At 47.1% G+C, this 71,336-nt stretch overlaps 3 protein-coding genes, 1 non-coding gene and 1 pseudogene across 5 annotated transcripts; 3 read left to right on the top strand and 2 right to left on the bottom strand.

Annotated features, from left to right (window-relative positions):
* Nucleotides 1-15,027: 15,027 nt before the first annotated feature.
* On the bottom strand, nt 15,028-15,108 carry TRNAL-AAG (transfer RNA leucine (anticodon AAG)). Its single transcript has one exon. It is a non-coding gene; the product is annotated as a tRNA-Leu (tRNA).
* Nucleotides 15,109-17,384: 2,276 nt separating this feature from the next.
* Nucleotides 17,385-20,715, top strand: LOC140221296 (L-Ala-D/L-amino acid epimerase-like; annotated as a pseudogene).
* Nucleotides 20,716-28,253: 7,538 nt separating this feature from the next.
* LOC117836970 (zinc finger protein ZAT9) lies at nt 28,254-30,036 on the top strand. Its single transcript, XM_034716498.2, has one exon. It carries the CDS (start codon nt 28,632-28,634, stop codon nt 29,652-29,654), a length of 1,023 nt encoding a protein of 340 aa, XP_034572389.1. The 5' UTR covers nt 28,254-28,631; the 3' UTR covers nt 29,655-30,036.
* Nucleotides 30,037-36,746: 6,710 nt separating this feature from the next.
* On the top strand, nt 36,747-38,466 carry LOC117839391 (uncharacterized). The gene is made up of 6 exons (XM_034719711.2): nt 36,747-37,139; nt 37,214-37,273; nt 37,394-37,506; nt 37,710-37,778; nt 38,006-38,057; nt 38,141-38,466. The coding sequence occupies exons 1-6, from the start codon at nt 36,822-36,824 to the stop codon at nt 38,255-38,257; spliced, it is 729 nt and encodes a 242-aa protein (XP_034575602.1). The 5' UTR covers nt 36,747-36,821; the 3' UTR covers nt 38,258-38,466.
* A 337-nt stretch (nt 38,467-38,803) lies between these two features.
* On the bottom strand, nt 38,804-42,167 carry LOC117839390 (putative glucuronosyltransferase PGSIP7). Of its 2 annotated transcripts, none has more exons than XM_034719710.2 (5): nt 41,616-42,167; nt 40,515-40,776; nt 39,931-40,132; nt 39,689-39,836; nt 38,804-39,590 (listed from the first exon to the last, which is right to left on the bottom strand). In XM_034719710.2, exons 1-5 carry the CDS (start codon nt 41,906-41,908, stop codon nt 39,047-39,049), a joined length of 1,449 nt encoding a protein of 482 aa, XP_034575601.1. In that variant the 5' UTR covers nt 41,909-42,167; the 3' UTR covers nt 38,804-39,046. The 2 variants fall into 2 exon arrangements, with proteins under 2 accessions (XP_034575601.1, XP_072146840.1); XM_072290739.1 differs by lacking the exon at nt 41,616-42,167 and adding an exon at nt 41,264-41,282.
* Nucleotides 42,168-71,336: the final 29,169 nt, after the last annotated feature.

Here is a 71,336-nt window from a genome sequence, read left to right on the forward strand (position 1 = left end):
TTTTTCCACTCTTTTCTTCATTCTAGAATTCATCGTGGCTCGCACGAAACAAAATGCTAGACTCATGAGCTCCCAGGAGTTAGCCGCTGCTGGGCTGGGAGATGCTGTGCATGATGCGAATGTGTCTGATGACGATTTGGGTGGTTCTCGATGAATTCACAAGGGTGATGATGCGTCTGGCACAAAATATTTTGAGAGCAAATCTAGAAATATTGGTGATGAAGAAGAAGACGAGGAGGGGGAAGAGGAGGATCTTGAGAATGTTGAAGCTAATGTGATGAGCTTATCCCCGAATGTCCCAAGATTTGCTTCTTTGGTCACTCGTTGGTGACCCAACGAGGCATTGACTTTTATGTGGAGAAATGTTATTTTGCCGATGGTGATTGCAGACCTTCGGACGAAGAAGAAATTATTGTTCCGAAACCCAATGGGACCATAGTATTTCGTGACTTCTTTGTTGCTGGACTGAGATTTCCTTTTGAAAATGTCGTTGTTGATATTCTCAATGCCTTCAAGGTTCAGCGGCACCAACTAACACCTAATTTCATTCCTCACCTTCTGAAGTATATTTGGAGTTGCCGCTTGTTTGGTGGTGAGTCGAGGCAGACTCTTTTTGCTGCCATTTTGAATTGCATCATCAAAAGAAGCACATTTTGGTTGGCGAGGAGGAGATGGAAACTCAATATGGGTGTTGTACTTTTCGAACATGTCAAATCAGCGCTGGTTTAATTCATGTTGCCTTAATCCTTGCTCAGAAAAACATGTGGGCTGATAAGTGGGACTCATATTGGTTCTATGTGACGATTCCCGTTGTTACTGGACAAGATAGCGAGGGCAAACCCATTGTCGAGTACCCACTTGCAAGCAAGATTGAGGACATAGATGCAGATTATTGTCCTCCTTTTTCAAAGAAAAGCTGAAATTCTTCAGTTAGCAATACTTACTATATTGGCAGCCAGATCATTACTGCACGAGATGCAGTTGAAGAATTCTTGGCTGCTGAAATTTGGCCTTCGCGACACAGATGGTGTCCCAAGAGTTTTTATGAGAAAAATATTCCTGGTATGATAGTTGCTGTTAAGTTTCCTAAATTTGGAGTGAAAAAACCTAAGGGGATGACTGATCAACAAATTGTTGATGAGATTGAACGGAGAGTTGTTGCTTTGATTGGTAATTATTTGCATAAAGAACATGAACAAGCTCAAAAAACTTTGAGGAACAAAGGTAGGATCAATCGCGTCTTTGATGAAATGGGCATTACGTGCGGTCCTAGTGCTCGTCCTAGCATCGCCAGCAAGAAGATGGTTGCGGTCGGAAATATTGGCTCTGAAATTCCTGAGGTTAAAGCAAAAATCACAAGGAAGAAAAAATCATCCAAGAATCTATCTGATGCTTCTAAGCAACCAAGCTCAAAAACCGGCGGCTCCTCCACTGTTTCGAGATCTGCGAAGGTAATGGCGGTGCTGACAAAAAGGAAGCGTGAAGTCGATGCTGTTGGCAAATAATGCAAGGTTGTGCCCAAACTATCAGTTGTTGCTGAGGAGTCTCCCTCATCTAAACTTGTTGGATCGTCTAGTGCTAAAGTTGGTGAACAAGAAACTTTACAGACGGAATTTGAATGCCAACAATGCCAGGACAAAAGAATACTACCAACACATGGAGGAGAACAATTTTTCTCTTGACATTGAGATGCTCGGAGCTTCTACCAATGTCCATGCTAGTATGGTAGATGTTTTGGATGACAATGACAGTTTGATCTACTTGGACGAAGATGTTGCCGACGTGGACTAAGGCATTGTTGTTTCTAAACTTTCTTTGATGCCCGAGTCAGGTATGGCTAAGCCTGTTGTTGATTCTTTGGAGAACTTTCCATTTCCATTATCTTCGATCATTGGAGGCCGTACAAGTGAAAATGATGGATTGTCTCCCCTGCGAGAAAAAAATTGAGAAGTAGCTGTTGTATCAAAGGAGTTTCCCTCTGTGACCTTTGAAGAAGACTTTCTTTCCCCAAAGTTCATGAAATTCCTCCGTCCGCTAAAGGAAGAGATGTCTTGTCTCCCTATAAAGGTGATTTTGGTTCTTGAAGTATTTCTTGCTTTTGGTACTGATTTACTTTATTTCATATTTTTATAGTTTTGTTGTCTTGTAATGTTTGCAGATGGTGACGCAACTGCTCAGACTCTACTTTTAGTGAGTCACCTTAGCTCTGACGAGCTGAAATTGATTAGGATGTCAGAGCGTTTGAGGGAAGCTTGGAAGATCAGCCTACTTTCAAGGGAGTTCCCGAGGTGGATCCTGGTGAGACTAACAATGACATTCCACCTTACTAGTATTTCGATCCTAAAGGTTAAAATTTTTTAATGCAGAGCATTATTAACTCGGGTCCTTGTTGATTTTATACAGACATGAGTTTGTGCTGTTGCTTGTAGAATTTGAAGCCAGCATTCAAGGCTTCAGTGGTCTTGAACTCTGCACTTTGATGACCACCTATGCAATGAAAGGTGTTATTGCTGGAAAACTTGGTTGCCAGAAGGTCTTTGATAAGATGGAAGACTTTCGCATTGAAAAAGATGACCTTAAAGCGGAGAACCAGAAATTGAAGGATCAGATTTCTCAGATGGAAAGTAACAATAAAGATCTTTCTGCTGAGGTTAAGAGCTTAGCGAATTGAAACCAACAGCAAGAAGAAGCTTTGATAAATCTTCGCGCGGCTATTGAGAAAGATGTCGAATGCTATCAACAAGTTTGCAAGGAACTTGAGACAACCAAGACGACCGCAACTGCGCGTTGGCGAAAGACTTGGTTGCTAAGCAGAAGATTATCTCTGAGTTAAGGCAAGTTAACCTTTCTCAAGAGAAAATTCTTGAAGAACGTGAATCTAATATTTGGCAGCGAGGTCTACATCTTAATCGCCAATATCAAGATGGGCTAAATCAATTTGCCGCTGAGCCCCAACCATTCCCTAGTACTGGAGACACTAACAAATTCTTTCAATGGCTCGAGGATGAATTGAAGTTCTTGCCTGGTATCTTGTCCAAGGTTGGTGATTACGGTGCGGCTACGAGCGTTGAAACATTGCTCCATTTGATGGAATGCGAGGGCTGTGATCATTTCAAGAAACTTGGCTCTCGTAGTTACGAATTTCTAACTCATTCGGATATTCCATCCCCTAGCCAAAATGTTGGTGTTGTATCAAAGATATTTTTTAAGGAGTACTGGATGAAGAGCGGCCGCGAGGGTGCTCGCAAAAAGGCTGTTGACCGTCTTGCGCAAGTATTTTCTATCCTTATTCTAGCTTTTGTAAACTTGAAAATGATTGAAATACCTTTTAATGCTATGCAATTACTTCCTCACAGTTCTATCTTGGTCAGGCAAAGTAGACAATGGAGACTTGCAAGCTTCAAACTCTTCACGGGGAATCAGCTACGCAAGGCCCGCACGCTGCTCCGCACCAATGGCTAGTTCCAGAGCCCTGCCATCAACCAGTTGTTGCGGAGGTGGCTCCATCGTCTTTTGCTGCTTCTGATTTTGCAGAACCGTTAGCGTCGCATGCTGCCAGTGCATCTCATGATTCTCTGGCCCAAGGAACACTGCCACATGAAATTCAGCCTCAAGAGCCGCCCTCAATTGGGGAGGAACTGAAGGTGTAAAGTTTGGAACTGATTGAAAAATTGATTGTTAGATGAAAACAAAAATGTAACTTATTTTGTTGTAAATATCCACTGTGGCGCAGGTTCCATGTGATGGAACTGTGTGTGATGTAACTCCTGAAACATTCTGCCAAGAACGCTTGTACGTTAGCGGCCATTCTTGGACGGTTTATCATGCTAAGTATCCGGCCAAGTCCTTTGAAGATTTCTAGCATTTTGTTGTTCCTATTATCCATCACGTAGTTATGCACTTCGTAATTTACTCAATTGTATTGGAGGCACTCGGATTAGTCAATCCCAAGCTGCGATCTAGAATCTTGCACTGTGGAAGTCAAGATCGAAAACGAATGCTCTAAGGATAACGAATACTATTTTGTGTATAACGCTTGTGATCCTTACACATCCCCTGTCCGCATAGGTTGTGTAATTGAACTTCCTTTTGAATTGTAAGCTTTCGATTTTCTTCCAATCTCAATCACTTTTGGAATAAGTTTTTGGTAAAAAAATGTCTCCCCCCTCCCCCTTCCAAGAAGTGATTGAGATGCAGTGGAAAATCCTCCTTTGTAAGTGTTAATGTTTGAACAATAGCCTGAGATGGATTTTAGCTGAAAGCCCTCGCAGATCTATTTTTTGGGTGTCGAATTTGGCAACCTTTAAGTTAATTTCGACATTAATTTTCTCTATTTATTTGCTTTCAACCTTTTAAGATGTCTTTCTTTAACACTTTCGCTGGGTGTTTTAGAAAAGTAATTTCATTGCGCTTCGGTGCTTCTTTGCCACCTTACGCGAAAATTCTTTCCCTAAACAGGAAAACAAAACCATCATTTCTTGGCTTTTTCTTTAACACCTTATGCGAAGGTGCATTCTTATCTTTTCCTCTTTTTAGAATATTGATAAGTTTACAATGCGTCTCAGACGCATTCTTTTTCGCCTTGTGCGAAGGTGTTTTCTTATCTTTTTCTCTTATTGAAAGATGATAAGACTTGTGTCACAGACGCATTCTTTTAACACCTTGTGCAAATGTGTTTTCTTATCTCTTTCTCTTAAAGAAAGATGATAAGACTTGCGTCACAGGCACATTCTTTTAACACCTTGTGCGAAGGTGTTTTCTTATCTCTTTCTCTTATAGAAACATGATAAGACTTGTGTCACAGTTGTATTCTTTTAAAACCTTATGCGAAGGTGTTTTCTTATCTCTTTCTCTTATAGAAAGATGATATGCGAAGGTGTTTTCTTATCTCTTTCTCTTATAGAAACATGATAAGACTTGCGTCACAGGTGTATTCTTTTAACACCTTGTGCGAAGGTGTTTTCTTATCCCTTTCTATTATAGAAAGATGATAAGACTTGCATCACAGGCGCATTCTTCTAACACCTTGTGCAAAGGTGTTTCCTTATCTCTTTCTCTTATAGAAAGATGATAAGATTTGCATCACAGGCGCATTTTTGACACCTTATGCAAAGGTGTTCTCAAGCATAGAAGTAAATTTATCGCGTCACAGGCGCGTTCTTGAACACAATTTCAAGGGGAATTTCTTTACTTCATAATGTAGATGATTACATCGGAATCGCCTCATTAAAAACCTCACCTCCAATGTGGACCCCCTAGTGAGGAAAAGAGTACGACCCATTTTTTTTAAATGTAAATTTGCAAGAATGTAAAAAGGAATCCGATTGCGTTTATAACTCAATGCTACCGGCCCTGCACTTACACTTTGAGGTGAAGTAAATTGCAAGAAAGTAAATCTATGCTACTTTTAGGATTCGATTGTGCTTATAACTCCACGCAACTGATCCTGAACTTTTCTTATGCTCAAGGATAAAACCTGCGGAGGTTGTCCACATTCCACGAATGCGGCAGCTCCTCCCCCTCTTCATCGACAAACGATAAGCCCGTGGCTTGACGCTGCTCATGACCAGATATGCTCCTTCCCAAGCTACTTGCAGTTTGCCTATTGTTTCTGCATTCTTTTTTCTCTTAAGGATGAAATCTACCACTTTGATGTCTTTTTTGACAACCTTTTTGTCTCTCCACTTTCTCGTTTGTTCTTGATATTTTGTTAAGTTCTCAGCTGCCTCAAGCCTACCAATCTCAACAATATCCTTGTTCATTGCTTCATTTTCCTCGTTTTGTTCAGCTATTACCCTCACACTCTGGTGTGCTATTTCTTCAAGACACATTGCCTCAGCCCCATACAACAATCTAAAGGGGGTGAATTTAGTGGTTTTGAATTTAGTTGTATTGTGCGACCAAACTACCCTTGGCAATTCTTCTGCCCATTTTCCCTTTTTCTGATCGAACAGGCATTTTTTTATGGCAGTGAAGATTTCACCGTTTGCTCTTTCTACGGCCCCATTAGACTGCGCATGGTATACTGATGTGAAATTCAATTTTGTTCCAATCATTACACAATATTGTCTGAACTCATAGCAATCAAACTGCTTGCCATTATCGACAGTAAATTCCCTTGGGACTCCGAACTTGCATATGATTTACTGCCAAAAGAATTTTCTCATGGTTCCGGATGTGATTGTTGTTAAAGGCATTGCCTCAATCCATTTGGTAAAATATTCAACAGCCACAGCTGCATATTTGTTATTTCCTTGAGCTGTTCGCAATGAACCCACTATATCCATTCCCCATCTCTATAGCGGCCAGGTGGGAGCAATTAACTGCGAAGGTAATCCCGGTACTCGTTGATGTTTGGCTGCGAATTGGCATGCCTTGCATGTTCTGACAATCTGCTCAGCGTCTATGATTACCATTGGAAAATAGAATCTCTGCCTAAAAAGCTTTCCAACTAATGCTTTGACCCCGATATGAGATCCGCAATACCCACAGTGGACTTCTCTCGGCAGCTCAATTCCTTCTTCCTGTGAGATGCATTTTAGCAGTGGTGCACTCACTCCTAACTTGTACAAGTTTTCTCCTTTCATAATGTAACCTCTTACCCTTTGCTTCATGCACTTGAGCTCGTGTTCCTCTACTGGCTCATAGTTGTTGCGGAGGTAGGCTATGATTGAGGATCGCCAGTCCTCACTGTTGATTGCATTTACTAGACTCATGGGCTGCTTGTCTCGCTTAACTAAGGGAGTGGTAATGACTTCAAAGAATACATCGGGCGGTAACTGCTCGTTTCTGGAGGCTTTCTTTGCTAAATCATCAGCCTCGCCATTTCCTTTTCTTGGTAAATGCTCAACTGTGAAACCCCTAAAATGCCTTTCCATTCTCCTAACCTCCGCTAAGTATTTTATTAGTTCTAGCTCTCTGGCCTCACATTCTTTTTTTGATTTGCTCTTTGATTACTTTTGCGTCCGACTTCACCAAGAAATTCCTTGCCCCCAACGCTTTGACTTTGCGTAGCCCAAGCAATAGTGCCTCATACTCTCTAGTGTTGTTTGTGCACTTATCTGCTGGATCTGAGTATTGTAGTATTGCAGTGTATCTAATTTTCGCTCCTGATGGTGACGTTATGATTGCAGTGATTCCAGCCCCTTTGCGACCCTAGGCACCATCGCAGGTGATCTCCCAGACTGGAATGACCTCTTCACCTTCGCAACAATGATTTGGAGCGGTCCAATCAGCCATGAAGTCTGCCAGCACTTGTGATTTTATGGCCCCTCTTTTCTCAAAATCTATGACATGCTTGGACAATTCAGTTGCCCACTTTGCAATTCTACTAGAAGCTTTTCTATTTGCAAATAAATCATTGAGCGGCTGATCTGATAGTACAGTTACCTTATGGGCCTCAAAATAATGCCTCAATTTTCTTGATGCCATAATTACTGCGTAGGCAATCTATTCCAGCTCTGAATACATTAACTTGGAGCCTGATAATGCCTTCGACACATAATACACAGGCAGTTGCTTCTTGATACCCTCACTCTCAACTTCCCGTACTAATGCGGCACTTTCTGCTGATTGAGAGGCAACAATATACATCAAGAGAGGTTTCCCAGGCTGCAGAGGTGACAATATAGCCATTTTCTCCAAATAGTCTTTTAGTTCTACAAATGCTTTGCTCTGCTCAGGACCTCATTCTAACTTTCCATCCCCCCTTAGCACCTTGAAGAAAGGCAAGCTTCTTTCAGTTGATTTTGAAATAAATCTGTTCAACGTTGCGATTCTTCCAATGAGATTTTGGACATCCTTTCGGGACTTAGGCTCTTCCATGATTCTGATTGCCTTTATTTTGTCCGAGTTTGCTTCTACTCCCTTGGTGGACACAAGGCAGCCCAACACTTTTCCTTTCTAAATTCCGAAAACACATTTTTTCGGATTCAACTTCAAGTTTACTTCGCGGAGCCTAGTGAAGGTCTCTACGAGATCTTGGATATGATCCTCTCTTTGAACACTTTTCACAATGATGTCATTGACGTATGCTAGTATGTTTCTATCAATCTGAGGTTTGAACACTTCACGGTCATACAAGTGAAAGTTAGCCCAACATTTTTGAGCCCCTCTGGCATTCGAACGAAACAATATGTTCCAAACGGGGTGATGAAGCTAGTTTTCTCTTCGTCTTCCTTTCTCATCCACACCTGTTGATACCCTGAGAAACAATCGAGGAGGGACATGATTGCTACCCTTGCTGCTCCGTCAATCACTTTGTCAACTCTAGGTAAAGGATAATTATCTTTGGGGTAGGCCTTATTTAGATAAGTGAAATCTATGCACATTCTCCTCTTTCCATTATTTTTCTTGATAGGAACAGTGTTGGATAGCCATTGAGGATACTCAACCTCTCTAATGACCTTCGCATCGAGCAATCTCTGGACTTCAGATTTAACTGCTGCTACCTTGTCATCTGACATCTTTCTCAACTTCTACCTCTTTGGTCTTATTGCCTTTTCGATGCTTAGCTTGTATTCAATAATATATCTGTTGACCCTAGCTAGGTCATTTCCTGACCATGCAAATACATCTTTATTCTTGCGAAGAAATTCGACCAATTTCTTTTCCTCCTCAGGATCAAGATCGGTCCCAATGATTACTTCCTTGCCAAAAACCATGTCATCCAATAACACCCTTTTGGTGTTACAATTTTTCTCGATGTTTACTTTCTCTTTGTCTTGTTTGGGCTCCTTGATAACCTTATTTACTTGATTCTCTACCTCAAGTGCATTTACATTTCTTTGACCCGGAGTTCTCCCCCTTTCTAAGTTTCTTCCATCACCTTGATCTCCAAAGATGGTGATAACACCATTCAATGCAGGCATCTTCATACACAAATAGGCCTCATGAATTGCAGCTTCAAATTTGTTCCAAAAACCTCTACCAAAAATTCCGAAATATGGATAATACATTTCCAACACATCAAATCATATATACTCTATTCTTGCATTTTGGACTGTCCCGAATGAAACCAGTAAAGAAATCTTTCCTAATTCATGGATTACTTTTTCTCCAAAACCATACAGTGGCGTGTGTGGGAGTTGCAACAGATACCTGTTTAGCTCCATCTTGTCGAAGGTGCTAGCGAACATGATGTCCGCGGAAGAGCCATTGTCTACCAAGATTTTTCCAATTGCCCAATTTGCAATGTTTGCATTGATTACCATGGTGTCGTTGTGAGGATAGCTTTTCAACTGCATGTCATCCTCCTTGAAGGTGATTGGGACATGAGACCATTTGGTTTTCTTCACTTTGCCTTCCACAAATATGTTGCCCACCACTCTAAAGTAATTGCTTCTTTGTTTCTTACTTTCGAATGCCAAGGCTGATCCTCCGGATATTGGCATAATCATCCCGATTGTTGGCAATGCATCTGACTGCTTTGACTACCCTTCCACCTTCGTTGGCTACGGAGGTGCTGACGCTCCAGAATATGGTGGTGGTTGTGGGATTATGGGGTGTTCATGTGGAGCTCTTCTTTCTACATTCTGAGCTTTAAAAGTCTAAGATTGCCAAATTGGTTCGTGTTTGAAAGTGGGAGTTGGCTGATAATTGAAAGCTTGTGTAGGTTGGAACGATGACACCAAAGTCATCTACTTCCCCATCTACATGGAGGCAGTGCCACTCACATGACTCGAATCATTGGATAAAAACTCCATCGACTCATGGAAGGACCTCAAGGTAGCATTCACCAACAACTATGCAGGGGCAATGCAGCGTCCTGGCAATAGGATCGATTTGTCTCAAGTTAAACAACAAGAAGGCGAGACCCTGCGGAGCTACTTACATCGCTTCTTTGATAAGAAGACCACAATCGTGGACATCACGGAGCGCGACATCATATACTGCTTCCAGAACGGCGTCCATGACCACCGGATGTTCCAGGACTTCGACAGAAGATGCCTCACTGATGTCAAATCTCTCAAGATCATGGTACAGGCATGGACAGATAAAGAAGACAGGGAGATCGAAAGTTTCAAATCCAATCGCAACAAAGGCTAGAATAGCAACAATCAGAACAATGGCCAATGCAACGACAAGAATCGCAACGATCGCCCCAACAATGACAACCGAAATAACTACTCGGGAGGCCACAACTGCAAGCGAAAGCTAGACAACGCTTTCGCAGCAATTTCGCAGTCATCCAACAAAGGTGGTGGCAAGAATAAAGACAGACCTTTGTTCAACGAGCTCCTGAAGAAACAATGCCCATGGCATCCATACCACAAACACTCTATGATAGAATGTTTTAGTCTACGCAGAGTCATGAAGGTTCTGTCAGAGCCATTCGACACCAAAGACAAGGGCAAGGGCAAGGAAGACAAAGATGATGGTGGCAATGGTAAGTTCTAGAACCCATCCAACACCATCAAAGTCATCTTCAGCGGAACCCCGAGTACTGCTACTAAGCGGTCCCATAAGCTCGCTCTTCGAGAGATAATGTCCATTGAACCTGCAACGCCAATGTTTCTCAAATGGTCCAAGGTGCCAATTACCTTCTCTAGGAAGGACCAATGGACTAGTTTCTCTAGACTTACTAAAGTACTCATCGATGGTGGTAGCGGTCTCAACATACTATTCACCAAGACAATGAAGAAGATGGGCCTCGACAGCACCAATATACTCACCCCAATGAACTCTCCGTTTATATAGGATCATCCTGGGCAACGCAGTGGTACCCCTCGGACAGGTGGTTCTGCTAATTATCTTTGGGACCAAAGAACACTACTGGACAGAATACATCAGGTTCAAGATAGCGGATTTCGAAACATCATACCACACCATCCTCAGAAGACCAGCATTGGCCAAATTGATGGCCATCCCGCACTACGTGTACTTGGTACTCAAGATGCTGGGACCCAAGGGAGTACTCTCCCTGCGCGGAGACTTGAAGAGGTCGTACGACTGCGACACAGAAGCCATTGAGCTAGCAGCAACTATCCAAGTACAAAACTCGATGATGCAAGTCTTCACTGCATCTAAGAAGTTGTCCCCATCTAAACTCGAAATCCTAGAAAAGAAGTCGAGGACAACCAAAATCAAGCCGGCAAGTGAAGTAGACGTTAAAGCCATTGACCTGGAGATTGGTGATAGCTCCAAGATAGCCTTGATTGGCACAAGGCTAGATCCTAAATTGGAAAGCGTGCTCGCCAGCTTCCTCCGGGCCAACCGAGACATTTTCGCGACGAAACCAGCGGACATGCCAGGACGCCCAGGGAGTTGATCGAGCACTCACTCAACCTGAATCCAAAAGCTACACCAAAAAGATAACGCCTACAACGATTTGCCCAGGACAAAAGGGAAGCCATCAAGAAAGAGCTAGCCAAACTACTCACGGCGGGCTTCATAAAAGAAGTCTATCATCCAAAGTGGCTCGCCAACCCCATCCTGGTGCGAAAGAAAAATAACAATGAGTGGAGGATGTGTGTCGACTACACAGATCTCAACAAGCACTGTCCAAAGGATCCTTTCGGGCACCAATAGAAAGAAAAGAAAAAGGAATGAAAAAGAAAAGAAGAAAAAGAAGAAAACAAATAAAATGCTCCTCAGTTCTTTGAGCCTCATTAAAGTTCCCAGTACTCTCAAGATTAAGGATTGATCCATACTCAATTTTTCAACCACGTGCAATCCGATAACGATGACTTCATTTGTGCCTCGAGATCATTCATTTGTCACTTGCACATGTCCACTTATATAAATGTGTGTGTTTCATCCCTCTCCTTCTCCACATCTATTTTTCATGGTCTTTTTGACAAGTCTCAATAATCCTAATAGATTTCTCTCTTAATTTAACAATATTTCAGATATAATGTTTTGCTAGGATTGTTTCTACCTACCAAGCTCCACATAAGCCTTCCACTTTCATAAATGAGTAGAATAGGTTGAAAATAATCTAGTACAGGCTTGAGTGACTTGATGAGATAAATGTTTCCATGAGCTGTTGCAAGAGAATCTCACTTGTGTTATATTTGCATCTTTTTGAAAAACTCTTCACGATGAAATAAGGTAAAGGTCTGAAGTTCACTTAAGTTCAAGAGCATTGTATTTATTTTATTGCGGTATGTTCTTTATTGCTAGTCTATCCTCCATGATGAAAATTAGCCGGTCACAACTTGAACTTATGCTAAATACTTGAGAGAGAAATGTGTCTTGTTATGTACAACTGAGTGCAGGGACGACATCAAAAGGCAATGTTGATTTCCTGATTAAGTAAGTATCCTGGACTTACTCGACGACGAGCAAGGTTTAAGCATGGGGGGATTGTTGACGCTCGTTATTGACACACTTTTAGTGTCATTTAATTGGTATTTTCATATATATTCTTAGGCTAATCTGCCACTTGACACCAAAAATAACCCCATTTTTGCATATGCATTGTATTTTGGAGGACATTCTATTTTTACAGAAAATTGAACTATATTGGAGCATAATTGGACAAGGCCCTAGATGAGCAACAATCCAGAGAAACACGAAGGCTAATGGGTCCAAAAAGGGCCTAGACCGATCAGCCTATAGAGGCTGAGGCCGATCGGCCTAGGGTCCTCAGGGCTTCGATCATGCTCATGTTCAGCGAGAATTTCTCCAAGAATACTTAGGGGCTAAGTTTCACAAGATATGATAAGTTCACTTTAGGACCAAAGATGGAAACAAACAGGACTTTGAAAAGATATCAAAATCCATCCTTATCCCGAGGCTATCAACGTGCAATTCCCGCATGCAAGTAAAAATAAGTTTCCATATCATCAAAGAAGACTTGACGACGAAGTAGGACGCGAGAGGCCACAAGGACCATGCTGATCAGCATGGACCCCCCAGGCCAATTGGCCTGAGGCTTTCCTTGCTCCTCTCGCCTTCCAATTTTCACCACGCTCTCCCCGGACTATAAGTACCCCAAAAATTCACCGACCTCTGGCATCCATCCACGAGAACTCGATGAAACGAAGGACATCCACCAGAGGAAGCTGAGGGCTGCTGCAAGTCTTCGAAGTTGTCTAGAAAATGGCTTAGGCCGACCCTAGCCACCATGGCTTCCCTGCGCGATTGTGTCATTGTGGAGTTCAGGAGCTAGTTATGATCATCAATGGTATGTAATCGGTGGTGATGATCTGAATACATTTCTTATATGAGCAATGTTTTTCATGTCATCCGATCTATTAGCGACTCGTATTCTCCTTTTATGCTTTCTTCTTATCATGAATATGTTTATTCCTTAGTCTAATTGGAGGTTAGACTTCATAGAATGCTTTATGTAATCATGGTGATTAGATCTAGTATGTTGACCCTTCATGATATTTAGACATGTTCACTTGTGTTTGTGCCCTTAAACTACCTGCCCTGATAGAGAGGATCGTGATAGGATCTGGCTTGTGTAAAGTGGGATTTTTGGGAGGTTGATCGGAGGTAGTAGTTTAAAGATTGCTTTGGATGAGATGCATATTGTGCTTGCTTGTTAGCTAGAACTACAACTAGAAGACGATAGGCTCTTACTACCCTTGGTGGTTTTTTATCATATACATATCTATGGATGTGATCTACCTATTCTCATGATTTACTTTTACACCAAGGTTACCCTCTTCATATGCAATATATGTTTCATGTTAGGATTAGATCCGTTAGATTATATGGAAAATCCTAGTTAGTTCGTTGCCGATCCACGGATTGATAAACATTGGATGGAATACTTTGAGGGAAAAGTCACGATGATCCGTGCACTTGCGGTTCACAAACTGGCGTGCTAACTACCATCAACAATCCCAATCCTCCACACCTTCGCTTGAGCAACTTAGGTTGGCCGCCGGATTCTTCCTAGAGGGAGTTCACGGGACTTTCGCGCTTCCCAACTTAATCTTCCATAGCGAAGGTTCCCACGGGACCTTCACGCTTCCCAACTTAGCCTTCCATAGTGAAGGTGCCTGGGACCTCCGCACCTACCTATGAAAATACTTTCAACCTTCGCGCCTTCTTCCTTATCCTACGAAGCGAAGGTGCCCCGGACCTTCGCGTCTTCCTTTGTTCCGTCCAAACATCGTTTTATGCAATCATACTTAAGTAAAACGTTACTTACCAACCGAGGGTGACATTTGATATCTCCGATCCAAATCTAAAACAGCAACAACATGGAAGAACCGCTCTAGTTTCCATTCTGAAAACAAATTCGAGCTTTTGAAAGTCATATCATAGTGCGTACCGAGTCCTGAACCAGTTGGTCCAAGAAGCAGCTAGGTTCACTTCATTATTTCGGGAGCCTGTGTCTTAGTAAGGATTTCCATTCGGCCCAGAGACAATTTGTTGGGCGCTTGTGTGTAAAGTTGGCCAGTTGGGGCTGTTTCTAGGACGACGACAAGGCTGCCTGCTAAAATTTTAATACCATCACCAGTCTTGAGTCTTGACTCTTGTGCGTCTTGATCTCGAAGAACCATGGCTGCGGATGAACTATGCATTCGTTTAGGTCACTTCCTTTTGAACTCAAACTTTAGGTCTCATTCGGATTACCTGGACATGAAGGTGTTAGTACTTGGTTACAGGAAGGCAAAGCTATGGAAGACATAGAAGGGGGAAAAACCTAAAAAAAAGACGAACGGTTGCCAGACCGCAGACTTCGTTTTTTTCTAAAATTTGTGTATAAGGTCAATATCAGTGCACAGTTACCAAGTTAGTTACCAAGATAAAAAACTGTAATTGTGACAGTTGAGTTTCATGGGGAAAAACTCTATGAAACTCCTCATAATAATCTTGCCAAGTTAGCAATTTTGCTAACATGATAATAAATTTAATGCTCATGAAACTTCCATTAAGATCAGCTTGGATTAGCGGGCATCATGAAGTAGTTAGTACTTCGATTTCGTTGCAGAAACACAAAGCTTTGGGAAAAGAAAAATCCCGAAAAAAGAAAGTAAAAGGATATTGACGAGAAATCCGATTTGGTTGCAGAAACACAGAGCTTTTGGGAAAAAACATCCCGAAGCAATTAAAAAGATACACTGACGAGAGTGGGATTTGAACCCACGCCCTTTCGGACCAGAACCTTAATCTGGCGCCTTAGACCAACTCGGCCATCTCGTCTCTGTGATTGACACTGAACACAAATAGTAATGATTAGAGTATATTCTTGCCACAATCACGTGTCCTACTTCGAATCTGACGGAATAACTAACCGAAATTGTCTCAAACGAACAACAAATTATACAAAGGAGAGAGTATGGGTCTACTTCTAGAGAGTAACACACCAATCATACATTCACCAACGTGTTATATTATAAGTATACACAAGTGGACCTTGATACAGATCGATCTACTAACCTGTCATGCATGCTGCGGCCCAAGTGAACCCAGCCCGACTGCTCGTTCCAACCTCCAACTAAGGGTCCCTTTGGAATTCTTGCCGGACACTCGCCTCACCTTGCTGTAAGGCCGCTTGTAGCAAGCTTGCCTGGCTGGGCAAGGATTTCCTTGCTCACGTAGGAGAGCCGATTCCGCTCTCCTGCGTTGGTAGGTTAGCTTGCTCACCGAGAAGAACACAAGACAAGCACGAGATGTCACGGAATCCAGATCTGCCGCTGTCGAATCGAGTCCGGTGCCGTTGAATCGAACTCACCGGCACCAAATCAGACCTTGCCGCCACTAGTTGGAGTTGCCACATCCAGCCTCGCGCCACCGAATCGGGCCAGCGGCCGTCAAATCGAACCTCGCGGCAGCCGAATCGAACCCCGCCGTCGCCGAATCGAACCCCGCTGCCGCCGAATCGAGCTGCTCCACCGCTGAATCGTGCTGCTCCACCACCGATTTGGTGAGGCGAGGCGAGCGGCGGCAAGGGATCCGAACGGACCCTGAGCCTGTTTCTCTACAGCTAAAAAAATTAAAACTAGAAAAAACATCGTAGGTAAATCGCGTTACGCGCTTTGGGTCTGCCATCGATCGATGCAACGCCGTCCATAGCCCTCCGCCCCTCCGCGCACAAACCGCCTGCCGTTTGATCCCCCGCATCCCTCCGAGCCGTACTTCGCTCCGCCCGCCGCGCTCCCCCCTCCTTTCCGCCGTTCGTTCGCCTCCCGTTCACCCTCCTCACGATCTCTTTCTCGAGCCGCCGACGGCGCCCGTGCCGCGCCGCCGCCGTCCCCCATCCTCTCCGCGCCCCGACCCCTTTCTCGAGCAGCCGCCGCCGCCCGCCCTCCATCGCCATACCCGCGCCGCCGCCGTCCCCGGTCCTCTCCGTGCCCCAATCGCCATACCAGCGCTGGCACCACGAACGCCAGCACGCGGCCCAGCCTCGTCGCGGCCGCTCGCCAGCCGGCCTCCTCGGCTCAAGGAGACATTCTCCGTGGACGTCGCGGCGGCTGAGGCGGCCCCGCTCGCCGTGCCCCTCGCCGCGCCCTTCGCCATCGCGTCCTCGCGCCTCGACGCCGTCTCCATCGTCGCCGTGCGCGTCGAGCTCCGCAGCGGCGCCGTCGGGTGGGGGAGGCACCCGTGCTGCCATCCGTCGCCGACGAGGACCAGCCGGCCGCGCTCGCGGCCCGCGGCGTCGCTCGGCGCGCTGCTCGACGAGGTCGCCGGTGTCCTCCCTGGACACGCCTTTGCATCGGTGAGGAATCCGCACCTTCCCTCGCCCGGCTCGCGGGGTAGTAAAATTTGCATTCTGTTGCAGCTGGGTTGACAGGTGCTTGATCTTGAGATGAAGTGAAAAGTCTAGGATGTTGTGGAAATCTTAAATTGTTGAACGTGGTGATCCCGATGTTGATGGGGTGACTGCACTTTGAAGTATAGGCTTTGATGTAGATGGGAATTGCCTTTCAGGCGCTGAATTACTGAAAGATTTTGTTTCTTTCAGAGGATCTAATTTGTTGCCATCCTTACGAGGTGAGTGGCATGAATTTTGCCATCATGTGAGAGGGATGAATGTGAGATGGCCTTCAGAGGAAGCGTAACTGAAAACCAAGCTTGGTTATAACCGTTAATATTTGCTCTGGATGGTAACTGGCCTGGTGAAATCATCCTTGAAAACCCATTTAACCTGAAAAAAAAATGTTTGGTTAGTTATAAGCTTAGAGCAGTTCATTCAGAATACAAGCCCCTAAACCAACCAGTTTTGTATCCCAAAAAAAAAACCTACATAAGCATAAAGGTCCTTTCCATGTGAAAAATCAATTATTTTGTTTTGCTCATGTAGAAATGTACCATTTATAAAAAAAGACCGTTGATGAATAAATGGAAAAACAGGCATGGATTATTGTTTGTTTCTGATATTCATATGTGTACTCAAGTGTTCGGTTGTTGTTTACACATCAAATACAAGATTTCCCATTCCATGTGTATTTGATTGTAATTGTTTTCCAATTAAGGCTAGAGCAGGAGTGGAGATGGCACTGATTGACGCGGTTGCTAACAGCATTCACATCCCTCTCGTGATTATTTGGAGGGGCATCAGATACTGTGACCACGGACATAACGGTATATTTTTATCCCATCATAGTCTGCACTATGTCCAGAAAGTTATAAATACCTTCACCAAATAACATATTCCATATTTCCCAACCTAGATTCCAATCGTGGCCCCAAATGAAGCTGCTCAATTGACTGCAAAATATCGAGGGCAAGGGTTTCAAACACTGAAGCTCAAGGTTGGGAAAAACTTGAACTCAAATATGGAAGTTCTGAAGGCTATACGGTTTGTCCATCCAGACTGCTCATTTATCTTGGATGCGAATGAGGGATACACAGCTGATCAAGCAATTGAAGTTCTTGATAGACTAAATGGTTTGTACTCCTGCAAACTCTGTGCTACTATATCAATTCACCTTTTAATCTTGCCTCAATATGTTGAATTTATTAGCTGTTCATGATCTGTATATTCCAACCTTCTCCCAGTAGTTCTTCTAACTTATTTTTGTTTCTATTCTGTCACTGGTTTTAGAAATGGGTGTGACCCCTGTACTCTTTGAGCAACCAGTTCACAGAGATGATTGGGAAGGTGTCCATGATGTTAGTATTGTTGCCATGGAGAAATACAAAAGTCGCTGTTGCTGCTGATGAAAGTTGTCGGAGTTTACTTGATACTCAGAAAATAATACATGGGAATCTGCCCCATGTTATTAACATCAAGCTAACAAAATTAGGGGTTCTTGAGCCCTTGAAATAATCGACGCTGCAAGAAAAGCCAATGTCACTTTGATGATTGGCGGTATGGTTGAGACTAGAATCGCTATGGGTTTTGCTGGTCATCTAGCTGCTGGGCTTGGTTGTTTCAGGTGCGTTTGTTGTGAAAGTATGAAATCATTTTTAAACATTGTGCTTAGGTTGCTCCAGCCAGCAAATTGAAAGAAATATTACTTTGTTCAAGACCTTATATATGTTGAATCAGCTGCTAAAATTGTTCTTGAAGCATATGGATGCAGTTTTGTTGATCTGTACACACCTCATTTACTGTCGGAAGATCCAGTGTATGGCGGCTATGAAGGTAGTCTTACTCTCTGCACAAAACTCTTTATATGTCTGCAGCTCCTTTTTAAAGATAGTGGCTACTGGCGACTACATTCATGTCTACTTTTATTAAAAATGGGAAACTACGGTTGCAGGTCCAGTAATGGTTTCAGGCCCACAAAGATTCAGTAATGCTTTCGTATGATGTGTCATATGTGTTCTTTCCTTGACTCAGCCTGCTGAACCCAAACCCTTCTGTATCTCAATTCTCATTTGAGGAAACTACTTATGTCGTGGAAAATCTGTATCTCAGTTGTCTTGAGGCTGCTATGCTTGTTGGGAGATTGATCCTTTCAAGCTGCTGACCTTCATAAAACAAATTAAGTCTCAAACTGTATCTCCAGTTTATTGTTTATACGACTCATGCAAATTCTCTCTCCAGCCTTTGAACCTCTGTCGTACAAGTTCACAAACGCCCGAGGCCATGGTGGTTTCCTTCACTTGGACAACGATGAATCGGTATATCACAGTTATCCCTGATGCTTAGTTACCCTCTGGCTTCCTGTAGAAGTATTGTGTTCTTCTCCTTGTTTCATGTGGGAGCATTGTATTTTTTCCCCTGAACTGACAATGTAGCTAGCTGATTTGGGGGAAAACGAGGGATCTTTCCCTTCCTCTCATCTGTCACATGATGCTTGTGGGGAATTTCCCTGCGTTTAATTCCTACGTACAAATCCTGCTAAATTTTGGTCTCACCATTCCATAGTGGGTATTATTTTTTTTCATGTGTGCCTATACCTATGTGCAACGTCAAGTTGTAGCTTCTTCTATTTATTTTTTGAACTTTCAGGTACCTTGAAAATATATTAAGATATTGTGGTCGATGCATATCTTTTTTGTTCCCCCCTTTTGTTGCACTCTTGTTAAATAAGATTTTTTTATACTTACTGATATGCTTGAGATCAAATCAGATTATAATAATGATGCTCAGAGTAGGGTTTGTCATGAAAGATGGCCACCAACCTCTTAATAACATCCCTGTCTTTTTGGGCAGACTCCTCACGGCACATGGTAAACCTATGCTATTAAACTGCCTTCACCAGATTACAATGAACTGTGAACTTCAGAACTTTAATTTTTGATAAGTTGGAGTCGATGCTTAAGACTTCAGAACTTTATTTAATATATGACAATTTTAATAGCAGTTTGATTGTTTTACTCCTGAGTACCAACAGCTCTAAATTTTTGTGCACTGCACCCTTAGTTTTTGAGTAAATAATACTGATTGCTGAGGTTACAATGCATCTTTCTATGTGGGACTATAGTTTTGTCAAGTAAGGCTATGTACACATTGATAAATCTGCTTCAGAATAATATGGCTGATACATTGCAATCTCATTATCTGAACAAAATTAGGTCTATCTGTTATTAGTAGAAGGCTTACTTGTTAAAAAGGACCTAAATAGGTTTCTTTGTCTATATGAATCTTCGGGGAATTCTGCTTATCTTCCATGGATAGATGCTACTTCATGTGTGTGTCAGCTTTTTGCTTGCCAAAGGAGCTTGTGACTTGCAACTACTACTTATTCAATGATCTCTAATAACTGAATCATTTTGTTCAGATTCTAATTATCAGATCTTTTCCTGATCTCTTTATGTTTTGAGGTGTTGGATGAGAAAGGGTTAATGGTGGTTGCTACCATGCTACAAGAAATCAGAGCTTGTCGTTATGAGTGCTGTAGTTGAAGTGAGGTTAGTGTACGTTAAACCATGATGGGCCTAGGAGACTTCATCATTCTACACTCAAGAAGCAGAAAGGTGATTGTTGCCCCCCACGACTTGTTGGATGCAGGTTGGTTTGGTGTTTGCATTCGGTTGGTGTTTGCATTCGGATCAGGTACGATTCATAATGCTTTGATCCGCGATTCTTAGAAAATGTTGTGTTTCAGGCAGCCAGTGTGTTGACGCAAAAATCAGACGATGACCTTCGCGTACTAACACACGTCTCTCGATCCAAGGCGTGCCAGTCAATTTGACTTGCTAATTGACAAGGATAAAGAAGATGTTAAATTTGAGAGCGAATCGGCTGATGTTCCGATTAGCTCCAGGAGATCGTAACGGCCGGGTAGCCGATACAGAAAAAGGACGATAGGTTAGGTTAGCCGATGTATGCATATTCAATGCAAAGGAATTGTTGAAACGCAACCTAAACAATGCTACGTGAACAATACTTGAAACAGATCCGATCGAAACCTATTCCAAGCTGGATAGTGGTGATAGCAACAAGATTTATATAAATAAACTTGCAGATCTAGTGAATATCGATAACTTGATGAATAAATCTAGACGAAACAACAGTGATGCACTGGAAGTTAAAGTCTAGAAATTACTCGTTAAAACGGAACTTACAGTCCAGCTGGAGATCAAGATGATACAGCCCTGCTAGCTTGGAGAACTCGTGAAGAAAAAGAAATCTTTGGCGAAGTCACCAACTTGAAAGTAAATTACGATTAAAATAGATTTGTTTGTTTGTGCGTACCTATTTTTCAGACCTTACAGGGTTTCTATTTATATCCTAAACTCAAGACTTCTAATGGGTTTCTATTTATATCCTAAACTCAAGACTTCTAGTCCTAATTGATTAGGACGCAATACAATATCTGTCCTAATTGATTATGACGCAATACAATATTTGTAAGTAAAGAAACAAACTTTTCTAAATAAAATGACTCGTACAAGAGTCGGAAATGAATTTGACCTCCCTTGACCAACTCTACATCCATTGTCTCGCAATATCTTCGCCGATCAAGACTCTTGCCTTTTAACGGTCGAACCCTAATATCTCCGATCAGCTGGAATCCTCTTGCTCGCATCGGTTAGGTCTCCGTCACCCTTCATCGGCTGACACCTTCCGTCCTCATCGGTTGGGTCTACATCACCTTTCATCGGCTAAACCTTTGTGACTCTATCGATCGTTTTCACTAGCCGTTGCCATTTTGTCATGCATCAACATCTCTGCTTCCTTTTGACGTCAGTTTTGACACGTGTCAAAAAACGGTGTCAACAATGTTAATCGGTTGCTTGGGATTCTTTTGCTAGCAAGTAGTAAGGTTGCAATTTCGTCATCACCTGCAGATAGGCATCGAGGTATTTTCCGCATCCAGGAGTGTGTGCACCGCGTTCGTGGGAGCGGTGGAGAAGAAAGGCCATGAAGCGGCTCCCAGGACAATGTCGTCGACGTCCACGGGGCCTTGTGCAGGTCAGCTTCTGCGGTTCTACCCAACCTTGGTCTATGTGAGCTCTGGCTTTGCGAGCGCATGGAGACACCCCCACGGCACATGACCGGTTGGAGCAATTGGCTGGTAGCTTGCCATGATGTGCACTTTCGATCAGTTCATGATGGCCTCCATGCGCGTGAAGGTAATGTGCTCGTGGAAATTCTCCTAGAGCAATGTCTGGATTAAGCCACGAATGTCATCATATTGTGTGAACTATGCAAGCGTTTTCTGAAACATTACATGTGCGGTAGTACAGTTAAATATGATAATAGAATGATGCTCGTTTTATGATTTACATGGATGGATTTCAAGATGAATTTAACAATTGTACTGCATTCTGGCTTTATTTTGTCATTTATAATGACCTGTTGGTTTGAAACTTGCTCATGCATGGCAACTGATATATCTTCATGAATTAGCATGGACCTAGAAAACCCATGGAAAGATACCGAGTACAGAAAATTTCATATTTTGGGTGTTCAAAACAAGTTATTTAAGAAAGCAAAAGGATCCTTCTTTAAATAAGGGCATATGATTTAAATAAGGGCATATGATTTGTTGTAAAAAATATAGGTTTCATGTCATCCTTTGGTTTCAGACTTTCGGGCATGCGATAGATTTGGTTTTGGGCTTGAATGCTCTGGCGTATATAATTTTATTTAATTCATTAACTACGTTCTTGATTAATTTTTTTTAATATTTAGATTTATTTTCACATTATTATTGTCTCGTCGAATACTCCATGTATTTCTATATATATTGCCCGTAGCAATGCATGGGCACGATCCCATTAGATGATTAAAATTTAAGTTTAACTTTAACTAAAGTTTAGACGTCTAAACTTTAGTTGGCTAAAATTAGTCTTGTCTGGTTTGGAGCGGACCTAATTTTTAGGTAAAAGTTCATTCTATCCTTAGAGGGTGTAGGGGAAAAATAGCAAGATTTCAGTGGGAGGGTATTTTTTATCTTTATGACTAAAATTAGCCCCCATTAGCTGAGTTTGGAGGATTAATAAATTAAAATTTAGTTGGAGAGTTGGCTAATTTTTAGCTCACCTTTAGTCCCAAACTTGTCCCACAGTTTGGATCATCAAAAGCTAATTTTTAACCTGATTAAGTTTGACCTTGGATCCAAACCGAACCTAACCTAGTCATGCGAGCTTAAAGCCAGCACTGTGTTAACTCTTGGTCCATCCATCTACATAGGCGTGCCCGTTTTTTTTTTTGCATATTGCAAAAATGCAAAGTAGCTTAGGTACGTATCCTAATTAAGTATTTTCTTCCAGCAAGCTTACGTTGCACACTTGTATAATGTTAGAAATAGGGATAATTGGTGATCAATTAGTGGTTAATGGTGCTGCTAATAATGACATATTTCACTATGCTAATTTTATGTTAAAAATATTCGTGCATCCTATAAACTCGGTCAATTTAAGTTAAAGAAATTTGGCTTAAAATAAAACTAAAATGTTCTATACTTTAAAACCGATGGAGTATAATTAAGCTTGCACGTTGTACGCCGTTGGCTTGACCTAGTGGATGCATGGTTGGCACGGCACGACCTAGTGGATGCATGGTTGGCACGGCACGTGCATACGTATATATGCTACATGCAGAGGTGGATCCAGGATCTCTAGATATGGGGGCTCATTTCCTCCTCCTTCCTTCCTCCTCTCCGGGGGTTCCAGCCCCCACACTAGATCCGTCCCTAGCTACATGCAAATCTTTTGAAATTAGAACAAACGATTGAGTAATCCACTAGCTCTAGAACCAATTTGGCTTAATGGTCCATTACTCGATGTGTCATGTACATCATGGAGATAATATACTCCATCATGGTACATAGGGACATAGCACGCCCCATCCATCTTATTATTTTCTCATGATGTTCTTTATTCCTTCTTGCATCTTCTTCTTCCTCTTTGACAACCTTAGCTTTGATCACTCTTGTTAGCTTCACAAAGATACTGACTTTGACACCCTTGTCTCATGCCACCCTTGTGAAGACCTAGGTTAACAGCGGTGAGGGGGCCGCCACTCAAGTTTGAAAAAACATAGCTATTTTACAATGTTCCACCGTAAAACCCAAATAACTTATAGTCTAATTACTCTTACTGTTGACGTATGTCTTTTTTTGGCGCACCCCTTGGACCTCTTCGCCGCTCCAGTAGCTCACGTGGGCTATCATAACATGATACTATATCTTGGTGACATCATGTGGTGCAGGAGCCTCCTGCTATTTGAATAGTGTTTTCATGCATATTCTATACTAACCCATCACTTGGTACTTGAAATAATCCCATTATTACGTATTGTGTTTTGGACCATATTGCAAAATCACAGGAAATACGATATAAATAAAGGGTTTTTCTACAAGGTGTACTTGGGTCCGGACTTTGGATATTGAAAGGTCCAAATCATGAACATTGAATTGCAGGCCTGCAGAAGAAACTGAACTTGCACGGGCTATATCTTCCTCATCCGAACTCCGATTGGGGCGAATTTACAAGAAAAATTGCATGGCTCAACGAGATATACAACTTTCGTATGAAGCGCTCGGGCATTAGAGGCCAATAGGGGGTGGGCCGATCGACCTCCCCTTTCACCTTTCACCAGGAGGAAGCTCGTGATGTCCTTAGGGTTGTTTTCCAGATACTTGGCCTCAAAGGCACCCTAACTGACGCCGCCAACTATAAATACCAAGACATGCAACAAGGAGGAGGATCCCGACGAGTCTAGACCTAGCCACCGCCGCCACAAGATGAAAAACAGGGATTAGATCTATCACCGCGACGACCAACGCCGACCAACGCCGACGGAGGGCGGGAGGCACGAAGAATCCCTCAGGCCTATCGACCTGAGGAGCCCTAAGCCAATCGGCCCAGGGTGTTCTTACACTCCCTCGCCGCCATCTTCGGTGACGACATTCTCCAGAGTCTTCTTCCCCCCCTTTTTGCGTCAATCTCTGTAAGATGATGGGGTAAAGCCTCCGTTCATCCCTAGGATTGTTTGGATCCTTGATATGTAACTACTACATGTACTTTATGCTTATCAATTCTTCATGGTCTATATCATTGCAATGCTTCATTCATATGTGTTCTAATCAGCCCATATTCTTAGTAGTGTGTGTGGTAATCGTGGCGATTAGCTTAACTATGTGGACGCTTTGATATAGATGTGTGAGCGAGATTGTTGAGTACCCCTGTGTAGTGACGGTATGCAGTAGGGAAAGAGCGGAGCAAGCATATAATCGTTGTGAAGCTAGTGAAGGTAACACCCCTTTTGTATTGTAGATGTATATTCTTGTGAACCTAGATCTTAGGAAGGGAACGCATATCTATCTTTATTTTCCATCTTGTATCACCCTTTGCTCTTTGTTAGTTTAGATTAGTTTGTCTCTCTACACAACTCATAGTCTTATTTCGTTAGTAAAGTCACTATAAAGTGAGAGCCAGCATCCCACTTATCCACGGATTGATAAACCTTGGAGGATACTCTAATGGAAAAGTTACAATTGATCCATGCATTTGTGGTTCACCAATTGATGCGTTAACTGCCATCAACACCTTCCAAAATGCAGCTAAGGAACATATTTTTTAAAGTTCATGTACAAACATTTTTCTTTACTATTTTTTACATCCATTAACATTTGTTGACAATCATCAACATTTTTTATAAATTGTCACCAACATTTCTTGGCGTTGACAAACAATTTTTATATGTACCAACATTTTTATTCAAATTTTTTGCATTCACCAATATTTTTGGCTCAACATTTTTTTGACATTCACCCATTTTTTTATGAGATAGTTCACCTAAAATAATGTTGACTTTTAAAAATGCAACAAAATATAGTCATACTGGATCTCATTGTAGTATTAATCCAGCAAATATCATGGTTCAAATATATTTTAAATTGGAAATAGACTTTAAATTGGATGCATGGGTTAAGAGAAAAATAAATCAAAATTTCAGATTCAAAAGGAATCCCTCCGGTCATGCATCCCGAGCAGCCAACTAGGCTCTGACGCGTGTCCTGCTCCCCTCCTCTAACCGGTTGTGCGTGGAGCAACAATTGCATGTGCGTTGATCTCGTCCATTCATTTCGGTTTGCACGGATCTCAAATATTGGAAGGTGGATAACAAATTTTCTTTTGCAAGATATATAGGTTTGCTGGTGGTACAACCGGATTATCAAGGGAATGGGAACAGAAGGCCCAATGCATGTTCAACTCGTGGGCCTAAGCCATTAGCAAGCCCAAGCTTAAGGATTCCACTCATTCATTGCTAGAGGCGACAAAATTGCCTGATGTCACCTGAAGCACAACTCGGCCTGCTCAATAAACAGTAGCAGCATGCAACCCAAAGAAGGGAGTATGAACGTGGTATGCAGTTGGACCAACCCAAAATGTATAACATTCTTTGACTGAAAGTGGGATTTTTTTTGGCTGAAATGGCCAGTCAAAATAACGTAACATGAAGAAAACTAATATAACCATTAAAAATTTATTCTACAAAGTGAACAATAAGGTTGAACACATGAAAAAATACTTTCGCACTTAGAACAAATTAGTCTTGCATGTGACCAATTTAGTCAACAAAACTACAAAAGTGAACAAAATGACCCTGCATGTGAGAGAAAAAAATACATGAAGAACAAACTCATCAATATTACAAACAAATTATGTTTTCAGGCTAACAAAGTATGTATACATGGTGGAAATGACTAGTATAAAAAAAGAAAAGAAAAAATAAGAAGAAAGGATAGTACTACAAAAAATAAAAGGAGAAAGGAGGAAAGAAAACTAGTATTACTGAAATGAAAATAAAAAAATACAAATTTTAATAAGGAAGAAAAGGAAAAATATAAAAAAAAGCAAATGCTTGAAACGGAAAATGAAACAAAAGGAAGAAAAAAATAAAGGTAGAATAAATATGAACTATACCAGTATTAAATGACTGCACGATTATTTTGAAGGGAAAATAAAAAATAAATAATGAATAATAAAATAAAAATAAACAAAAGAGAACTATAGAAGAAAAAGCAAAATAAAAATAAAAAAATACAATAAGATGCAGGAGGCGCCAGGCTTGCGCAGGCCACGGCAGTGTATCCCCACGCGGCCGAAAACGTTATTGGTCCGGCACCTCTTTTGCGGGCTAAAAACGTTATTGGGCTGAATTCCTTCAACCATCGTGTGTGCGCGCGACAAGAGATCTCCACGGGATCTTTTCTTAAAATTTCTTGATCAGAACTACTACGAACGGATCGGTACGAGTCGCATATGTTTCTATGCGCAGTGTTGGTCTATTGGCAGGACATCCGTAGAAGGAACTCTAATCGCCATTGATCTACTGTTACTGCGTTCCAAAAACAATAGGGATGAGTCTGCGATGGGAAGTAATACCTACCGGATGCGCAGGGAAGCAATTGCATGGACGATTCTGCCAACTAATAAATCCCGGGTGCTGAAACTGATGGCCAGCTGAATAATAATTACTCTATCCGTTTCAAATTGTAGGTTATGTGTACGTACCTAGACATACACTATATTTCGGTGCATATAAACATCTATACACTTAGAAAAGTCAAAATGTACCTGCTAGCTGACGCCTCGTGCTGCTCTTTCTGGTGTGGTCGATACAACCAAAAGGAAAGTAGCAGTGGCAGCAGTAGCAGCAGCAAAGCAAGACAAACAGCTGCATCATTTCTTGTTCGTCTAGGTTGGACCCATCAGCCGATCCCCGTCCATGGCTGGAGCTAGCTAGCTTGCTTGCTCATATTGTATATTTCCATGCCACTTCAGGAGACTTTCTTCGTTTTTTTTAAAAAAAATAGATAGACATTTGCAGAACATTTTTCAGTGTGGGATGCACGCACTCGGTATGCATGCGCCGACAGGAGAAGGGCAAGGCGTTGCAGGTCCATGTGAGCCACCCGCGTCGATCCCCTGCTGCCTCAAGCAGCAAGCACCGAGGCATAGTTGAGTGTGATGCGATGGACGGTTGCGCACACAGCTATCACGGTTGCAGTCTTTGCCAGTTTTGCAAGTCTGTGTTTCCAAAAGAACGGAGCCTAGCTAGCCTTGGAGGCATCAGGGGATAGCCAAGACTTTTGGGGTTGTATGCAACAGAACGCATGGACTTTGTGGAGAGAATCTCGCGGCGTTAATACATTCGGTTAATCTTCGGTGGTCAAATGCAATGTACCTTCGATTTGCCAAAATACTCCACCCACGCAATTAACTAGTTTGATTGTGTGTTGCTTAACTTTTTCCACCAAAAAAAAGTCTAATGTGTAAAATCTTAACTCCTACAACCTGTAGCCTTATGTGGATGAATCCAAGAATTGCCAAGCCGTATGCCCAAATCCTATTGATCTCGTATTAAATCCGGCCAGTTATGCAAATGCAATTTTCCATTCTATGGCCGTGACATTCATTCACGCGCGTGACATTTTTCCTTGCAGCAGTTATTTTCTGTTTATTTTGTGGATCTTCAGTTTTACAAAGTGCCTTGAACGCCCTTAATTTTCTAACCCTGGCACTGTGCGTATTTAAGTGCTGTGCTTAAGCAACTTTCTCACCTCCCCCCCGATCCCACTTTTCAATTCCTTCCTCTCTCGCTCTTGCTTGTGGAGAGGATGCTTGTCACCTACTCCTTTTAAGTTCCCCACTCCCCCCTCTCACCTTCCGCCTCTTTTCCATCATATTATTGTTATCCTTGAGGCCCAAAGCCAGCACAGAGCAAGCAAAGGGAGAAAGAAAGGGAGGGTGGGGGCCAAAGGAAGCAAGCAGAAGCAGCAGCTCACTCCTCGAGCATTGCAGTTGCAGCGCTTGCTCTGTGCTGGTCTTGCTCAATTGGTCTTCAGGCAGGAATCCCTGCTTGCTCGGTGATGGACAGGCACACCTGCAAGCTCTGCTTCCGGAGGTTCCACAATGGCCGCGCGCTGGGCGGCCACATGCGCTCCCATGTCATGGCTGCCGCGGTGACGGCAGCGTACTCGCCGCCGCCGCCACTGCCGCGGCCGCAGTCGCCGCCGCTCTCCCTGGCGTCCACCTCGTCGACCGAGATGGACGACAAGCCGGCGCAGCACAAGCCGGTGGCGTCGTGCGGTTTACGCGACGGCGCCAAGAAAAGGTCCAGGATCGGCGCCCCTGAATTCTCCGGCGGTTGGGCGGCCGGCGGCGATTCGTCGGTCGTGCAGGACGGCGAGAGCGACACGGAGTCACCCCCGCGGTTCGCCGTGAGCCGCCGCCGGTCGAAGCGGTCGCGCCGTCGCGCGCAGCCACCGGAGTCCACGCCGGATCCCGAGCAACCGGCGAGCAGCGTCTCCGACGCGACGACCGAGGAGGACGTGGCCATGTCGCTCGTGATGCTGTCCCGGGATTCGTGGACGCGGTCCAGATCCGGGCCCAAGCACCACCGGGCCCAGGCGAGCTCGGAAGCCGAGCAGAACAACGACGACGACGCGGACGAGGCCGAGCACGGCCACGACGTCGCGCGCCCGCGCGGCAGGCACCAGTGCGGCGCGTGCAGGAAGGTGTTCCGTTCGTACCAGGCGCTGGGCGGCCACCGCGCCAGCGTCAAGAAAGGCAAGGGCGGGTGCGTGCCGGTGCCGTTGCCGTTGCCGCCGCCAACGCCTCCCACCGCGCCGCCGTCCAAGGCTCGGCGCGTCGAGACCTCCCCGGTGATCCACCAGTGCCCGTTCTGCTTCCGCGTGTTCGAGTCCGGGCAGGCCCTGGGGGGCCACAAGCGCACGCACATGCCGTACGCCGGCGCGCCGGCCCCTTCGACGCCAGCGAAATGCGGCGACAGCTCGGGGTCCATCGATCTCAACGTGCCGGCCGCGGTGGACGACGACTTCGAGCTCTCCGCCGTGTACGACGCAGAGTTCGGCAGCAGCACCAGACAATGAGCTCACCTGCTGATGCTGATGCTGATCGATACATGCTACCAACGCCATCTTCAGATCGGAAGATGTACTTGCACAAGCGCAGGAACTGCAGACTAGCTGCTGGCTGCTGCTGCATGCTGGAAAGAGATCGAGCACTCGAGGTTCGATGTAAGGGCTTGGGAGTTGGAATCCATGCAAGAACCAGATGGAGAACGACAGTTGAGCGTTTTATTTTCTCTCTTAATTCTCTCTGTTACTCTATTGCGATTGTTAGTGTAGCAGTTCGTGCCTAATTAGATGAACAGCATATTCAATTCTTTTTGATCTCTTGTACCTAAATCAAATTGACCCATTTACTTCAAATTTCTCATTGAAAAGTGGGGGCAAAAGAAAATTGCATTCACCATGTTCTTGACCTGTCCCATTAAACTCTGCTTCATTGAACCTCATACTCACAGCACTAGCAGCAAGCCAGCAAAAGCAGTGGCAACAGATGCATGTACTAGCTATAGTAACTTATGCTCGCAAAACCACCAACGCTTTGGCTCCAAGAATTTGGCTGTAGTACATTGAAATTTCACATGCCGGATCAATCGTACTAATTACTAGTAAGCCATACCCCGGTGGTTTTATAGCTAACTCCTCCCCGCTGTTCGTCGTTAGCCTTTCCAGCTGTTGGCCACACTGCCTCCCGCCTTGGCACGTACCAGAGCGCTGGTTCGTGCATCACGCGACTCATACCGCACCGTACCATCTCGTTCAAATGCTTAGTACTCTCGGTTGAGTACTCCCACCATTCACCAAGTCATGAGCTGTGTGTGTGCTTGTGCCACAGCATCAGGCTCCACCAGAACAGTGCCATGAGTACCTGAGCTTAGCTTGGCTTCTCTCCTAGTGCTAGTGCTAGTCCAGCTCGCTTTGCTTGCCTCAGACTCCGATCAATGCAGCAGTAGCAGCCTAGCAGGCAGCTGCTCGTGCTTGCTTCCCAGCCAAAAAGGCTCCCCTGCTCTTGCTCTGCTCGCGGCTCGCGCCATTCGTTTCCACCGCCGCTACCGGCCGGTGCCCCGCTCGTGCTCGTGCATGTGGGCTGTGGGGAAGGGCACCTGGTCCCCCGCCCCCGCATGGCAGCGTCGGTGTGGGGGTGCGCTTGCTCTGCCGGTCTGCCCAGTTTGGTGGCTGGCTGTGGCTGTGGCCTGTGGGAGCGGGTTCCGCCTGCGCCCAACTGCCCGCCGTCGCTTCTTGTCCTGACTCCCCGCCTTGGCGGTTGCCTCCCGCGCATTTCTGGTCCTGGGCCCTGGCGCCTAGCGACCCGGTCGGCTTCGTGCCTTCGTCTCGTCTCGTTCCCCCATGGTCTCCCACTCTCCCCTCTCATCTCTCGTCTCCGGCTGCCATTTGCCCGAACTAGGCACGTCCGAGGTACGTAAAACACACTGCCGCTCGCTTTCATTCGCACCACCATTTCGCAAGCATCTAAAGCATATACGCGCGTATATGTACCCGGTCTCTTGAAGGAGCGTGCTTGCACACTGTCCCTATCTGTGTGTGTTGTGCCGACTGCCGAGTGCCGAGAGCCCAAGACTGCCGACACAGCGACACAGCACACTACTGGCAGGTAGGGCGTCCCTGACACGCGACGATACTACCATGTGGGGCGCAGTGGGGCGGACCCACCTGTCGGTGTCCGTTCGTAGGAACTAATGAGAATATTCTACACAGCAGCGCGCAGCCGATCTGCCAGGAGTCAGCGGTGGACGGGAGCCACATTCCCGCGGGTCAGCGTCGCCGTCGTGTTGAGTTCAGTGGAGCGATCACTGCTCGGTGTTTGGTGTACTAGTAGTGGCCATCAGCGGCTGGTGGGGCGGTTAAGCCTGCGTAATCCGCGGCTTGACTTGTACTAGTACGAACCTGCCTGAACCTGAAGGCCTCGACCTCAACAACAGGAGAGATCTTGACTCGCGGCCTGACACGCGCGCTCGTGGCGCTAGGGCTACCACCATGCCGTGCCAGGTCGGACCAACTAACTGCGACCCGTGCCGTGAGGTCCGGGGTTGGCCGACTCCACGACCGGGACCTGGTGCTGGCCGGCGGGGGCATGCAATCGGCTCTGCGCACCGTTGATCAGGCAGTGCGACCCCCGTACTCGTCGGATCCCCGTCACGGTCGGCCGGCATCGATCGTTGACGCGTACATACCTGCTTCGTCGTCTCGTCGACACCTCCGGCGTGCCGGGTGGGGCCGGTGTCAATGCCCTGGCCCCGTATCTGACACACCGTGTACGCGCGCGTGGACGTATGCTATAGGTCGCTAGCTAGCTCGCCAGTGCCTTTGCGCCTACTCGCCTCGCCCGCCAGCAGCGTTGAATCAAGCTCGGCTGCAGTGGCTCGGTGACGGTGAGACGTTCACGACAGTGAGATCGATGAGGGCGGCTAGTCGAACTGATGACCGGGGCCGCAAACTGCCGGTCGTTGCGTGCGCAGCATGCCAGTACACAGTACCCACCATGTACGCAATAAAAATAAGAAATCATGCATGTACCGATAAAACAAGTGCTAGTGGCGCGCGGTCTGTTGATGATATCTAGGCACGAAGCAGTGTCCGTGGAGGTAATCATTGATTAGGCGTAGCTAACCGGTCAGTGTCTGTTTGACATCTCAATAACCTAACCTAGCAGCAATTCGCCGCCAAAACCGAGTACATGCTACCACCACCTCTCGCATAACGGTGGGAGGAGCATATCGATCTGCACGACGGCGATCTGGATCCGCGCCGGCGGTGCCTGTGGCCTGTGCCTGCCTGTGCGCGTCAACCGCCGTGCTCGCGACAGGAGAAGTAAAAGCCACGGCGAGATGCGCGATGCGTTGGGTCACGGGCTCACGAGCAGCTAGACTGGCAAACGTACAGCACAATCATACAGCGCGACGCGAGCGCGAGGAGCTACCTCCCGTGGTACGTACCAGCTACGGTAGCTTCATAAATTTCTGCATCGATTTTAAACGGCCAGCGATGACTGTGCGATCTAGAGCCATCAGTGGTAACTGAGCGCCCGAGTCTGCTGCTCTGTTGGGAAATGGTGGCAGAGCGCTGCCAAACCGGCCTGTATCAGCATAAAAGAAAAGGAGAACAGCAGATTTTGCCTAGATAAAAAAGGGAGAGAATCTGGGTCAGCTCCTTTGAGTAAGCGAACGACTATTTCGGTTCGGAGTTTCAGAGTTCAGACACGCTATCATTATCAAGCGGCGATGATGTATATATGACGTACCGCCATGATTCGCTGCTAGCATGACAGGTCGTTACGGGAGACGAAGCTGATGACAAGATCATGTGGAATAATGATAAGCTCCAGGCCTCCTTTAACTGCTCAATGGCCGGAAGACTGGTAGCTAGCTGCATGTGTTGCCATAGATGATGTTGCGAGAAAGTGGGCGCTTCCTTGCTGACTTCACAACGAGTACCGAGAGCAGAGAGAGCTCCATTCGCGACGTGAAAGGAAAGTTCAGGAGCACCCACTGCTCGTGCGTAGCTCGCGTTGTCTCTGCTCTTCTTTTTCGTGCTGGTTGCTGCTTTGCTGGGGCAAAGGAATTTGCCCAAGCCGAGGATTATAACATACTGATGGAACCAGACAAAATCCCGCACTAGCAGACTAGCGGTTGACTATGAAATTCTGAACACATCTGCCCGCACTAGTAGTGGGAATAATTGACAACGCGTCTGTCAAGTCAAGATTCCGAGCCCGTCGCGCATTGTTTACATGAGAGATTTCTCTATGCAGAGGGCAGCAGCAAAAAGGCCGGAGGAATGTACTATTCCATATTCCACAGGCAGAATCACTGAATCAGGGTCAAGTGGAGTCTACAGGCAGATGAAATTCGGACTGGTTCCGATGGTCGCAGAAGTTCGTAGGAACGCGAAGAAATGATCGCCAGTTCTTCCCGTGGCCGGTTCAGCTGCCGCCCCAACATGGCCGTTGCGTTGCTGTGCTCATCACGTCAGGTTAGCTAAGCTGGACACCACAAGAAATAAAAACAGAGTCCTGCGTCGTCGTCTCCTCTGGGGGCGACTCGGGGCACCGCGCCGCCGCCGCCCAGCCCCCACCTCCACCGAGCCCTGTGCGGCCGCCGCCGCTATCCCGGCCGGCAACGGCGGCCAGCAGGCCCGGGCGCATGGGCGTGCAGCCGGTACGCCGGTATAGGGCCCCCCAATTTTCAGGGGCCCAAAATATTTCCTACGCAGCCACGCAGGACTGCAGCCCAGCAGGCACCCGGAAGCAAAACACCGTCTCCGCAAGGCCCTAACTCCACCGTCTCGCACGCCTCCACGTCTTGTCTCCCCTCCACGCGATCACTTTTTTATTTTCTCGTCCGTCCACGCTAGGGCAGCGACGAAGAACTGTGCCAGCGCCGGCGCCTGGCAGCCTGGGTGGCGAGACAGCGAGCAATTGAGCGAACCACAAGCCAGCAAGCAAGGAGGCCGGCGACAGGCCTGAGCAGAGAGAGGGAAGGGCAACGGACGTCGTCAGGCAGCCAGCAGGAGCCCTCCGTGTAAGTTATTTACCAAATTTTTATTCCTCAATTCTGTTAATGTACCCTTTAATAATTATAATAGTTAAATGTTCTTTTCATCTTTTGTATGCATGTTTATTAATTTATCTAGACGTCTAGTGTTTCAAGATCCAAGCCATGTCTTTTGCAAATCGATTTAGAAAGTACTAGATATATTTGTTGTAAGGAATCACAAATGCCCTCTAGTAATCAAGAAACACCGCAAGAATAAAACTGTTCAAGTAAAAATTATGCAATGAAGATTAAATAGGTACGATTCTTGATACATTCGATTGCAATTTAATACATTATACCATATACGTCATTTCTTGTTGTATTTTGCCGGTCGCTCTTTAAAATTTTGTACAGGACCTCAGTTTATGCCGCCCCAGCCCTGTGGCCAGCTACGGGAGGCCGTCGCGTTCCCCTCCCCTCCTCTCCCTTCTCCTCTTTCCCCTTCCCTCTCTTCCTTCCCTCCTCCCCTCCTCACCAGCGTGCGGCGTGGCTAGCGGGGATTCGGTGGTGGAGTGCCAGATCTGCGCGTCGGCCGCTGGTCTCGCCCAGATCTGGTGGTGTCCGCCGCAACTGGTCGGGCGGCGGCAACGTGGCTCGTTAACCTAGGCGCTCGCGGCCTTGGTCGTCATCGCCGTGGTCCTCCTCGCGGCAACAGCGGTCGGCCTGTTCGCGCTCTTGTGACGTCAGTGGCGTGGGCAGAAGGTCGTCGCGAGTGGCTCGTCGTCCACGGCCGGCGGCGGCACCGAGGCCGTGGCGAAGGTGTCGTCGGCTCACAAGAGCGTGTCGTCAGTGTTAGCGAGGCTCGAGTACTCCAACACCTGGGACCCTCTCGCTGGCACGGGGGACGGTGCCACCGCGGGGCTCGGCTCCCCCTCCTCCTCGCAGGCGACGCCGGATCCGGTCTTCCTTGGTCTGGATCCGTGTGGGGGCCCGTCGCGTTGGCCCATAGGGGTTTCGTCCGTCGGGGAGCCTGCCGCCACTCCAAGAAGCCCGATCTGCGCCGCCGCGGGTGGCTGCTCGTCGGGGAGCCGGCCCCACGCCACTGCTCCCGCGGGGGACATGACGTCGAGGGCCCGGCACGCGCCGCTAGGGCCTCATCCATGACGCTGGGCGGTGACCGCCGTCGCCATTGCCGGGTCCGGTGTTGCCGAATCGCCTCCCATTGGCGCAGTCTGCCCTCCCGGGGCCCGCGTGCTGCCGCTACATGTCGCTGCCGCTCCCTCCACTCCTCGTCGTCGCCTGTAAGAGGGCGACTGCGGGGATTTCCAGCCGGGGCAGCGCGCGCTCCAAGGTCGCTTCTTTCTCTTCCTTCTCCTCCTCCTCCCTTCACCCCACCTCACCCTGGTCGTGTTCAGGTCGCTTTTCAAGGATGGCCCGGGGGTGACCCGATTGACGCCGGTGCCTCCCGCCCTGCCGCTATGGGTCGCTCGCTCTTGGGTTGCTTGCTCTTCTGTTGATGGTTGTCACTCGTGGGGCCATGCCTCCTCCAGCCATTTTCTTCGCTGGCAGGGATGAGAGGATGGGTCTTCGTCTTCCCCATGGTGCTTCGGGTCGCCACCTCATCGTCGAGTGTTGCTGGGAGGAGAGCGGGCTTCGGCTCCACTCCTCTCCCTCCTGGTCGTCTTTTGGTCATCGCGGTCGCCCGTGGTCATCTTTGAGTCATCGTGATGGCGGTCGTTGGTCTGCGGATGTTCCCCATCGTCATTGTTGTGGACTGCTCGCTGCCATTCCATCGATTTGGCTCTCATTCAGGCCTTGGCGGTCTGCTGCGTGGAGTTGGTTCTGGGGGCTTTAGCGAAAGTTTTGCCCGGTTTTCGCCGGTGCCAACAACGATTGCATTCCTTAACGTAGCTCACCTCGATGAGGACATTGTTGCGGCCACCAAATCCATTTGGTTTTGCCAGGTGAAGACTTGGTCTAATCCTCCGTGGACAGATGGACGATGGCGGCGTTGGTGTCGCTTCCCCCTTGGAGCATCGTCTTGCATGACATTCTCGCTCTACGTGCGCTGACTCCGGGTTATTAGGCAATCGGTGCTGTGCATGTGTTTATGGTGGGTCATGTTTAATGTTGTGGTGGTGCGGTGGCTTCCTTTTTCTGTTGTTGTGTTTATGTTCCATGTCGCAGATGGTGGTTCTTGTATCTCTGCACATTGGAGTTTCTCTTGAAGTTGCATCGTTGTAACTAAACTCTAAGAAAAATGTGCACGTCTATTAGGTAAGCTAACGGCATAATTGCTGTAGCCCTAATTGTGTAGGAAAAAATGGTAACTAAAATATGGATGAATAAATCATGCACGTATCATATTCAAAATGTTCACATGCCTATTTCTTTATATTTCGTGTTAAATAAAAGCCACATCTAGATGATTGCATGTCAATCTATACTTATATTAGCTCGCCAAAAAAAAGTTACAAATCACTCGAGTAAATTTGATTTTTGCTTTTCGATCGATTTTTCTTACTTGCCTTCAGCAGGTGAAGCTGGGGCTGTTTGCCGGGTCCGCTAGTGCTGTCGGCCTGCGGCCCATAACTCCACCTCAAAAAAAAAGGAATACGGCCCATAACTTCTTCCCCTCCCTATCCAATCCAATGCTGCGAATCACCCGCACCGACCGCCCAATCGCCTCGCCGCCATGACAACGGCGGTGGCCATGGAGCTGGCGCCGCTCCTGCGGGCCGGCACCGGCGCGGCGGCGGCCGCATCCTCCTCCTCCTGCTCGCAGCGAATCCCGCTCCCGCGTCGAAGAGCTGTCGGTGCTATCAGGGCGTCTCCGGCGTCCGGTCGGTCCGAGGGCGCCGGCGAGCTCCCCGCTCCGCTCCTGCCGAACGCGCGGCGGCGGGGGCGCGACCCCCTCTGGCACGGAGGCGGGTTCAGCCTCGGTGTGGACCTCGGTGATGCTCGCACCGGCCTCGCCGTCGGGAGGGGTATCACCCTCCCTCGCCCCCTCACTGTACGCACCCCCTAGCTCTCTCGCTTCGACTGCTCAAAGCCCACTAAATTGAGGTCGAGTTGGAACGGCATCAGGTTCTGAAGCTGCGCGGGCAGAAGCTGGAGGTGACGCTGCTCGACGTGGCTCGGCAGCAGGTGGCGTTTTGCTTGCCTTCTACCTTCTGCTCTTGGCTATGGCAATTGACATTTCAAATTTTGAACGCCATGTTCGTTTTGGTGTATCCTGAACATGTCCCTTTGATGTCCGAATTGCAGGAGGCCGACGAGCTCATCATCGGGCTTCCCGTGTCGGCCGATGGGAGGGAGACGCCGCAGTCCAACAAGGTGCGGAGCGTTGTCGGGAGGCTCGCCGTCCAAGCGGCCGAGAGGTTTGTTGCTTCCTTGCACTTCCAAAATTTAGTGGACGGTGTTTTTGGTGAGCTAAGCTAGGAGCTTTGTGCGCGTGTTGCAGGCTTGCAGCACCGTCAGTAGTTAAATTTCCCAAATGTTCAGAACTGCGAGTTCTTTGATTGCTTCAATGTGTGTTCTAGCGATTGCTGAGTGGCTCAGTGGATTTGTTTTCACCGCGCAGGGGCTTGAGGGTATATCTGCAGGACGAACATGGAACTTCGATTGATGCTCTTGATTACATGATCTCCAGGTGAGTCTTATATTGGCGACCATTTGACAGTTTGCCATGTCACTGTTGCTGCAACACCTAGCTGAACCATTTAAGTATCTAGTCCTGCTTCATTCGACCAATGTAGAATCTTTAGATTTGGGAATACAACATTTTCTACTGCACACCGCCGGCTCTCAGATGATATATTGATGTGTTAATTTGAGAATCACTGAGAATCTTGTCTGAGTATGAACCTCATTTTCCAGGGGTGTCAAAAAGTCTGCACGCTATGTCAAATCTGATGCGTATGCTGCTGTGGTACTGTGTATTATATGTTTCTACTAATTTACGCATGACCGGTTGCTTCTGGCTAATTTTAAAAACTGATTACTTTGGTGTAGATGATATTGGCGAGATATTTCAAGTCATCAGGTCAAGGGGCTCAGATTGTTCTTCCCAGGCAACAAGAATTACAGGACAATTTAATAGCTCACTCTAGGCGGGATGCTGAAATTTAGGAAGGCATGTCTTGTACTTTCTCCAACTGTAGACAACATATCCAATATATATAATTGACAAGAAACACTTTGTTGTGATGTTGTCTCAGTGACTTATTATGTTTTGGTTTTACACCTAGAACAATCAAGGGGAAATTGGCAGCAACTTCAATTTCTATACCACATCATCATCGGGTGTGCTATGCATAAATGATTATTCGAGATGCTCTGATTGTACTGTGCCAAAATTACAAGTTATTTTTCAATGTTATCCAGACTGCAAATTGAGTATGGGCCCAAAACAAAAATGCAAATTGACTAATAACATATTCAGTGCTGAATTCGTGATCATTTTTTTCTGGGTTTTCCTACCTAGCCTTCTTCTTTCTCATACATTTGTTTATGATTTTAGTTCAGTTGTGCAAATTTGTGAAACACCGCAACCCTGTAGGCCTTATATAGCTCTTTGCCTATTTATAAGAATGCATATTTACGTAGTTTCCATCAGAGACTGGAAAAAATATGTTCAGGCATAGTTCGGATCATCCAATTCAGCAAGTCACGAGGTACTTCGCAACAATCCCCACACCCATTCCATGCAGCAAATATGCTATTTTTTTTTCAATTCAGTACAGCTGACCTATCTTTCCTGAATCTGCATCAATCATGGTTGCTGCAGGCAATGTCTATACATTACTATCAACACATTAGAATGCCTGAGCGAAAACTGTCAGAATGAATCAAGAATTAACCGATCTGAATCAGCTGTCCATGTGGTGATGAAGCATCTGAAATCTGTGCATAAAAGAATCAGTAAAGCTTGCTGAATTCAATCTCCTGTGCTGGTTCACCAAGCCGGGGGAATAATGGATCCCTCTCGAGCATCGTCTGCACTGAGTCCATCATCCTCACCAGGGATGCCCACAAGAATGGCGCAGAGCAGAACGCGTACCCAAAGATTGCCAGAACCCTCACAATACCATCGTGATACCATGGGAATGCCATAACGAAGAGCATGCCAACAATCGCGAGCCAGGTCGTAAGAACGTCAAGTGGCGGCAGCAGAAAAGCATTGATCACGACCACTGAAAGGGCGAGTGCGCCAAATAGGTAGATGGACCAGCCCATGATCGGGTGAACTGTGCGTGGGATCACAAAGAAAGGAATGGAATATGCAGCCACCATAGCCACAATCGCAGCCATCTTGATCAGCCACTGCACCAGGGCATTTTGCTTCTCAGGCCGCCGGTTATAGCACAGTTTTGTCATCCCTGGCCTTGCCAATCTAGTGACTGCTATGATCACTATGTACATTAAAACCTCCATCAGAATCACTGGCATTTCAGCAGCATACCTGTGGAATGTAAGCATGTAAACATTAAGTGGACAGAACAGCAAACAAATTTTCTGTCTGCTACATAATTTGCTTCTATGTTGTTTTAATTGACTTACCCAAGATCATCCCAGCGCTGCTTGTGCCAGGAAAGGCCCAGTGGCAAGATTGGCCAGGACCACCAGTACCAAGGTTTGAACCAAGGGGCGCTGGGGAATGTGATCACACTGTTTGGCCCACACGGGACATGCCAATGCAGCTTGAGATCTGCAATGTTCCATCAGAAGGGAGGTTAAATCTTAAGAAGCAATAGCCATACGCAGGTGTATTGGTATTGAAGGTATGTAGCTGTGGCACTCACAGTAGTAAGATGCATCCATTTGATAGCCGAGAGGAAGGCGATAGGTCCCGTTGAGCTTTGTGCCGTTCTCAGGAGGGTGAAACATTGGTTTGTCGAGCAAGTCTGGGTAGCATCCAACCAGAAAGCCTTGGTCGGCACCATCAGAGTTTTCACGGCCTACCTCAAGGTCATGAAGCATGCCCTTGAACACATCCATAGAAGGCTGCAGATTGAAAAACAATCCCATGTTAGTCTACTTGGCCATTACATATGTCTGAGTACAACATGTCTCAGGTGAGTAAATTTAACACAAATCAGTTTATGGATGGTTGGCATTGTCTACAGATCATTCGTACAAACAGAAGATTTTACTTCATTTTGGGAGTGTCAATGCATATTCAAATCTATTGTTCCAGTTCAACTGGCAATGACTAATTCATGCCATTATTAACACAGCAGTCTATACAGGGAGATCAGTTCAATTTAGGATTCGCACTGTTACTAGACTAAAGAGCATCTCGAGTGACATAGCTAAGCCAACAAGCCCAGACGATTTTTGGTCATATTGGACTGGTGAAGGTGGAACAACAAATGTTCGGTCGTACCTGGAGCACAAAAAGGCCAGTGTGGAAGTAGCATGGGTTGATGAAAACAGCGCAGAACTGCCCACATTGGAATAGCTCATCGGTGTTCTGGAGGAAGATGTTGTCGGAATCAATCATGACGACACGCTCATAGTCGACCAGAGTCCATGCGTAAAGCTTGTTCAGTGTCAGCTTGAACCTCCTGTTGATCCCTCCTAGGTTGCTCTCATAAGGATTCCTGAGGTTCTCCACTATCACCACCCTCATACCATCCTCCTCTGTCCTGCATATGTTCCAATGTATCGTCAGTATGCGCAGCATTTCATTTCCGTTTAGCAGTAAAAACTACTGGAGCATTGAAACAGTTATTTCCGCCGGAAGTAAAACAGGTACAGAAAAGTTTTGTTGACCATTTTGAAATGATCAAGCCATAACTGGGAGGGAAATGTCACCGATTCAAATTAATCATTTGTGGTTGACTTTGAAACCGCCAATAAAGGCATAGTACGAACCTGGTCAGACAAACTACCAGAAACGTTTATATTTTGCTAAAAATCCACTGTGCAATCACTGTTTTCTTAAGAAGAATGAGGAAAGTTGACCAGTGCTAATTGGACAGCCGGCAATCAACAGGTACAGGTTGGAACCAGATCCAGGAAGCCAATAGTCAAGGGCTCAAGGCTTCAGAGCCAGTGCACCCATGGCAGCATATTCTGAAGACTTGTAGCAATTACTAATGGTACCGCAAAATTTGGAATCGCTGAAGTTACCCCAAAAGACACGAAAAAACAAAGGCAGCCAGGAGAAGCTTCCTCTCTGCAGGTGGGCCCTGCCCCACTTCCCCAGCCTGCAAATCATCGTGCTCCCAAGTACCCGAAACACCCCTCCTAGTCTTCGCCTTCAGTTTCCAGTTTCTACGGCACCGAGACGCGGCTTGCACTGCTTAATAAATAAATAAATTACCACTAGCAATTGCCTGGATATTTCTCCCCCCTCTACGAATGGCTTGAGAGCTGGATTATAGGTGGCTCATTAAGCAGGGGGGGGGGGGGGGGGGGGGGGTAGGAGTCCAACTCTCCAAGCCAGTGACGCTGCGGGGCGGAAGAAGGAGGCGGTACTCACATTGCGCGGACCCAGTCGCGGGGCACGTCGGAGGAGGCGATGAGGACGCGGTCGGCGTCGGCGCGTACCCGGGTGAGGGAGCGCATCATGACCCGCACGGCGACGTAGAACTCGTAGTCCCGCGGCGTGCCCATGTACATCATCGCGGCGTACGCGTGGCGGTGCCGCGCCGGCGGGCCCTCCACCCGCGCCAGGCCCCGCCGCTCGCCCGCCGCCGCGGTCACCGCGAGAAGCAGCAGCAGAGGCAGCACCGCCACGAGCCGCCGCTCGGAGACCGGCGGTCGCCCCGCCATCTCTGCCGTCCCACCGCCCCCCCGCGCGCGCGCGTGCGTCTCGCCGGCCGGTGCGTCACCCTGCTGATCGGCGATCAATAAGCTGCTGGCCTCCCTGCCTTGCTCGGCAGTCGGCACGCGTGCGGGGATGCTGTTTGGAGGTGGGGAGGGATCAGACTAGCAGAGGGGGTTGAAGATGCCCGGATGGCTCGATGCTTCTGGTTGGCAAAAGCAAGGGAAGAATGGAGAGACAGAAAAGGGAAGGTCAGAGAGAGGAGGCCAGGAGGCGGGCGTTTATTTAAGAGTTGAGGGGAGCGAGACCGGCCGGAGCAGTGGATGCTTTCCCCTCGTCTCGCCTCAGCGTGCGCCGCCCGCCCCGGTACGCCCACCTGTACGCGCCTGACGCGCGGGGCCGGGTCGCCTTGGGCCCGCCTCCCAGCGACCGACCGCGGCTAGAGCGAAAAGCAACGCCTCCGTCTGTCCTCCCCTTTCTCTTACCGGGCCGGAGCAGAACGGGAACGGTTCCTTCCTTCTGGGGGTGGCTACTGGCTCGTGAGACGTGACGCGAGCGCGCGAGGCGAAGACGGGAGGCTGGGAGAGGGGAGACCGAGCCACCGAGGAGGACGAGGAGGCGAGCAGAGGGTGTGCGTTGGGTTGGTGGTGCGACGGCCAGGATGGACCGGGCCCGTTCTACACGCGGTCGACGACTCGAGGAGGAGAGCGGAAGGGTTCCGTAGTCGCGGCACGTTTTAGTGCCGAGCTGCTGGCAAGTGGCAACTACAGCGAGAAAATAGAAGGGCTGCCCGGCAATCCGCTTGATGCGCTGGCGCTGCCGCACTGCCCTTTTGGGAAGAAGCAACCAGGTCTTGCCGTCTTGGCCTCTTCGGAGTTGGGACCTCGGCGGATTTGGTCCGGAGGCTAGACGAGGAGATTGGCCACTGTTTTGGCTGTTGTCACTCTGGTTTTGGTAAATCCAGGGAAGGTCCCGTTGGCACCATCTCAGTGGCGTTTACAGGATAAAACAACCCCCCTGCTCTTCCCAGTGTTAGGAGGTGCCCAGTGGCTACTGGCCTGTCTGGGCGTCTGGCAAGTGGCCACCATCTCAGGCTGCCGGTGCCGGGTCAGGTCAGAGGTCCTGCCGCCTTCGCCATTGTCATGACACGCCTGATGTTGATGCAAGCCTAGCTCGGTCCGTTTCATCCGATTCTGATCTCATCCACGGCGCCACGGGCACCTGTCTTTCTACCGAAGGCTGTTCGTCTTTTGTGGACAGATATGCACGGCCCTCATCTCGCCGTCGTCGCCCTCCCGCCATCCGCTTGCTTGAATGAAAGGGACAAACCAAAATCCCCGGACATGCATGGACCGGTCGGCCTCGCACCGCGCATGTGGGGTCGACGTGCTCAGGCGTGAGGTTGACCGGACGGAGCAGGGCAACCTCTTCCAGTTTTCCTGAAACTGCACGCCGGTGCACCGCAGAGCAGAGCGACCGCCGGCCGAAGGATCTAGCAAAGCAGGGCAAGCTGCCAAGCTGGCACGGGGAGAGAGCTCTTACGCTTTGCCTGTGTCCGTGAGTTCTGAGGTGCCGCTCACTTTCACTCCATCTGGGACGGACTGATGGTGCCGCGTCAACGTCATTAGCGTCAGGTCGGAGCTGGTAAATAAAGTCAACCGCCCCTGCATCAACGACGGCACGCTGCCGATAAACAAGTGCGGAGTCGGAGTACTCGCCTGGGACCCGACGGGAAGCTGCACGACATATACTATTACTTACTCGCCTGTGGAATCGTTCTCGTTGCGGGTACGCGAGCTGACGAACGCAATGCTAAAATAAAGGAACTCCTCTGATTACATCTTGTATCGATTTATAGCTAAGCTCCTCTGAATTTTTTGTTGATACTTTAAGCTCCTCTGGATTTTTTGTTGATACTTTAAGCTCCTCTGATTCGACGTCGCCATCCATCCAAGCCAAGAGATGATCGCCTTTTGCAAAAAAGGCGAGGCCACGCCGGGATATGATAGAACTTGTATCGGAAGAGACCCAATCGCAGGTGTTTGGATAAGAGCGGCCACGAAGCACGCCTGACACCTGCACCGATTAAAGAACAGAATATGCTTCTTCTTTTTTGTTTTTGTTTTGTGCTTCGGGCATACATATCCTTTCGTGTGCTCGGGAAGTAACCAGTGACGCGCCTACACGTCCGAATTGATCAATTCGGCGGAACGGGACGTTTCGATATAGACCATTGTTGCTGATGCAAGGCAGCCGCTCCATGATTGGGCCCCCGTCGATGCATGAGGTGGTCGTCGATACGGACGCATACTGCATACAGAGCTCCGCTATCATGTACGTAATCTCCATCAACTTCCTTTTTTTTTTCCCAAAAACAATCTCACCATCCGATCACGTAATAAGTACCCTGCCGATCGATCGATCGAACAGGCGTCTGCAGAATCGGTGCGCTCTGTCTGATCGGGGTGACAACTGACAAGGATGCTAAGTTCCATCGTCTAGGCAATGCGGCAAAAGACAGAGAGAAACCTAGTGGCCATCGTCACTTGCATGCTCCTAGACTAGACCTAGCTGCTCTCCTGTCTCTGGCAACACGGACGGTAAATCCCCCCTAGGGCTCGCAGACCGTGCGTGTCGCGTAGCTGCATCGCGACGGGGCTGACGTACGGGCTGCCTTGCCTACTTGTGCCTAGCGGAAAGGAGCTGTGGCAGTAATTACTTAATCCGACGTGAAACCATCGTGTTACTCACCGCCGATCGCCCCGATCCTTCAACCCCGGCACGTAGCGTGTGTCCGGTCGTGGCGGTGGGTACAAACCAACTGCAGGCAGCACGGTCCTCGGCAGCGCCGCAGGAAGTAGTACTAGGTACTGTAGCTACTAGTCACCTGCGCCTGCCGCGGTGTCCTTATCTCGCCCACTTCCCAAACGAGCACGCACGTCGCGGCATCCGGCACCGGCAGTGGCCTCGTCCAGGCCGAAGCACGCCGCTGCTGACTCGGTCCGTGCCGCGCGTGTTGTTCCCTTTCCTCCATCGATCGTCTGCCCCGCGCGGGGGGCGCTTTTCCCTTCTTCGTGGTTATTGCATACTGTCCGTATATTGTATCGGTTCGCCCAAACCTGCCAAAAATATCTTTCTTCCTTGCCCTTATTAGAGAAAAAAAGAAACCTTTTCTGCCTCGGTGACTGGTCATCTTGATCGGTTTTCCGTCCCTGTCTCTCCCGTCAAGTCTCGCGCTCCGCGCTGCTTTGTTGACTGGCGAGCACACGCCATGCCTAATGGTGAAGGAAACGCCGGTGATACGGTGGGGTGTGAATGCGAACCGATCGGTCCACGCGGAGAGGATCCCGGCGACACGGTCGCGGGTCCCAACCACCAGGTACCTCGTCGACTCTCCTGCGATTTCAAGGCTCCGATGATCCGTCGTCATCGATCGAGGCCTAGCTGATCGACCGAGTTGCATACTGTCATGCTTGTGCGCAAAGCTTTCTAGTTGTAGCGCAGTACACAACGTCACATGAAGAACTACGCCAACTTATCGACCTGAGTCTGCCTGCTGGGTTCCAAGGATGTAACACACTCGGGGACGGGAGCACTCCCCGTTGTTCTCGATTCCAAAGAAATTAAAATTCAGACGATATGGCTTTAACTATCTGCAGATATTGTCACCAGTCACCACATGATGTTCGATGCATCGTCGTGACCAGGCACGATAGATAAGTCGTCCTACCATTCTTGACATATTCAAACTGGGGTGCCGCTATAAAGAATGCGGGCGGTGGGTGACTTGTTGAGCAGAGCTACCATCTGGTGGCGCTCTCTACTTGTATGCATATATACAGGTGATACCTGAAGCACTCACTGATCAGCTGCGTTCGCTCGAAGAAAGATGCTAAAAAATTGCTACAAGGGCACTCGCCATACTTAAGCCCTATTTGAATAGCAAGTGCTAAAGTTTAGCATTATACTAAGGGTCTGTTTAGTTCCCCCAAAATCCCAACTTTGGCATTATGCAAAAAGAAGATTCCCCATCACATCAAACTTGCGATACATGCATGGAGTACTGAATGTAGACGAAATCAAAAACTAATTGCACAGTTTGGTTGTACTTTGCGAGACGAATCTTTTGAGCCTAATTAGTAAATATTTGGACAATAATTCACAAATACAAACGAAACGCTACAGTATGCTACAGTGCTCGCGTAGTGATTTTGGTTGTCCAAAATCGGGCAACTAAACAAGGCCTAAACTTTAGCACCCTCAAATAACAGATGCTAAAATTTAGCATAGGGCTGTTTGGATGGGGTGCTAATCTTTAGCATCTTAAAGGAAAAATATCAACTTTACCCTCCATTTACTCCTCTTAACTACCCCTGCAGGACCCCTCCCTTTTGCTGGTGCACAGCTCCTACGCGGGTGTTTGGCGCCAAGAAAAGTACCGGTTGTTGGTGTGCAACACCTGCTCTGGGTGTTTTGCCGGCCTTTTTTTCCTCTCATTTGGCCAGCTCTATTCCAAATAAGTGAATGAGAAATACATTACAATTATTTGCAATGTCCAATAAACATTAAACAACAGAATAAGCATAGTCCATTGTCAATGTCATTACAACTCAACTATACAAAAAATCAACTTGTCTATTGTACAAAGCATAAGCTATTTCATCACGAAAATCATTCATATTTTTTATCTTCGTTCGATGCTTGGGTATTTCCCGCATGTCCTTCAGAGCTTGATGCTTCGGCCATAGGAATAAAATTTTCATCACGATCGCACATATGAAAGGCCCTATCGGTAATATCGTTCTCTCTAATGAAATTGTGAAGTGCCATAAATGCTACTATTGTTTTGCTTTGCTTTTGCATTGGAAAACTTGGAATGCCCAATAAAATCCTCCAATCATCTTCAAAACTCCAAACGACCTCTCAATAACATTTCTAAGGGACGAATGCGCGTAATTAAATGTCTCTTTCATACCTTTTGGAATTGGGCCACTACGGAACTCAGGAAGATGATACTTCGTATCCTTGTATGGTGCAAGGTACCTCGGACGGTTAGGATACCCCGAGTCTACTAGATAAAACTTGCCGAAGAGAATATTGTAAGGTAAATGAAGTTGACAACATATTGGTACATGCTTACATAATTTTGTAGCCAAAGTAATTTACCTGGAGGAGGGTGTGGATACTTGTCACCATATTTTTTTATGGCATCATTGAACACTCGCACATCGTGTACTGTTCCAGGCCATCCACTAATAACAAATGTGAACCTCATGTTGAAGTCACGAATAGCAAGCACATTTTGTGTAGGATATCCATGTCTACCCATATGCTGAACCAACTTATCATTTGGCACCACAACTGGTACATGAGTCTCATCTATAGCTCCTATACAATTGTTGAAGTATGGAGCATACCGAGGTTTTTTCAATCTCTGGTGCATGGTCTTAAATTGAGGGTCCTTTGACCTAATAATGTCTATTGCTAGCTCTAGCTAGCTTTAGAACACTGGACAAAACACTATCGAATGTGCGGCTTATTGTTTCCAATGACCTTACAAACCCATCCTCAACTTGTCTAACTGACTGGGGCAGACCATTTATCCATAGGAACATTCCTAAAGCCTCCATCTTTGACATTTTTCTAATTGCCCTCAAACTATACGACTCAACCAACAAGTCATGAAGCTGATGAAATAATGTGCAAGACATCCTAAACATGTTGTAGACTAACAAACAGACACATGGTAGCATCCTAGACTAACAAACAGACACCAACTAACATATTATTGAACCAACTAACATCTTAGACTAGATTCTTATTCTGGCACCATCTCTTCAAGAATGCCATCCTAGCTTCAGCACATGGTAGCGGAAGAAGAATTCATAAGCAATTTGGTCCTCACAGATATCATAACATGCAAATATTTCTGCACTGTCATGACTTGCATCACATTCTAGAGCTAACTTCTAGCACTTCTTAACTGCGTCTACCACTGCATTGTTGTTTATCTTCTGTCTTTTCTCTGCGGTAAATTTAACAATTCTATTCCAACATTCTTGAATATGTTATGAGTCATATCATCCTTATGAGTCATCCTAGTAAAGTAATTGGTCACCACATTCACCATTGGGCTTCTTGATTTTTTCCCTGGACTACTAGCAGTGGACCTTGTGCTACCATTGGACCTCTTCCTGCTGTTAGAGCTCAGTGGGTTGTCATAGAAGGACCCATCTTGGTCATAGTCAGCATCAAAGTCTTCTCCATCTTCTCCATCTTCAGCATCTTGACCATCTTGTTCCTCTTCCTCTTCAACTCCAGGAATAAATGATGTGCTACCATCAACTACAACATCATGGAACATTTCTTCAAGTTGATCAAGGTACTCAGGAGCACCGTTCTGTAACTTTCTCAAATCTGGTTTGCCCTGCAAATCAAATACAATTCCAAGTTATATAAGTAAACCCTGTAAGTAAAGTGGTTGTTATGTTGATGGAAATGAATCATATGCCTCTCACCTTTGTGTTTTGTTCCCATCACCATTCTGGGGCAAAAACTGTTCCATCAGCATTTCTGCCCAGTCCAGTTTCCTTTTGTAGGCTTCTTCAGAAGGAATACTTCTTTTTCAATTGATGACTCCTGTTCCTCAACTGTGTCGAGTCATGCTTCAAACCAGTGGCCATGTAATATTTTTCAGCAAGTATCTTGTATCCTCTTCTAGACATTGTGCCTTTGTGACAGTTTCCTGCTCTAATTTGCTCTACCCACAAATCACGGAATAGCCTAGTATTTCTTTTTGACCATTGTGCTTTGTCACTTTTATCTAGTGCATATTAACAAAAAAATATTTCTAAGATAGCATATACATATTGGATAAAATCAGGAAGTACCACAATCTAATGTTTCTAAGACAGCAGTGCTTATGACAAGTTATGATCACACAATGCTGAACTCATAGCACACATCAAAATAATTGATTACTGCATGCATACTAGTTCAAGGCATTACTCACAACATGACCAAACATGATACACCAGAACAAGATCACATATGGTTTCTGAAGATATAATCACATATGGTTATGAACTGTACAAAAAAGGAAGGCTCGAACATAGTACCTTGGAGTCCGGGAATATAACTTCCATACACATCGTCTCCCTGACAAGCCTCTGCTTCACTTGTTGGTCCTGGATGAAATGCTCGGCCACTGGCACGTCCTTCGCAACGAACTCCGCTGCCGAAACCACCATCGGGGAAGGATCCTGTAAACAAGGACCTTGTTGCATGCCCTCCACCCCCTCTGCTGCTAGCCCCTTTGCTGCTGCTGGCTCCTTTGCTGCCACCAGCTCCTCCAAATCCTCTCCTGCCACCACCTCCTCTGGTACTGCCACCACCTGAACCTCCATTGCGAGGCATGCGTAAGCCAAGGGTACGGCTTGCGCGGCTCCGGGGAACTCCATCTCCCCGAAGGAATTCGGAGTAGCTGCTGAGGTCGGGGAACTCCTCAGCCTGGGAGTTTAGGTCTAGGGCTTCAATGCCCTGATGGGAAGGAAGGGAAGATTCGGACTAAGAGAAGAAATCGAAGCCGCCGGGGAGGGGGGGATTGTGGATCGGCCTGGGGGAACAAGTCCTCGAATCCATCATCGTCGTGGCTGTCTATGAGCAACCGGGGGTAGTTTGGGGGCACGGCGGCGGACTACTGGCGGTGAGCAACTCGTGGATCTAGGGGGTGGCGTGGGGATAAAAGGAACGAGATCTGCGGGCGGGGAGAGGTGGATGTGCGGGCGCCGAGATGAGGACCTACGAACGGGGAGAGGAGGATCTGCGGGCAGCAGTAAGGCTAGACGACCGGGAGGGGAAGGTGCCGGGAGGGGAAGGAGCTTCCAGCGGGAATGGTGGCAGGAGGGAAGGGCGGGCGAGAGGTGAAGGCGGCGGCGGAAGGTAGGGGATGGCCGGCGCTACATGGAGGACTAGAGAGAAGGAAGGATTGGAGGGGAGGACGGGCGGGATGGGGATGGCGGCTGGAGTATTGCGTGGTAGAAGGAGATGGCGGCGGCGGAAGGGAAGCTGCAGGAGGGAGACGCTGCGGGAGGAAGGAGAGAGAGCGAGGGCAAGCGGCAGGGAGGAGAGAGATAGCGAGGGCAACCGGGTAAAAGGAGGAGTTAGGGACCACTTTTAGCACAAGTTGACCGGTTTAGCACCCCTTGGGTGTGCTAATGAAAATGGTTATGCTAAAGTTTAGCACTGTGTATCCAAACGGGGCCTTAAGAAATGGCACAACTAGCTATTTGCGCAAAACTATTCAGGATCCGGATCGATCCATCGGCAGTGCCACCGAGCACAAGGTCAACCAACGTATTTATGGGAGTGCAAACGGAGATTCGCCTCAAAAAACAATCCATCGGAGATTCTTCTTTTGGTGTCTCCACCTTTGATTCCAAGCTCGAGCTAGGGTTGGGCTTGGATTTCCGTTAGTTGCGTCGATCACCTTTAGCTAGGCCTCAGCCCATCAGATCATTAACCATGAATTGGGGCCCTCCAGTAGCAAACTAGCAATCGTCACATGGCTGGCTGTGGGATGGGTACCTACCTGCCATTCGTTATGATACTGGTTCGTTCTTTTCCTTTCAATTCCTCCCTCCCCTCCCACCCGCGACAACAAATGAGCTGCCACGACCGGCAAGCACGAGCGCAGGGAAGGGGTGGCGGCGGCCGGCGGGCGCGGGGATTGGCCGCCCCAACCGGCGAGCACGAGCAGGAGGGAAGGGGCGGCGGTGGCTGGCGGGCGTGGGGATGGGCCCCTCTTCTCCTTCGATGGCACCCCTCCTGGCCTGTAAGCGCAAGCACAGGGAAGGGGCGGTGGCGGTCGGCGGGTGCGGGGACGGGCCGCCCCGGCCGGCGAGCACGAGCAGAAGGGAAGGGGTGGCCACCTCCCTCCGCCCTCCTCCTCCCAGGCGAACGAGTAGCAGGTACGGCCGGCGGCGCAACCTCTTCCCCGTGCTTGGTCGCCAGGGGCCGCCCTCCTCATTCTGGCGGCCGCCCTCTCTAGCCCCATCCTCTCCTCCCAGCGGCAGTTCTGGTCGCGCCCGACCCACACGCATCTTGGTGGGGACGCAACAGGTGACCGGCGGAGCTTCTGCTGCCAGGGCAAGGCAGGCTCCTCTGGCGGTGCCCCTCAGTCCGCCTGCTTCTCTTCTCTCTGGCGCGAGAGGACACGCACGTCCCAAGGCAGTGCGTTGGACGTCATATTCCGGTGGTAGCTCGCGGGGGCGTTGCCGACGGCGCGCGGGACGAAGTCAAGCAGCCAGGCGGAGTCGGCGGAGGGTGGGTGTGAGCCTGCGGCTGCCTGGCACGCGCACCTTTGCGCCAGCCGGCGGTGGCAGCAGCTAGACCAGTCCGCATAGCAGGCGCGGCTGCCGGCAGGGCTTTGCATCGGGGCGGGGTGGACCACGAGAGAGTCAGAGAGATGAGAAAGAAACCAGGAGAGAAAGAACGAGAGAGTGTAGATACATGATGAGGATAAGAATGGTGGAAAGAAAGAGAAATAATAAAGGAAAAATTAATGGGAAGAGAAAAATAAATAGAAAGAAAGAGAAAAGAGAAAAGAAAATCAGGATAGCCTGTTTTAAAAGCGTTAATGGTGGATGCAAAACTTAAATAAATTAAATTTCCTTTTCTAAATGATCATTTACACGTGATTCGGTGAACTTAAGGTTTTCAAGAGTATTACAGACATTTCTTACAAAATCTACAATTTTCACAGCTATTTCAACCAAACGGTTTTAAGTTTTCTCATAACTCCCAACTCACAGCAACTTTTTCACAACCCACATCCTACAACGGCTGTTCTACAGCTCCAAACTAACAAACGTGCGTTCGTCAAACTCTCCGTGTGTCACTGGATGGCCTAATACGCACCGGCTAGTATTCGTGGATCTCGACCCAATCAGACTCAAAGTAAGATCACTTTGCGGATACTATTGCTGGATAGATAAAGGCCTGTCCCTACTACGTTGTGATCAAACCAGATAGATTGCTCGGGAGGCCTTTAGCTTTCTAGCAGCAGCGCTACACTAGTAGAGAATTGGCTTTCGATGCGCCCCCTTTTATCCCGGTTTAAAGTTGGCCCGGGACAAAAGGGGGTGCGCCAAGGTAGGCAAAAATGGAGGGGAGAGTTAGTCCCGGTTGGTAAGGCCCCCCTTTAGTCCCGGTTGCAACGGCTAGCTGGGGGGTGTCGGTGGCGGCACCATTTTATCCCGGTTGGAGGCTCCAACCGGGATAAAAGGGTTGGAGGCTCCAACCGGGATAAAAAGTTTAGTCCCGGTTGGAGCTTCCAACCGGGATAAAAGGGTGTCCCTTTTGTCCTGGTTGGAGCTTCCAACCGGGACTAAACCTTCAACCGGGACAAAAGGTGTTCCTTTTTGTCTCGGTTGGAGTTTTTAACCGGGATAAAAACTCATCCCCATTATATATGGCCAAGACAGAGGACTTTCTTCCTCCTCCAGCCCGAGCCAGTCCAGCACATTGACAGAGAGAGCTGAGCTTCACCTACTCTCCGGTGGTGCCGAAGCAAGGGAGGTGCTGCCTGAAGTTTTTTCCCTCATTTTTGTGGGAATTTCACTCGGCTAACACAAGTGTTGTGAAGGTTTGCTACTTCATCCTCGTGTTATGCTTTGATTTATGCTTTGGAGATGGAAAGATTATTTGCTAGAATGTGATGATGAAGTAGAAAATGGAGAGGTATTTTGAGCTAGAATGTGAGGGAGATTGATGTGTCATATATATAGTATGCATTATTGCAGTGGTTTAAGAATGATGCTACCTTGTCTAGACAGTTTATGTTATCAAATTCAATATGGTTTTTCAAATCCATACTTGTTGAACTTGCATACCGTGTTCATCTCTGCGATGATGTTCTCCGCCGAGCAGCAACGTATGTCAAGAAGGAGGTTCGATTCTACGAGAAAGAGTGGATACGGACATCGTGACCGTGTCCCCTTTTCCGTAGCATCTAACCTTTTTCATGACGAAGTGCGGTGCCGCCCAATTGAGAACATGCTCGCGAGATGATCCCGGTCTTCAAGTTCAACAACTTCTACAGTGGTAAGGAAACAATTTTTGTACATAGATGACTTCTGCTACTTGTTGAACTTATCAAATTCAATAAGGTTTTTCAAATCCATACTTGTTGAACTTGCATACCGTGGTCATCTCGCATAGGATGTTCTCCGCCGAGCAGCAACGTATGTCAAGAAGGAGGTTCGATTCTACGAGAAAGAGTGGATACGGACATCGTGACCGTGTCCCCTTTTCCGTAGCATCTAACCTCTTTCATGACGAAGTGCGGTGCCGCCCAGTTGAGGACATGCTCGCGAGATGATCACGGTCTTCAAGTTCAACAACTTATGCAGTGTTAAGGTAATAATTTTTGTACATAGATGGCTTCTGCTACTGGAGGAAGTGGCGATGGTGGGGGCGATCGTGGTTCCTATTTCGGCAAGGGGAAAATCATAGTTGGCCCTCAGCATAAGCCGAAGAAAAAGAGCGTGCTGGAAAAAGCAATGCTTCGTTATTTGCAGCAATGTCATGAAGAAGCTGTTGCCGCGGGTCAGGAACCTCTTTTTGGTGGTCGTTATGCTCCACCCTTAGTCCCGGGTGTTTCACGTCCACTTAGTACTACCGTTTTAGGCGGCACAAATAAACCTAAGGATGAGGTTGGGTCAGCGGAACCTTCGTCTTCACCGTCCAAGGATGCTTAAAGTCCTCCTAGATAATAACCAGTGGATGGCTTGTTGTATTGTATCATGTTGTTTGGGACTTTAATTTAAATATGTGTATTTGGATCTTCATGTTGTTGTATTGTACCATGTTGTTTGGATCTTTAATTGATTTTCACGCGTAATCCATTGTCAAGTGTAATCCATTTTCATGCGTAATACGATGCAGATGGACCGGCAATGGATGTATAATGCAGACAGGCAGAGCAAGGCGTTTATTGATGGCTTGCATTATTTTCTCGAAGTGGCCAAAGCGAACAATCCAGAGAATGGGTTCGTATGTTGTCCATGCTTCCAATGCAATAACAAGAAGGAGTATTCAAAGGATTTCTGGGGGACTATTCACAGCCACTTGTTTAAATACGGTTTCATGCCTAACTATTTGGTTTGGACCAAGCACGGTGAACTAGGGGTCATAATGGAAGATGGCGAGGAGGAGGAGGAAGATGACACCATTCCGGACTGGGTTGTAGGCCAAGCTTTTGCAGGTACTACAATGGGCGAGGCTGATGAAGATGAGTTTGCAGAAAATAGCCCTACTTATGACCTTGGTCAGGTGATACGAGATGCATACAGAGATTGCGAAACTGAGAAGGAAGCAGCAAAGTTGCAGTGCATGATAGATGATCACCAAAAAATGTTGTACCCAGGTTGCCAGCAGGACCATAAAAAACTAGGTACGACACTAGAATTTGTGCAATGGAAGGCAAAAAATAGTGTGTCCGATAAGGCATTTCAGGGGATGTTGAACATTATCAAGAAGATTCTCCCCGAGAATAATGAATTACCGTCCACAACATATGAAGCTAAACAGATTATTTGCCCTCTCGGATTGGATGTTCAGAAGATACACGCATGCCCTAATGACTGTATCCTCTATCGTGGTGATGAATACGAGAAATTGGATGCTTGTCCCGTCTGCGAAGCCCTGCGGTATAAGATCAGGCGAGATGATCTTGGTGATGTTGAGGGGCAGTCTCCCAAGAAGAGAGTTCCCGCGAAGGTGATGTGGTATTTCCCTATAATACCACGCTTGAAGCGCTTGTTCAGGAACAAGGCGAATGCTAAGTTGATGCGATGACACAAAGAAGACCGTAAGGAAGATGAGATGCTGAGACACCCCACAGATGGGGCACAGTGGAGATCAATTGATAGAACAATCCCGGACTTTGAAAGTGAAGCAAAGAACATAAGGTTTGGTTTAAGTACTGATGGATTCAATCCATTCAGTGAGTTGAGTAGTGGCCATAGTACTTGGCTTGTGACCCTTTGTATGTTCAACCTTCCTCCTTGGCTGTGCATGAAGCGGAAGTTCATTATGATGCCGGCGCTTATCCAAGGCCCAAAACAACCCGGCAACGACATTGACCTGTACCTAAGGCCGTTGGTTGATGACCTTTTACAGCTCTGTAAGGAAGAAGGTGTACGTGTGTGGGATGAGGATAGACAAGAGATCTTTAATCTACGAGCATTATTGTTCGTAACCATCAATGATTGGCCTGCATTGAGTAACCTTTCAGGACAGGCAAATAAGGGATATTGGGCATGCACCCACTGTTTAGACGACACAGACAGCATGTACTTGAAGCATTGTAAGAAGGTCGTCTATATGGGTCATCGTCGATTTCTCCCTGCTCACCACCAGCTGAGAAAGAGCGGGATGCATTTCAAAGGGGCGCCAGACCATTGTAAGAAACCTGCACACCGTAATGGAAAGCGTGTCTTCGAGATGATGAAGGATGTAAATGTAGTCTTTGGAAAGGGACTTGGTAGCCAACCTGTTCCGAACAACGATAACAGACATGCACCCATGTGGAAGAAAAAGTCAATATTTTGGGAGCTACCTTATTGGGAAATCCTAGAGGTTCGCAACGCAATATACGTGATGCACCTGACGAAGAATCTTTGCGTGAACGTGCTAGGCTTCATGGGTGTTTATGGAACCTCAAAAGATACATTGGAAGCACGACAGGACCTGAAAGCCATGGGGCAATGAGATGACCTACATCCGGAAAAGAGAGATAATGGACAGCACTACTTACGTCCTGCCAGTTACACTCTCAGCAAGGAAGAGAAGGATAGCATGTTTGAATGCTTGAATAGTATGAAGGTCCCGTCTGGGTACTCCTCGAATATAAAGGGAATAATAAATATGGAACAAAAAAGTTTACAAATCTCAAGGCTCATGAGTGCCACATATTGATGACCCAGTTGCTTCCGGTTGCACTGAGGGGTGTTCTACCAGAAAATGTCCGGTTGCCGCTCGTAAAGCTATGCGCGTTTCTCAATGCGATTTCACAGAAGGCAATCGATCCATCCAAGCTATCAAAGCTACAGAACGATGTGGTGCAATGTCTTGTTAGTTTTGAGTTGTTATTTCCACCATCCTTCTTCAATATTATGACGCACTTACTAGTTCACCTAGTAAAAGAGATTGGTATTCTCAGACCTGTATACCTGCACAATATGTGGCCTTTCGAGAGGTTCATGGCAGTCCTAAAAAACTATGTTCTTAATCGTGCCCGTCCATAAGGAAGCATCGCCAAGGGATATGGAACAGAGGAGGTGATCGAGTTTTGTGTTGATTTTATTGATTCATTTGACTCGATTGGGGTTCCAACTTCACGCCACGAGGGGAGGCTCCGAGGAATGGGCACCCTTGGAAGGAAATCAAGTTTGAGCAATGATACTGATTTGTTCGACAAGGCACACTACACTGTTGTACAACAGTCATCCTTTGTGTCTCCGTATATCGAGCAGCACAGGCAGATGGTAGCTTCCAAAAACCCGACCAGATCCGATGCTTGGCTTACCCGTCATCACATGGAAACTTTTCCCTCCTGGTTGCGCCAACAACTTATGGGTAACTCTGAGATTCACCCACAGCTTGCCTGGTTAGCCAGGGGACCTGCTAGCACAATCGTCAAATTCCAAGGCTATGAGATAAATGGTTACACATTTTACACGAGAGTCCAGGACCAGAAAAGCACGAACCAGAATAGTGGTGTCCGCATAGATGCCATGGATAGAAATAATAGCAAGGAGTCGTATTATGGTTTCATACAGGAGATATGGGAACTCGAATACGGACCGTTGTACATCCCTCTATTTCTTTGCAATTGGGTGAAGCTAACTGCCGTAACCAAAGATCAGTACGGAATGACAATAGTAGATCTGAGCAAGACTGGATACAGTGATGACCCATTCGTACTTGCTAATGATGTGCATCAGGTGTTCTATGTGAAGGACATGTGTAGCAAACCCAAGAGGAATCCAGAAGAGACATGGGGGCCAAAGTGCCACATAGTTCTTCCAGGTAAAAGAAAAATCGTGGGAGTCGAGGATAAAATAGATCAATCAGATGATTATAATCAGTTTGATGGCATGCCTCCATTTGCCGTTGAAGTTGATCCAAGCATCCTGCTATTATTAACAACTCTACCTAAATTGAGTACTTTTAACCATAAACCAGTGATAAATCAAATCACTAAGTTAAGAAGTGAAATGATCTTTATAAACCTAAGAAGCTCTTTTTGGAGTTTGAATTAAAGCTTGAAATTTTGTATACAAACTTAAGTTCTTCCCAAATAAGAGTTGTAAAACTTTTTAATTCCAACAACTTTTGTTAAAGGCAGTTTGACTAATTCGGAGTGGAAGGAAGTCAAAACCAGCAACCAAAGCCGGTTTTTCTAAAGGACCCTGAAAATCTCTTAAGTCATAGAATTCGAGTTTTCCTTCATCTTGCAAGCTTTCATCTCCCGTTTTCCCTATCTAAACTCGAGTTAGAGCCTTAATGAAAGTTGTAGTACTTCGAGTGTATTCCAACTTTGTCACACTGACCCAGATCCAAATCAGACCCGAACTTGTTCAAAATCCCGATCAAAGTGAGGTAAACCAGTCAACTCACCCCGGATGCCTTAAATCATAAGTCTGGAATTCCAGATTTTTGGCTAACTTTGGCGTAAAATATCTTTGAATCCTCTCACGATCAAAACCGACACCTTAAACAAAGTTTGAAGAGCGATCAGTGTTGAACAAGTTTGTTTAAGGGAGTTTCGGAAGTTGTGTTGAAAGATTTGGAGGAGGATCGCTCCAAAGCTGGTCGGGCTTGCTGCCCGAAGGGAGCCTCGACGCCCGCGCGCCCGAGCATGTTCGCTCGCGCGCCGCGTGGCTGCCGGCCACCGGCAGCTCACCGGCGCCCTATCACCAGCGCGATAGCGACAGGACAAGAGCCACGGCGCCCAACCCGCGCCTGCGACAGGACGGAGCGAGCGCAGGGCTAGCCAACCGCCGGCCGCGCGCAGGTCGCCTTCCACCTGCCACGGCTTTGCTCCGCCAACCCCGTTCCGCCCGTCCGCCGGGAAAGCTGCCACGACCATGGCATCCCGCGCCTCCGCCTGCTCGCCCAACCCCCATGGTAGCCTTCCGCCTCGCCCGCCCGACAGACCGGAAGCTCCAGACGCGCGCCGCCCAAGGCCAATCGCCGCCAAAGACCACCCGGAGCTCCGCCTCCTCTGCCCAATGGCGCCGCCGGCCAATGGCCGCCTTGCCCGCGCACTCGCCGCTCCCGGCCTTATCCTTTCCCCACCAGAGCCCCGCCTCGATCCTCCGCGCCACCCCGGCCCTATAAAAGGGACCCCCTCACCGGCAATGCCACCCCTTGCCACCGCCCGCACCTGCGCCATCGCTTTCTCCTCTGAGCCGCCGCTTTCTCCCCGCGCCGCCGTTGAGCTTCCGTGGAGCTCACCCCCTTGCGCCACCCCCACACTCCGGCGACTTCGCCGCCACCCTCAAGCCGCTTCTCCCAACCCACCAGCTGCCTGTTCCTCCGCGCGGTACTTAAGCTTGCTGGTGTCCGCAAGAAGCACCGTCGCCGCCGGAGCACCGTCGAAGCACCGCCGCCGCCGGACCACCGTCGAAGTCTCACCGCTGCCCAAGCCGTAGCGCGTACGACTTCCCGCCCCAAGTCTACTCCTTCGACCCCAAGGCTTCACCGGTAGACCTGGAGGTAAGCTACTTAACCTCCCTGTCCGGCTCGCCCGACCCCTGTCCTTCCCGTCTCGCCCGACCCCTGTCCTTCCCGTCTCGCCCGACCCCTGTCCTTCCCGTCTCGCCAGACCCCTATCCTTTTCGTCTCGCCCGACCCCTGTCCTTTTCGTTTCGCCCGACCCCTTTGTTCCGGTTCGCTCGACCCTTTTTCTTTTCGTCTCGCCCGACCTTTTCCCTTTCGCCTCGCCCGACCCTGCCAAGTTTCGCCGACCCTTTCTCCGCCTCGCCCGAGGGCTCGGCTGTAACTTTTTCTTTGACCCGAGGGTATCGGTGAAATAATTTCCGGGATTCCTCTGTGTTGAGTCTGGGGACCTCGGTACGGTTTTCCTTAAACCTGAGGGTCAGACCCTAAGTTTCCCCCAATCCGACCCTCTCATCCTGCTCTCCACCAACAGAAGTTGAACTCCCCCCACCTTTCCTGTAGCTTTGCTACAAGTGTCCGTGTTAAAACATGAGTGTGTTGAAATAATCATCCAAAATGTTTAACCCCTGCATTGCATTTCTGTGTAGAGTTGAATCTCGCCGACGGAACGTTCGAGCTTCACCCGGCACCGGTAGAAGACCCTGCCGAGGAGCTGCACCCCTTCGAAGGAGAGCCCGAACCAGAGCAAGACCCCGAGGACCCGGAAGCTTTTCCTGAAGGCAAGCCCCGGTGCATGAACTCCCTGTTTTACTTTCATGCCACTTACTGATTACTTGATTGCGCATTTACGTTCCAGGAGTTGTAATGAAACCTTAGATGCATAAACTTAGTACCTTGTCTGAATACTAGTTGCTAAGGTCGAGTAGTGCAATGCTTAATAGGTTTCAGTAAAAGTCGAGTGATTTCCTGTCACTCGCGAGTTATAGGAGTTGAATGTTTCAGTTGTGTCGCAACTATAAGGATGACGGACGGGGTCAGGCTTATGTTCGACACTTGGTCGATTGCCCCGTCTGTCTAAATGAAAATGGACTAAGGTCGAAACGTGTCGGTGTTCATGATCAAGTGTTTGAAAGTACTAATCTCATACCTAATATGGGATGGGGAAGCCTAGTACCTGATTGAACTGGGGCGTGGCATACCCTCCGGCTATCCTTGGAACGTCGTTCCCATGGTGCATCATGTGGGTGCAAGTACAGTCATAGTACGGCAGAGGCCGGGATTATGGAGCATTGCACGCCAAAGGCAGTTGGCCCTGACACGTGCCTAAGGGATCGATGGGGACGGCGGACAAATGAAGCGACCTTCGTGGTGCGTGGATGTCGTGAGATTAGGTTTGCCATGCATGGTTAATAAATTCGAATCGATTCATCTGCCTCTCACAGTTTGGGACTACTTGATCGCTATTCTGCACTGAGTAAAGATGGAACATGATGATGATTTTAATCTTGATGCTTATTAAGTAATTGCTTGGAAATCATGTTTGTTTAGTATAAGTTGCTAATCTAGACTGGATAAAGAACATAGAACATGAGCTAAAATGTTGAAAGTAAGGACTGACTTTAGACGCTTTTGGCAAGAAATCCCCAGAGCCAGAAAGCCTTGCACGTCTAGGTCTCGGTCGTGTCCTTCCGACGGGTCAGTCTTGCTGAGTACTAGTTGCTCAGCCTTGTTGTGGCTAATCTTTTTCAGGTAATAGTTTGGTTGCTGGTACCACTTGGCCGACCCAGCTTCCTCCAGGCTGGACCGTCGAGTGGGATCCTTCCTCGAATGGCAAAGGAAGAAATTTTTGATGTCATGATCGGCTCCGTCATGATGTCATGTATCGACGTTTAGCTTCCGCTAGTTTTATTTGACTTCGAACCTTGCAAATTTCGGTCTGAATTTCGAAAACTCTGATGTAATAAAATGTGGGACTTGTTGTCGTGATAGAATGTTGTAACCTCTGTGCTACTCACCTTCGCGTGAGCGATGCTTCTCGATCCTGTTTATGTGGTTAATCGGATGAAATCCGACGGTCGACCAAGTTGACTTGCTTAAAGTGCATAATCGCGTGTCAGGCGACTTCAATGCATTTTAGTTAGGTTAATTGGGGCGGTTCCGCCACACTATCCAAAGAAGAGGCTCCGTACTTACGCCGCGATCATGATCAAGGAACTTTCGTGAAGAAGAAATTTTACAACGTTGTATTGTAATGCGCTAAATTTACATGACCTTTGTGTATTAATTGATACAATTTTTAATTTACCCTATTAACCACATACAAACATGGATTTTTCTGCGCATTGAAATTATTTAATTGAATAATTTCTTGATCACAGCGATGCAGTAAAATAAATATTTTAGAGGCTAAATGAACTGGTATAGAATTAATGACTAAATCATACTTATTGTCAATTTACTCGCTAATTAAATATATTTTTGCATGTACAAAATATGTGAAGGTTTTTTTTCATCCTGAAATGCAGTGAAAAGATAAATAAATCCATTTCCAAAAAACAGGCGGGAGAAGAAAACTATGAAAAAGACCTTTTGTCCCGGGTGCCAACAGCAACCGGGACAAAAGGCCCCCCTTTTATCCCGGCTGCAAACTGCAACCGGGATAAAAGGGTTCTTTTCGTCTCCCGCCTGGACGTACCCTTTTATCCCGGTTGCCAACTGCAATCGGGATAAAAGCCCCCCCCTTTATCCCGGTTGGTGGTGGCACCCGGGATAAAAGGGTAGCCTCCCAACCCCACCTGGCGGATGCACCCTTTTGTCCCGGGTCCCGTCACCAACCGGGATAAAAGGGCCCTTTAGTCCCAGGTGCCATTACGAACCGGGATAAAAGGGGGGGGGGGGGTTAAAAGGCACTGTACTCCCTTCTACCCCCACGCCAGTTACACTTAGCAAAATTTTCGCCAAGTCCCGCGTGTTCTGCTCCGTCGCCGCCCGTCCGCCTCCCTCGCCGGCCGCCGCCGTCGTCGTCCCCCATTGCCCCAGCTGTCGTCGTCCTGCTGCCGACCGCGCCCAGACATGCTCCTCCTCCATGACCCCGGCCAGCCCGCCTCGATCCTCCTCGTCCGTCGCGCCCGGCCCTCGTCGCCGCCGGCCACCAGAGCTCCATCGCGGGCCTCGTCGCCGCCTCCATCCTCGTCGCCGCCTCGTCGCCCCTCATCGCCGCCTCGTCGCCGTCCCGCCGTCCCGCGCGCCTTGGCTCCGTCGTCACCTCGGCCGCCGTCCTCGCCGCCCCGGCCGCCGCCGTCCCACTGCCCCGGCCGCCGCCGTCCCGCCGACCCGGCCACCTCGTCGCCCCGGCCACCGTCGACGACCACGCGCGAGAGGTCCGCCGCGCCGGCCGGCACTGGCGCCGGGAGTACCGCCTTGCTGACGCAAGCCCACCGGCTTACGTCAGCAAGGGCCTTTTTTTTTTAAGTTAGAAAATTAAGTTAGATTTTTAAGTTAGATTTTTGTATATGTGTTTAAGTTAGATTTTTAAGTTAGATTTTTTTAAGTTAGATTTTTAAGTTAGATTTTTAAGTTAGATTTTTTTAAGTTAGATTTTTGTATATGTGTTTAAAAATCAACTTAGTGTAAATTAGTAGTAATTAGGTTCATCGCTCCGCCTAGGTTAGAAATGAATCTTGTTTCGTCGTGGTTCCGTCCCCGCCTCCGCCGTCCCGCCGCCCTGACCGCTGCCGTCACAACCTAGTAGGCACCGCCCGTGGTTCCGTCCCCGCCTCCGCCGTACCGCCGCCCTGACCGCCGCCGTCACAACCTAGGCACCGCCTGTGGTTCCGTCCCCGCCTCCGCCCGCCGCCCCGGCTCCGCAAATTCATGTTATTGCTAGAAATTCGTAAAAATTCATGTTATTGCTAGAAATTCGTACAAATTCATGTTATTGCTAGAAATTCGTAAAAATTCATGTTATTGCTACAAACTCGTACAAAATTCATGTTATTGCTAGAAATTCGTAAAAATTCATGTTATTGCTAGAAATTCGTAAAAATTCATGTTATTGCTAGAAATTCGTCACAAAGTACTACTAATTTGTAGAAATTTGTATAAATATTCCGGACTTTGTAGGATTCATGTTATTTTATGATTTCATTATATACATATAAGTAAGGCGATTTCTATGACTGTCATGTATGATTCCATGTATGTGTCAATCAATAGTTGAATTGGCAGACGATGAGACCGCAAGGTATATCATGGAGCAGATAATCGCTGGTGATGGTAGTGGCGACAACCTTCCACCATCGTACACGGATGAAGAGGGCACCCAGGCGGACATGTTCCTCAACATGTTCGCCGATGGGAATGAAGAGCAACAGCCCCAACAACACCTTGCCGTGGCGGAAGGTTCCGACGAGGTATATATAACGATTCTTGTATTGTTTCACGCCACTGTTACTACTACGTACTAATTAACGAATCTTGAACTGTTAGCCCTCCGGATCGACGCAAGGGCAGAAGACCCGAGGTCGTACAAAGGTGATGGAAGGGAGGATTGTCATCACGGAAGTGACAGAAGAGGGCAGGCCGGTTGCTCCTGAGAAAGTAGCAAAGAAGTACGTGAGTCAGATCGGGGCAATCGTCCGGGACAACGTGCCTATCAGCATCAGAGAATGGAAGGGTAGAAGCACTAATCCGTACGCCCTCCCGGAGACAGAAAAGAATATACTGTGGGAAGACGTCAAGAGACATTTCACATTCCCCGAAGGATATATTGAGAAGGATGTGAAAGCATGGACGCTTAAGAAGATGGCTACACAATTCCAGACATTCAAGAAGATGCTGGATACCCACTACATTAAGAAGGGCCGAACTCCAGACTTCAATGCGTGGTCAAAGTTGAGGGACCACTGGGATGCATTTGTTGAATATAAGAGGAGTGAAGACGGTGTGAAAAAGATCATGACCAACACAACAAATGCTAGTCAGAAGGGCTACCATCATCATCTGGGGCGAGGTGGGTATGACTCAATAATTCCCAAGTGAAGGAAGATGGAACAAGATCTGATCGAACGAGGAATCGTACCTGCAACTATTGAATGGCCCGAACGATCAAAAAATTGGTACTACGCTCATGGAGGCTCCCTGAGCCAAGAGGATGGGACGTTAATTTTTAATGACACAATACGTGAGAAGGCTGAACATCTTGTGAAGAACATTCAAGATTCTAAGGCTGGGACGTTGAAGGTGGACCGAGAAAATGATGAGCTCACATTGGCCCTCGGTAATCCGGAGCACCCAGGACGTTGCCGAGGGGTCGGGGTGGTTCCGTGGAAGTTTGCTTTCGGAGGCGACAGCGCCTCATACAGAAGCCGGAAGCGAAGAAAGGAACAGATCGAGGAGAGCTGGCTGCAGATGCTAGAATCTAAAGTGCAGGCACAAGAACAAAGAATGATGGATGAAATCAATCGTCAAGTGGCCCACGCAGTTGCGGAGTTGGCCCAATCTGGAGCATTGCTGAATCCTAACAGCGCCAGCCCTTCTCAACGCCTCTTGAGCAGTTGTGCTTCTACAGGGGTCCCCGATGCGCAGACGCCTAGGTTACCCGTGGAGGAGCAACGGTTCCCCGTGGATGTCATCACGCAACGGACCTCATGTGAGCTGCATGCACCGGTCGGCAACCTCACTATTAAGGTATACTTATACATAATATTTATGCAATCTTGTCAATTGATCCAGGCCTCGAGATCGGAGTTCAACTTGTTTACTTCTGCTATATGTACAGGTAGCGTACGGGAGTGCGTTAGCAACCCTGGCGGGGCAGAGCAGTCATGGCATGGAGATTCCACCTGGCTACGCCAGCGTCCGCGTAGAGCAAATAGTTGATAGCTAATATGAAGGTCTAGAGCTCGACCTCCCGGGAGGCGACGGGGAAAAGACATTGGCAGATGCGCTTCATGGGATCATTCTATAGCGAAAACGCTACATCATTATTACCGGCACGGAGCCATCTCCTCAGAGCTCAAGACCGCTCCCCATAAATCCCCAACAGCGACCTTCTCCTCATACCTCGAGACCGTCATCTCCTGCTCCAGGACCGTCCCTTCCATCTATATCAAGGTCTCCATCTCCACCACATCCTGGTGCTGGGAGCGATGACGACAATAACAACACCCCTCCCCGATCACCGTCGCCGGCACCAAGAGCGGCCCCCTTGAAGGAACCTACACCACCACTAAAGAAGTCACGAGCACCGCCTCCCAAGCAAAGACAGAGAAAGAAGAAAACAAAGGAGCCTGAAGTGACTCGCAAGGAACGCTTGGAGGCAATGTCTCATGCGGAACAGTGGGCAGAAATCCAACGAGAGGCCAGTGAGTGGTTCAAGAAACAAGCCGAAGATAAAAAAGCAAGGGAGATGGAGCCACCGCCAGTAAGTTGAAGAGATTTAAACTTTTTTATCAGGATGGAAGAAGGAGCCAAGAAAAGAATACCACTCTTATCAAACTATGAACGAGCTTTAGTAAAGGTTGATGAAAAGGATAAAAGGAAAGGAAAGTCATCTTCCAGCGGTCCTGTCCCCGACCTCAGCCATTTATCAAAAAAAGATGCTCAACGGGTAAAAGCAATGCCCTTGGATCAACAAGCAAATGTATTGAAGTTCATGGAAGAAACAGGTCTGGGACTTGATGAATGCATAGGGCAAGTTGAGACGCCAACTGCACCGTCCCTTGAGCCGAGATGGCCTTATGAGCTAGGCAAACCTCTAGTAAAGCCTTCATTGGTACGGAAGCTATCAACAAAGATGTACGCATTCCATCAATGGTACATGATGGCATCCGCCGACTCGAGGGAGATGCTCGGCCTGAAGGTAAAACCGATAGATTTTCACGGCGAAGGGGAGAAAGTGCTGTGGCTAGACTTCAAGGATATATACGAAGTGTACCATCATGATGCCCTGGACGTCTCTCTGATCAGCACTTGGGTTCTGTTAGTGTCCGTTTATCTCTACATGTAAATTTTGGCGTGCGTCACCGTACTAACTTTGTCTTCCATTTCATGTAGGATGCTAATTCAGACATGCCGCTGAGAGGCGTACCTACATATAGGCTTCATGGATCCATCTGTAGTTAACCAACAACAGATACAATTAGCGTCGGAAAAAACCTTGGTGGAAGTATACAATTTCCTAGACAAACAAACATTCAAGGATTTCATATTACTTCCATACAACTTCAAGTAAGTGTGTGTATACCGTGTACTTTCGATGTCTTTTTCCTTATCTCTACATGTTAGTTAGCTCTAATATGCATGAACATTTTACGCACGCAGCTTCCACTGGATCCTTATTATAATTGAGCCTGAAAGAAGCCACGTCACTGTCTTCGATTCGTTGAGGAAAGATCCGGTGGAGTACCAAGAAGTGCAAGACATGCTAGACTTGTAATAATTCTGGACCTTTATCTCTATGCAAAAGTTTGTTTCCTAAATTTTATCCCTGTTACACTATATCATTCATTATTCTAATCCACAGCGCATTGAAACAATTCATAAGGACACACAAAGGTCCATTCAAAGAAAAACTTACATGGAACACAGACTTCCCGGTACGTATGAAGTCTGCACATTTATTACATTGTATAACAAGAATATTTCATAACTTATTTTTTTTCGCACTGAAGTGCTTAAGACAGGAACCCGGGAATAATCTATGTGGCTACTACATCTGTGAGCACATGCACAGTTTTATGGGACCCAAGGGACTGAAGATGACGCCGCACAACTTTAAAGTATGTAAAATAAAACTATTACTAGTTAATTATTTTCTAGCTCCTTATATGTATTTGTTCGTGTAACATTCACAAATTTCCAAATTATAGATGTTAATATATTCAACAAGGACTCTTGAAGGAAGAAAGAGTAGCGGCAATATGTGAAGGTCTCATTGGATTCCTAATGGACGAGGTGGTAGATCCAAAAGGAGAATTTTATTACGATGGACGACAATTAGACACTCCGATCAGCAACACCACGACGGGAAGATTGTAGATAGATACTTTGATTTATTTGTATATATAATACGCGCTAATTATGATCGATTTGTACTAGTTGAATTGTGTATATGAATTGTGTATAAAAATTGTGTATATATATAGTAATTGTATAATTACAAATCCCATTCGGTTAAATACTAGTTGATTTCGTTCTAAAAAAATCTCAACTACTAAAGGTTAACAAAAGGGCCGCGGTACTACGTACGTGATGCATGCATGAAAAATTCAGGCGCCAGGCAGTGTCATGCAGGACGCCATTTAGTCCCGGTTGAAATCCAGCCGGGACTAAAGGGTAACCCTTTACTCCCGGTTGGGAAAACCAACCGGGACTAAAGGGGCACCCTTTAGTCCCAGTTGCTTTTACCAACCGGGACTAAAGGGCCTGTCCCGCGCCTGGCGTGGCAGGCCCTTTAGTCCCGGTTGGTGACACCAAGCGGGACTAAAGGGGGACCTTTACTCCCGGTTAAAAGACCCGGGACTAAAGACCCCCCCTTTTGTCCCGGTTGGTTTATCCCAGATGAATTTTCGGGAGATATGCACCCTACCAACCGGGATTAAAGGCCAATTCTCTACCAGTGCTAGCATCTGGTGGCACTCTTATACGCACCAGTGTTAACGTGAACAAGGTTTACATAATTGCTGAAATTGTGCCCACGGAGCTTACCCTGCCATACTAAACAAATGGCACAACTAGGAACAGCATAGCACAAACGCATTCAGGAGGTTTGGCATCCCATGGCATGGATCGCCAGCGCCGAGGCACCGAGCACAGGTCAACCAGCGTAGTTGCATGGCGGCCGTGCAGTCAAGAAAGGCGAACGAAGATCTGCCTAAAAACCAACCAATTGTCGGAGCCTCGGAGGTTCCTATTTCTTCTCCATTTTGCATGAGCCGGATGCAGGATGCGGCACTGCCCTGTCGACTAGGTATCAGCCCACCAAACTATTACCTCGTCGAGCCCAGAGGCTAGTGCCATGAGGCCCAGGCCTGATTCATGAGTTATTGGACCTCTCTTATATATATATGGTAGTGGCCGCGCTGCTGATTGATTCTTTTTTGGAGGCCCAAATTTCATTCAATGGTAATGGTCCAAATTCCGTTCCTTTCCGTATCTCCGATCCTAACAATTTCGACTTCTACCGGAAAATTATATTTCCTTTGACTACGTTATAGCACATTATTTTCTCAATTGAAAATCATGGCCGCTCACAGCTGAAAGCTTAATCTACTCTGACGATCATGCCAATTATACATCACATTCTATCAAGGCGCACGTCTCAACTTATCTTTCAATCTTGTTTTTCTTTGAATTTTTTGGCTCTCAATTTTTCATCAAATGTCAAGTTCCTCTCTTAACTTTCACAAGGGTATTTTAGTCGTCCAACTTCCCTTTCTTTGGTTCAATATAGTTCCTCGTTCTTGATCGCCCATTCACGTTGGCAGGCGAAGCTAAGGCTTGCTGTTAGGTATAAAATCTATCTATTATTGTAATACAGTAGTGTTAAAAAAATCACCATGTTCATCGAGAGGGTCTAGAAATTCCCACGTTAATCGGAAAAAAGAGGAAAATATCCACCGTCGGATTTTATGATGATCTAACGGTCTAGACTAGCCCAAAAGAGTCCATATCAAATACGAACATATTGGTAAATTTGGAATAAAATATGTGAAAAAAGATACATAACAATTAAACAACTTGATTTTCTATCGTAACCGAAATAAAATAAAGACCCTCGAGTCCATCCAAAACCAATCAAGATTGAACATTTGGTTGAAAAAACAAATTGACATTATATCGCCCTTCTTCTTGACGAGACGACGCCGGTCCTCACCTTCCACATGCCGCCCCTCACCTTGCAAGCTGCCACCATGATTAATCCCAAGCCCCAAACATCGTCACGGTCCATTGATTGATGTTTGATTCCAACAATCATTGCTCAAATTCAAGACCATGCCGCTGGTCCCGTTGATGCGGAGGAGCGTATTGCTCGGGTGCTTCTAGCGAGAGAGGCATAGGAAGATGTGGCTTCCTTAGCATTGGTTGAGGGAAGGAACGAGTGCTTCAGACAGCATGGAATCCATTTTGGCCGCTTGCTTGAATTCTTCCACAGTAAGAGGATGTGACAACAACCACCAATTCACATAATAGCAAACGAGCTTGTATAGAGATGAAAAACAACACTGAGATGTTGTAGAAAAAAAAATGTAGAATATGAGTAGCTTGGAAAAGTAGTATGGCAACTATAACATTATTCTTCACATTATTTGCTTAATTGACCCCTGCGCAGAATAGATTGCCGGTTGAAAGAAGATGAAGAAGCATACGAAGTAGGAAGGTCAACAGAGGATAGAGAAGAATACTAATATTCTTCACATTATTTGATCTTTTACGAGGATCACATTCTTTAATTATTGGCTCGTTAGCACAACGGATTACCCGTGAAAAGAATATGGAAAAAACGTAGTACAAAAGAAGAAATAACTAGGGGACTCTTTCACAATCATTAGGACAAAGCAATTAATTTACAATGACACAAATAAATAAAACTACCTGCATACGCTTATCTTGGAGTAAAAGTCTAAATGTTGGCTAAAGATCAAACTAGCTACCCCGTGAAAGAAGTTACCACGTTCGCCGAGAGGGTCTATAAATTACCATGTTAATAATCAGAAGAAAAAATATGAACAGTTGAATTTTATGAAGATTAGATTGATCCAAGAGTCAATGTTGAATAAAAAGGATTATTCACCATATTAGAGACCATATATGTCCAATACAGTTTATAAAAAAATTAATCACCATATTAATATGTGATAAATGAGAAAAACCACTACCGTTTAAAAAAACCTTGTTCGGGACCGCCCCCATAGTATTGCACTAAGAAAAATCTTAGCTAATCCAATCGAAAAAACCTCCTGAACCCTGACTTCACCTTATAGGACTGCACTATAACCTAGACCGACCACGACCAAATAGCTTGACGACCACTGCAACTACCTTGATAGGAGGGTCAAAACCAACCATAGGTGCCACAGGGCAACATCCTGCTACTATTTTTTTGGGTTGCCAACGAGTTTTTTTTTGCTTCTACCGGGTTTTGAACCCTGGTTGTTAATACTACAAGAGTGCTGGCTAGAGCCGTGCAGTAGTTCATGCGAGACAATTGTAGGGTCAGGGATTGAGTGTGTACGTACCAAACCACAATTTTAAGCAACTAAGTATGAGATTCATATACAAAATGTAATTGTATGACATATGTGTCGGGGATAGATCCCCAATACCCACAAGAAGGAAAGAAGACGGACTCCTACTAGGATTCACCTGTGATCCTACTAGGACTCATACCATGTAATCTTACTAGGACTCCTACCTTATAACCGACTAGTAATCCCTCCCCTAGTGTATTAAAGGAGGGCAGGGGTCCCTAGATCGGTAGGCCAAGACCTCATAGAACCACAACGGAGGACCAAATCCTTAATACCAAACAACACCCAAGCGCAGGGCGCAATATACAACACCCTAAACAGGACGTAGGGTATCACGCTACTCTAGTAGCCTGGACCTGTATAAATCTGTGTCTTGTGTTCTCGTTTTTACCTTTGAGTTCTAGGTCTGATGATTCCCTACAAACAAATCTACTACCTTGGGATACCCCTCGGTAGGTTGACGGGTATAAAACATTGGCATCTGGCGTGCCAGGTAAGGGCGATCGCCGAGATCATTGGGCGAGCTTGAAGGACCTCATCATCAAGATCAATCTACTCAACAAGAAGCAAGTTGCTGAGTCGGAGATAGAATCGATGCGCTCCGCGTTCCAGTCGAAGACCGAGTCGGTTTCTGCCGCAGGCTGCTGCATGCGGCTCGTCGATCAAGGTAGAGGCAAATCCAATTCGAGTTGGGAGATCAGGCAGACCGAGGGACCCACGCCATAATTCCAAGGATGACAAAGATCTGTTATAGTCACGCGTGGATTGAGGAAAATAATCAGCTCCGACTACTCTCCGTGAAAAGCAATTTTGAGGGATTTGTGCTACATGCACATAGAAGGCTACCACAAGACCTCAAAATCATAGCCTAACATACATAGAATATGTACATGAGCACTGCTACCTTGACATCCAGCCGCATCAAGTTGCCGATGACTACTTCGACTACTCGTCTCGACTAGAAAACTAGTCGAGAATGGTCTACTTCGACTACTCATCTCGACTAAACTAGTCGAGGACGGGCCTCACACCATTGACAGCTAGTCGGAATCGACTCCGACTATTTGGCTTCATCAACAATCAGCACGACTTTGTCGACAATCGTCCACGAATCAAGCTAAGTCACTTTTTTAATTATTTTATATAATTTGTCCGGCTTGTTTTCCGCATGTAGGGTAACGCACCGACTACGTCTCTTAACGGGAATTACCCTCCAGAGCTACACTTTGCCAATTATTCCTGGAGCATGTTAACCGACAGCCATGGGCTTGGCACACCGAATTGCGGAGGCTATAGTAATGGGTTTTAGGCACTGAGTTTCAGAAGCTCCGCCAACAGGCTTGGTACATCAAATTTTGAAGGCTACAGCCACGGGTTTGGTGCACTGAGTGCTGGAGGCTCGCAGCGGCTACACCCTAAGGAGACACAACTCCTATGCACGGCAACACGTGCTCTCCTCGCCAAAAGGTAGAGAAGTCTCAAAGACCACTTTACG

Source organism: Setaria viridis, chromosome 9 (assembly GCF_005286985.2).
Source record: "Setaria viridis chromosome 9, Setaria_viridis_v4.0, whole genome shotgun sequence".
NCBI classification, from domain to species: domain Eukaryota; kingdom Viridiplantae; phylum Streptophyta; class Magnoliopsida; order Poales; family Poaceae; genus Setaria; species Setaria viridis.

Bases quoted from the DNA above. Each gene is read 5' to 3' on its own strand.
- LOC117836970 (XM_034716498.2), top strand. From the start codon at position 28,632: ATGGACAGGCACACCTGCAAGCTCTGCTTCCGGAGGTTCCACAATGGC.
- LOC117839391 (XM_034719711.2), top strand. From the start codon at position 36,822: ATGACAACGGCGGTGGCCATGGAGCTGGCGCCGCTCCTGCGGGCCGGC. The intron at 37,507-37,709 runs GTTTGTTGCTTC...TTCACCGCGCAG, and splicing joins GCCGTCCAAGCGGCCGAGAG to GGGCTTGAGGGTATATCTGC. The intron at 38,058-38,140 runs GTACTGTGTATT...ACTTTGGTGTAG, and splicing joins CTGATGCGTATGCTGCTGTG to ATGATATTGGCGAGATATTT.
- LOC117839390 (XM_034719710.2), bottom strand. From the start codon at position 41,908: ATGGCGGGGCGACCGCCGGTCTCCGAGCGGCGGCTCGTGGCGGTGCTG. The intron at 39,837-39,930 runs GTGAGTGCCACA...GGAACATTGCAG, and splicing joins AATGGATGCATCTTACTACT to ATCTCAAGCTGCATTGGCAT. The intron at 39,591-39,688 runs GTAAGTCAATTA...TACATTCCACAG, and splicing joins CAGCGCTGGGATGATCTTGG to GTATGCTGCTGAAATGCCAG.